A 54,614-nucleotide genomic window follows, 5' to 3' on the forward strand; every position below is an offset into this window, starting at 1 on the left:
TTTCGGTTCCCTCAAGCTACATACATTATCATGTACGGTGTCTTTAGACGAAGTTTAAGATCCATACATTTGTCTTAAAGAAGGGTGAGAAGAATTCTCTGATTTCTGATATCCCATTTTTTCAGGACCAAGTTGCATACCCCATTATTGCGCTGTAAACATTTCTACCCAATTTGAAAAAGATTAAAGATGACCTCCAAAACCTGATTTCATAAATATTTCTGCATCTGAAATAGAGGGCAGATCCCTGGCGGGCGACAAATCCTGCAAATGGTTCAGTTACGGTAATTTTTTTAACACAGTAAAGAATCGACACAATATACACGATGCATCATTTCCAAAATATTTACTTTTACAAAAGATTTTCACGGGTAATTTTGATTTTTGCTGCATGAGTCTTTTATTCTTAGGCAAGAAATATTACAGCAGACCATAAGCTATAGAAGTTTCTATACAGTGCTCATCAGTTTAATTAACCTGTTTCCTGCAGTCAGGTAAAGTGTTAATTACTCTCTAATTTGTAGTAATTTAGAAGATGAAGCTCTCAGTAAATCAAGGAGGTGCAAAGAAGAAATCACTGTCGCTATCGAGTTCCACTTTCGGGATAACTTCTAGGTAGTTTAAACAAATAGATATCTAGAAAAGAAAATCTTAGTCTTATAGAATCATCATCTTATTGTTTTCACCATATTACAAAAAGCTAAAGAATAAAGTTAGCGTAGCTATGTGTATTTCCTCTATGTTAACGCGTTTGAGTGCGTGTGTATGTGTGTGTGTGTGAGAAAGAGAGAGTGCGTGCGTGCAGGCTTGACATAATGTGTGTTTACACAGAGATATGTACATCAGTGTATGGACGAGTGTACGTCCATTTAATTTTTGTGTTACCAACATTAGGACTCACTCAAAAACACTCAAAAACACTCACTTATGTACAGCACGTTTAGAAACATTTAGCAGGCTTGGTCATTAGAGCCATAGGACTATCTAATGCTCTTGACTGCATCGCTTTCTCTAACGGTATATTAAGGAAGGAAGAATTTGTCAGTGTTGTCGAGGATTAAGAAGGATCTATCTACTGAACAGGAAATTATCTTTAAGGCAGACGTCTCTGGAGTTTCATTAAAGGATTTGTATTCAGAAATCTAACGGGTGTGTGTCAAGAGCAAGTCACAAACGACTCTGAAGACTGGTGTCTGGCAGATATTCATGTCAATAGCTTGAATAATATAAATATCGAACTTATACATCATGAAAACAACAGCCCGATATATTGTGTGGTTATTGTGGGCTACAGTTGCCTTTCCTCTTTTATACCCGCCTGTCGTCAGAGGTACAGTAGTCCAGTTTTTTGTAATGTGTGTTTTCTGACATATTTGTTACTTAATCCATTACTTAATTTTATATCCAGTATATTCTGTCTCCTCCCCCCACCAAAAGCAATGTTTCATTGACTTAATGTAACTCACGTATAAATAGTTCGAATAATTAAAATGATTCTTACATTTGGTGTTGAATGAGTTCAGGTTGCAGAGTTTTATATTTCGTAGTACCTTTGTCATACTCTCCGTTTTTCAAGGTCATTTGAGAACCCAGGACTGAAAAGTGGCTGCACTGACACCTCAGTCTTGCTCCCAGTGTATTTTCCTCCCTTAACCTTATTTATACAGTTGTGTTTGCTCATTTTCAGGCTGTTCGTGTAGATAAATTCTGTTGTGAAATTGTGTTTCCTAGACTGGCTCATTGTTATTCTATAGTGTATATCATTTCTGTCTATTGTACACATTTTACAGGTTTAAAAGTGTCACCGTGTGGAAATAATGGACTTGAAGAAATAGCAGTTGGAGAAATCACTAATTTCACCTGTGAGGCTGAAGGAGAAATCCGCTGGGATGTATCACCGTGCCCGTGCATGTTTTGTGGGCCGTACTGGTTTAAAGCAAGATGTTACAGAAACGATTGCGACGCATACGGAGTTTCAAGAAAAACATTTAAGACAGGTTTTATTGACACTAATTTCACATACATGAGCATTGATGCTGTCAACAACACAGAGATATATGACAACGAGAAGTATGTAAACGAAACTGTGTTGTGCTTTAACACAAATAGAGAAGGGTCCTACTGTGGACTCAATTACATTTGTGAGTTACTATTAGTTTTTTCTCATAGATTTATTTGAATTACTTTAGTGCGAGAAACATTAAAAGTTACTGTTAATCACTGTGATCTTTCAAATTTGTATATATTAAAATTATTGAGCGTCGTTTGTGTATATTTTTAAATCTGATATATGACTTTTTAAAAGCTGAGAGAAGCAATCCTCAGTTTATGTCTAACAAAATTATGTCACTTAAATAATAGCCATTACTTTTTTGAAACCATAAAGTTTATTACAAATTAAATACTTAAATTTTTTGAAACCCGTCGCTCATTTATTACTTTGACACTGCTTTTCTCTCTTTTTGTTTAATTTGGTACTTATTTACACCGTGCCACCTTTCAGCACATTTACTAATGTGAATGTCTGTTGTATTCCATCTTGTAACAGCTCCATCACAGGACGTGCCATGTGTCGCAGACATTGCCTCGTGGTCTGTCAGTGTGTCATGTGTCATTGGCAGTGCTTACTCGTCTCGGGGAATTTACAAATGTCAATTGTTTCGTGTGACAAATGGGGTGAGATATTTGTACTTTCTGCATATGAAAACATCTTTGTGGCGACCAAAGTCCGCGCATTGAGAGGTTGTGAACGAACATAGGAATAATATAACAATGCATGCAGTCAATATATAATAACATAATTCAATATATAAACATTTGGAGATCGATATCGTTAGGTTCATAATAGGAAATAGAAATTTTTAATTGTAATATTGCGGAGCAATTAAATTGTGTGTTGATTAGTACATAATAATTAATTTACAGACATTAGCAACAGCATCTTGAGTTATGGCAATTTTTCACAGGCGGAAACCAGAAGCTTGGAAGTCGTTAAAATGGTGACGTCACCGACCAGCGAGAGGATCACCAAAGGCAACGTGAAGGTGTCAGGTTCTTGTCAGTTCAACACGACTCTTCCAGCAGAAGACGGACTTTATCACTTCTTTGTCTCCGTCTCGCCAGGTGGACGTAACTACACAGTGAAATTACCTTCTGATCATGAGGGGATTGCAGTCGGTAATATTCTTCCTGATTTTGATTGTGTTCTTTTCCTCCAAATATGACATCAACACAACAGATTAGAGATATATTATGATTAATATTTATGAACGTTAATGTGAGCAATTACTTAATCTTTTCACACACTAAATTATTCAGTCTCTTACATGGGAAATGTATGTGTTTGTATGTGCATAAGACTCTGCCTGTGACACTAAATGTGTACTTGTCGTTATCATCATCATCCATCAATCATCTATCCATCATCCATCCATCCATCATCCATCCATGATTTCTTCTTGTTTTTTTAGGCCAAAGAACTTAGCAGCAGCTTCTAATGGTTGGTTTATTTAGTAGGAATGTGCTTACGTGATGAGGGGATTTTGCGCCATGGGGGAGAGGGAAGGGGAAGAAACTTGAGTACCTGGAGAAAAACCCCGATACCCAGCCCTTCAGACAGGTGTCACATACAGAGAGAGTCCTGAGACGAGATCTGAACCCTGAGTCTCTAGCTGCAGTGGTTACAAGCGAGTGTTAACCACTACACTACCGGGCGCCCCTGCTTCTGATTGTCAGTTTAGCGCATACTGGACTTAGAAACGCGAATATAGTCTTTTTCCTAAATTCCTAACGTGTTGTTACTCATCTCATAAAACCTCTTACCAAGAACGTTGAGAAAATATTCTGAAGCAAGTGTATATGCAGAGTACGTGGTGTGATAGTAAAGCGATGTAGCATCTTGGTAGTCACCAGACAGACGGGAAAAATTCGGTGGTGGATGTTGTCTCTATGTTTTGAAAAAAAAACCGCCCGATATTATTTCAGCATCTAAGCTGGTTTCCCCCGTGGAATGGGCTTGCCACTTATGTGTTTAAAAATCAGAATAGTCTCGTTATATGCATTTTTACACGTTTTTATAAGCAAAATTTTCTTATAATAATGAATACCTCAAATTTTGAAATACTTACAAAATATTCAAAGATCGTCTACTTTTCAAAAACTGACCATGACTACATGCAGCAAGAAAACAATTTTAATATTTAAAGAACACCACAACCGCCAAGCCTGTCCTGTGGCTCCCTGACAGAAGGCGATGACAGCAGTTGTACCTGCAATGCCACTAGTCTTGGACAGCCCACAGGTTACTTGAGATGGACGGTCGAAGACGAGAAAAACCAAGAGAAACTACCCACAGACCAGCTAGCTCGTACATCACATAGGCGACAGTCCTTAACGCTTTCACTCCACAGCCGATCGTTACTGAGTTGTGACATCGTTTGGGGACAAGAGGAAATTTCTGGTGAACTCGCATTTTTTTACTTTGTGTAAAAAAAAAGTAAATATGTGTCTGCATATGTATGTGTTTGCAGTTTTATTATCAATGACGCATACATCTCATCAAAACATCAAAAACCACATCCTTATACTGTAACCTGAGGTTTGTTTTCTCACCAGTCAGCGACCTTTTCTTTACGAACTTTTTTAAAGTTTCGCAGAAAATGAGGATGACTAAGCATCAGCAATGCTGTCATGAACTTAACTTTAATAATACGATTTTTGGAAATCAAGCATCTTATTTCCCTCAAGATGTGGTCTTTCATTTTTGCACCCAGCTGACAAGGTAAGACCCTAATTTACTTTCCTAGAGTAAGATCTTTTGGAAGGTTTTTGAAACTAAAAAATAATGTGGTGTAGTGTTATTTTATGACGACTATTTGGATAATTAAGGGCATTGGGATTATTAAATATATAAATGTAAAGAATTCACTGTATATTATATGTAAAAAATTTGCTTCTTCTCATGTCTGCCAGGTATCAAATGGATAACTAGGGTGTTTTTATAATTTAAATACAATACCCTATTGACATTAGTTTACAGATAGTTTACTAGTAGATATTATTATAAAATAATGCCTTAGAAATATAATGATTGACATCGTAGAATAAAGATAAAAAAAGTAACAGACAGAACAGAAAAGATAAGACAACACACATAAGGGACTGATTTACTTTCATCAGCAAAAACAAGCCATTCATCACAGTATTTTGCACACCTCCTGTCAAGATCAGGCGACTGCAAGGTAAGGACTGATCTCAACCCTGGAGTAAGATAGCAGTAATAATGTCTCACAAATATGTAACCTACCCTCGCCTTTTCAAAAGGAGGATTCAGAGCCACTACAGAGTACATGATCTACCCATGCCATTCAACTTCCCCATTCGTTTTTTAAATCTGATTATTTTCCCTTTTAAAATGGATGTATTGTTGATGCTTCCAAGAGGGTGTGAAAATGGTTCAGACACATTTTTTGCCTAAAGTGCTTTTAGTTAAAGGGAATATAGTTTGAATTTTTCGATAGTACTTCTCGCTTTCTCTAGCTGAGCTTTATTGCTTTATCTAGGAATTCATGCAATGGCGAGGCTGCAGACAGTAACTGAGTTGTTAACATTTGCTTTCTCGACATATGTTGCTTTCTAGACACACAAATAAACACTTTGCTTTTTAGAGCAACTTCCATTATTATGATTGTGCTTGTTCATGTGTTTGTTTGTTTGTTTGTTTGTTTGTTTGTTTGTTTGTTTGTTTGTTTGTTTGTTTGTTTGTTTGTTTGTTTGTTTGTCTAGCAGATCGTTTGTATGCAAAAAAACCCCAACAAACAGCTTCCTGCCAGAAGATAAACTTGCCGTGGAAATGCGTTTATGTTTATGATCATGAGTATTCATCGTTGGCTGATTGCATTGCCTTGCGACCTCACAGAAGTCTTGCAAGGTGTGCCTTGTCTTTTTGTCAAACATTTGAGCCATTAAAGTATTCACTGTCCCCTTTTCTTCCGTTAAGGTGGAAGAGCATGTTGTCTTCAAGTTTCATGGCTCGATGGAAAACATCTCGCTGATGATAATGCTGAGACATCTACGTATTATGAGGCAACATCGCTCTAATTTTCCAATTCCGAAGAAAAGTAGACGATAGCGGGACATGGAATTAGTCTTACACCTGCATAAGGTAAGATGGCAATAAAGCAACAAGGATGTAAATTGCTCTTTCTCTCTCTTTCCCCACGAAGTTCCTTTGTCCTAAACAACCGGAAATTTCCCTTAAGTCTCTCTAAATAAAAGATTGTTTAAGCTTCCGGAAGTGTATAGCAAATACAGGCCATGAGTATATCTCTTGACAGCAGATAAGTGTGAACAGAGCTGGGACAACGAAAGCCTCTTAGTACAGAGTTTCGGTTCTCTAAATATCCATAGATTACAATGATGTCCTTAGACCAGGTGTTGCATCCATCCATTTGGCCCTAAGTAGGATGACAAGCTTTACTTTCTTTAATCCCTGATGTCCCGAACTTTCCCGAGACAGTTTCATACACATACACACATACCAACACACACACGCACACACTTGCTCGCTAGCTTTCTTGCCTGTTTCTTGTCACTCATTTGTAGGCAAGCACTTATTCAACAGATTGACATTTACCGTACCCCAGTCCCACCTTAACATTCGCGGACAATAAACAGAATGAGGTTTAAAAAAAAACACAGTCATATCCTTGGTCTTGACTACTTTAGTCTGTCTTCCCTTGCTGTACCAAATGAATGGATATGTTGCTCTCTGAAGGTGTTGATGTGTCTGTGTGCCTGTACCGTCTTTCTTTCTCTCTCATTCTCTCGATGACCTAATACTAGTTTGGGTGCATGGGTATATGGGGGCGTGAATGTGTGTGTGTGTGCGTGTGTGTGAGTGTATCTGTGTATTGAATATGAGATAACAAGAAAGAGGGCGAACAAAGTATGGTTAATCGTACAACTATGTATGTGTGAGTCCTGTCTACAGTACACTTATAGTACAGTACTATGGATCTATTTTTGTTTACATACATCATTACTTTACTAGGAAATATCGGCATATAATGGTTCTTGAGAAGCGACTTTAATGTACAGCGCTAGTCATTAGACATACATGACCTGACCTCTCCCATAATTGTTCGTCAAACACACACGACAGAAAACGGTCATTTCAGACATTTACAACAATATTCTTTTCGAAACAACAAGTAACATTGGAAAGGAAGATTAACTACGGATATTTTACCTATTTTCGTGAATCATAGAGGAAATAATTCATGAACTTTTTCCTTTTCTCGGGAAATGCATACGTGCACGATATAAAACTGTCTTTTGTCGCCTCTTCTTTATAACTGTACATGTAGACGTTCACACGTTAATGACAATGTGAAAATGGGATTTAGAAGAAAATTATACACCTTATTTCTGCTTCTTCTTTGTTATTCCATAGCCACAGGTAAAGTGGGCAAGTTTTATTCATTCATTAACGGTGTGTGATTTTATTGTTTCGATCCCTAAAATCCATTTGCTGTCAACTGGTTTTTACCACTTGATTGTGAACTGCATGTTACAGATTATAAAAGTAAATTACAGTTTATACAAAGCGAGCAGAGTTCTGTCATGCTGTTAGATAACAGAAAGAACTGGAATAGTAGAGAATCGTCCAAGCAGATTTCTTGGCCAGACTGATGTCTTATATTACTAATACTGTATGCAATAAGATGAAACGCATAATATTATCAATGTATCTTCTCTTAAAATATGCATTTCCAGGTATAAAACTATCACCGTGTGGAAATGATGGAGTGAGGGAAATAGCAGCTGGCCAGGTTACTTACTTCACCTGCACGGTTGCAGCCAAGACAGAAATGATGTGGAATTTAAGTGTCCATGACACAGGAGCTCATGAGTTACTTGCTCTGTGTGATGGATTTGTCTGTAATATCTGGCCTTATGATGAAAGATTATTTAAGGCCCATTCTCTTGATTCCTTGCATACAACGATGGCAGTTGATGCTAGGAACACCAGTAATATATATAACAGCATACACAGACTGAATGGAACTCTGTATTGCTATCGCGAAGATGGATTCAACAGGTTCACAATCGCCAGTTGCAAGATAAACTATATAAGTAAGCATAGAATTATTTAATTTTGGTCAGGTACATCAAATCCCATAATTATTAACTGTACTGTTAGTTAAAATTATAAGAAAATGGATTAATAATGTATTCAACGAGTTTTTAAAGAATTACTTTTATTTTACATGCCAACAAGGTTTTTTTAGTTGTCTGAGCTCATCAAACAATAATAGTATACACCTTGATTTATGTAACAGTTCCACCAGAAGACATTGTATGCAGAATAGTCAATACATCCTGGACTGTCAATGTGTCATGTGTCATTGGCAGTCTCTACTCCTCACGAAGAATATACAAGTGTAAACTTTTACGAATCAAGCTAGGGGTAAGTAATGATTAAAGACCTTTCAGGCAAGAAAACGAATTCAAAATCCCCTTAAAAATATGAAAACAAATGGACATTAACAAAGAACAAATGTAAAGGAAGAGTATTGTGGAATAAAACTCGCTACTTCCAGTACAATTTTAATTTATCTATAGTTAATATGTAAGAGAACTAACTGGAGAATTAAATTCTTAATAGACCTGTCCCTGTCAGCTTTTATCTCCACTTCTCAGCCTGGTAAGGAGAGCGGGGAATCTGATCACATGTTAACAATCGTTACTGTATAATCAGGATCGTCATCCATCGTCAATCATCAGCATACATCAAATATCATGAATCACCATCATCGTCGCTGTTGCTATTTTTCTCGAGTTAGCATCAGTCACTAATGTTTGTGGAAATCAGTAGGATAAGTGTCATTAAATCTTGTTCTCGTCTCAGTCCCTTCTAAGCTAATTATCTTAATCTCATTTTTCTTTCTCTCTTTTCTTGTTTGTTCAGTCAAGGAATGAGACCCTGGAAAGTATCACCATGGTGACGACACCGACTAGTAAGAGGATCACTAGGAATGAAGTAAAAATGTCAGGGTCCTGTCAGTTCATCACAACACTACCTGCAGATGAAGGAAAGTATAACTTTTATGTCTCTGTCACACCAGGTGGACAAATCTACTCTACAGCTGGAGCGAAGGAATGGATTTCAGTTGGTAATTATACTATTCTCATGTGCTAAATATGTACACTTTTTTTCTCTTTTTTTTTCTTTTTTTACTTTTATTAGCAATACTTCGCTAGAGTTTATTGAGTGATTCATATTTTCACATTTCATCTCCAGTTTTTATTCTTTCGGCTTTTTTAGAACAAAAAAGTCTTTCTTACTAGTCAGCGTATCTATTACAGAAATAAATCAGCTGGTTTGTCACATATGTGTGTAAGAGTGTGTGTGTGTGTGTGACAGAGTGTCTTTGGAGAGGGGGTTGTGTGCGCGGTGCATGTGTGTGTGTGTTTCTATGTTGGTGTGTGTTATCTTTTGTCTGAAAAAAGCTTTAAAATACAATAATGTTCAAATTTACATTAACTTTGAAAAAATTACTTTTTTTCTATCTGTAGAGCAACCTCTTGAACCAGAAGTCTTCTGTGACCCACAGTCTGGATTGTTACAAGACAATGATGTCATCTGTACGTGTAACACCAGCAATATTGGCCAACCCCCAGGGTTTCTAGGATGGAGCACATGCAATGGCACTAACCTAGGGCTTGCAATTGATAGGAAAATTAAAACCGCCGAACCACTAAAGTTGTATTATCAAGAGTTTCGGAGCTTGATGGAGGATGAAACAGCTTGGGTTAGATGTGGCATCACATGGGGCACAACTGTTATCCAAAGGGAAGACAACATTTCTGCTGTAGTTGGTAAGGGAACATTACTTACCCTCTGAGCCATTTTTTGAACGGAAATGTTTTTTTTCTTCAACTTCTCCTGTTTGGCCATTTTTCCCTCCTTGGTTGCTTCACTTTATGCCTGCCTGCCTGTATACTCGGCTGTCTGTTCCAGAATTATTTTAGAAAATGTTCAGAGGTAAAGAAAAGAAATTATAGCTTTGATATCTCTGTGTCATCTGGTGCACTAATTTACTCTTGGACTTGCGAAAAGGAACGGATTTCAGTTGATAATTGAGAAGTTATTTCTTTCGTTCTCTTTTTAAAGCTTTAGGGCACTTCCAATCTTTAAAAAAAATACTACTCAAGTGTAGTTTATCGAGTGATAGAGATTTACAAAGAGATGATTTTATAAAGTCTCTTTTTTTTTGGCTTCTTTTTAAAATTAGGGATTTTCTTACTTTCTTCTTTCTCTTTTTCCTTGTCAGTCTGTTTGTGCTCCTGTAGGTCTTCCCGTCTGTTTTTTTGTCCGACTTCCTACCATCCTACATCTGCTTGTTCATACTCCTGATGGCAATGAGCTTAAGTGTATTTATTTATTCATTTTCTACACTGCCAATCAAACTGCTATCAGTGAAAATGTCAAAAATATATAGATTACTGGTCTTTAACGGCTATATCCTGGCAAGCAACTCTCGGATGGAAAAAGCTATCACGTTCAAAGAGAAATTTCTCTCTTTGAAGCCGAGATGAGATTTTACGAGCCACCAACTTTATTGTCATGATGACAAGTGTCACCAACGGCTCCGTCCAAAAGGCGGAGGATTACAGCCGCTTTACAGCTTTCATATAGCCACAACATGTTACAGGGGTAAGTACTCATTAATTGTCCCTGTTTAGAATCTGCCTTCATAAATGTGACTTGCACGTATCAAGATTTTAATGAATTAAAAAAAGAGACTGAAATATAAAAAGAAAGAAATTGTAAAGAAATATAACACATTGGAATCTTGTAAAAATTTGTTTTAGCCTACCCTGCTTTCATTCTCACTTGTTTCAATTTTGAAACCAGTATAGTATTTGATTCTTAATTTTATTTATTTCGCTGTAAATGATCTTTTTTGATCTTTTTCAGGCCTTAACCTTATTATCATTAATAGATATTGCCACGCTTGACTTGCCATTGTGGATAAATAAAGTATTAAAGCAGTCTTTTGTTTCATTATCAGATTGTAAATGTCATTGAGTATATGTGTATTATATAAAAAATATATTGTATAAATGAAAAAATATATCAATGTCATAAATTCTGATATTTTGATTACTTGAAAAGGAAAATAAAATCTGGTACTTTCTGTTAGAATTTTAAAGACAATATTCAAGTAGGGACCAGGGCGCAAATCATCTATGATTTCATTTATAAAATTAATCCTTGTGGTGCTAAAGATTTGAAAGTCTTACACGATGTTATGGTTAATGTAAATATCAACAGCTAATTGCTGTGGCGATAACATATTTATCAATATAAATTCGTGTACTTTTTGATGCATACAGGTGTAAAATTTTATTTAAAAAGCCAGTTAACATGTTCTCAAAGCCTGCATGACAGGTAAAACCACCAGGAGTTGTCTCATATAAACACTAGTGACTGTAAAATAAAGGGACATAACACCCGAACAACAGTTGAGTATTTCTCTGCAGTCGTAGCCATACAACAGTTATCTCTCTTCATTATAAACGTGTGTGTGTGTGTGTACGCTACTCGTTGTGCGTTTGAGTTAAAAGCATAGTATATGATTTTATATGAAAATCTTCCACATACAAATTATTTAAGAAGCTTAGCCATTTATTACAAAGCGTATCTGAATAAACTTACAGAAGAAGAACAAACAATATGACAAATATTACAATTAAACTGTTACTAAGTATGACAATTTGACATTGAATCATAAAAATGATAAAAATACGTTTTTTATTTTCGACATAACCAATCATGCAAGTATCAAAATGTCCATAAAGTATTAGCTATTGCATGCACCACATTACATTATTTCGTAGTAATGGTTTATTTAAAGCTTTATACTTGCTGATTTTAAACTACACTAATTAAAGAACTTCTTATTAATATTTCATAGGAAAATAATTTTTCACGGCTTGTTGAATTCAGTTAATTTTGCCCTGGTCTGTAAATTGCGTCCAGCTCCTTGGGTTTGAATCATCTTGACTGTGCTTTACTCAGCGGGACTCGATACTCCTGGTGTTAAAGTTGAGTGACATGTCTGTCAGGACAACTTGGTTTGTCATCTCCCCTTATCCACGACCCAGCCAGGAGTCAGAGTGGGAGAGGGTGGAGTCCATCATCCATACACAAGCCTCTAGCATTCAATGGAACTGCAAGTGACTTATTAATTTGATCAAAGTTACCTTCACTATTTAAAATATAAAATCTGTTCTAACTTTGGCTAAGACTGAGTTGAATAAAACACTAGAAATTTTATCAAGAGAATCAAAAAAAACTCCAAAGAAAATTAACTTTAGATCTAACACTAGAAAAAGGTCAAAGAAAATGCAGATATTAAAAGTAGTTTCGACAGAATTATAAATAGTCATTTTAACTTTGACTGGTATGTGCTAACAATTCACATCTCAGAAACAAAATTTTTATTGAAATTTAAAGAGACACTTTTAACATCTTAAATCGCATACTGAAAGAATTGTTATTTTCTGTTCATATTTACCTTTATTTTGCTGTTCAAATGTGTCCATTGCTTTGAGTGGAATTGCGATAACTTTTTAACCCAAAATGATGACAAATATAATATATACCTACGATAATTAAACTAACAGTGATTATACTAAGTTTTAGAGATATAAAAGAAATTAGATGTGAAAAATAAAATATTTATATCTGAATTTCTAAAAATGCCACGAATGTACTAACACCTGAGATAAAGGTAATCTTACTTTAGCTATGATATAGTTGCAATTTTAAATAGAATATTCATTTAATTATACACAGGATAAATACATGTTCAGGTCGGAAAATTTCCAAATATGATCAGTTACTACGTTTTTCAGTCCATCTGGTAGTGTTACAAAACCTATTATTATCTTTACTTTGACAAAAGTAATCATACAATTCCAAGCAAGATGGGAAAGAAAAAATACTGAAATGAACGTTCGTTCAAGCAGTTACCATTTCTGGTAAAGCAATAAATCTTATCAAAAGGGGAATACTGCACAAGTTTTCATTTTTACCATGATATTACACATTAGGTAGTTTATAGTTTTGATACTTTATTCTCTAGAGATACAGTATCTAAGTAAGCTTTTCATCCTTACCTGCTTAATGGTTTGCACAGCATCATGACATGTTGAACCTTCTTTAACATAGCACAACCAATAAGACTAATCAACATTTTAAAGAAAAACAGATTAATAAATGACGGGAAGAAACATCTCAGCATATAAAAGAAAATAATAAATACAGAGTATGAGTAGACATGCCACCATTGGTGCCGAAATATAAAACAATTGCATGTTCTTTAATATAAATGATATAAATAAATGTAGAAAATCTCTAAAATAAGTTAATGACAGTTCCGTCTGCTTGTCCTCTGAAATCTTGACATCTACAGGAACAAAAACGAGTTCCGAAGGAAAATAGTTTTGACTGTAAATGGAGAGGATCCCATAGCCGAGATGCCTCAGGTTCAGTGAACTTTGTTCACCAAGTCTAAGGCATGATATGTGGGAGACAAGCCCCATCCTTCCGCTGGTCTTATTTCCCATTGCTGAACAGCTGCTTAGTGATCAATGGAAGTCTTCCATCTACAAATCTTTCTGACAACAAGATGTCTGGCATTAAACTGTATTAACTATACTGTGGCGTAAATACACGAGTCAGACGAGCCAGGGTGGTCCATGAACATGAAAGTCGACGCACCTTTAGAAAATTCTGACATTTGAGGGTCAGTAGGAACTAAGTCTTTACAATAACTATTGATACGGCAAAATATTGACTTAATGGTTTTGTGTGAGTGAGAAATCTTTTTGACAGGACACTTAAAAGAAACAAAGAAAGTAAGAAAGTCCGAACAAAAAAAATCAGTAAGTGAATGACAGGTTAGACTAAAATAAGGAACAATGAAATACTTGGAAAATAAAAACATATTTTCATAGTTTATGAATGGTGGTGCGCAAAACTCAAGTAAGGGATGTTCTGATATTCAATGGAGCACAGTAATCTCTTTGTTGCACTTTAATCTATCTATAGCTGTCCCACCTGTCAAACTGTCTCTAACACTTATTATACATACAACACGTCTACATATTTTTGTTATTGTTTAAATAGCTGCTGTCAATATCTTGTTCTACTTCTAGCAATTGAGATACTTTATTATATTTTTTCTGAGATTTTCAGCAGTTAAAAAGCTTTCAGTTCTTTAACATATAGACAAACCTTTTGCATATCGTTGTTGTCTACTGACAACGATGTAAACAACTGCTAAAATGACGACAACGACTGCAGCAATAACTCCACCAATAATATCAGCATAGATCCTCTCTTGATCCTGTGTCACGTGAGCTGTTTGACAAAGTCAAATGAGGAAATTTTAGTCAGTGTTGGAAAACTATATTTTGGGGCAATAGTTCTAAATTAGGAATTTTTATAAATAAGACAAAACTATCATCAGAAAATCCTTACAAACAGGTTCGTACGATATATATACTTCACATTGCTCAAAGTACTTTGTTTCCTGGATAGTTGACACTTCTTTGTTGCTATTTTTATGTTTTCTCGTCTCAATACAGTAATCCAACGTAAGAATAGAAACGCTTTCATTACTAAAGTATATGTTGTCAAAAGCCCAAGCAAAATGTATTGTTAGTCTTATTCCTTTTATCCAAACACGTTTAAGGAAATACGAGTTGTGATTCAAGCCAAATATGAAACGATGGCGGGACAAACAAAATAGACGTAGTCTTTAAAGAACCATAACATAAACATAATGCATGGAATCGTTCGTGTAAGCATGGCGAAAAATTTACAAGTATTTTAAGGACAACTACATCAAGTCAAAACTAAACCTGGTTTTGGCGCATTATGATTTATTAACTTTTTACTTTTATTTAACTTTTTTACTTTTTAAAATCTGTTTTTATACCATTGATATTTACGGAGTAGTTTCGTCCTCCTGGGGAGACAGAGACAAAAAGATCACAGCATTCTTCCTCAGGTAAAAGTGTTGTGTTAAACTGACAGGAACCCGACACCTTCACTTCCCTCCTTGTGATCCTCTCGCTGGTCGGTGAGGTCACCATGTCTACTGCTTCCAGACTTTTGTTCTTTAATAGATAAAACAAAGATGCAGATGGATTATGTTCGCCAGATTTTGCTTTATAAAATGAAACGTCAAATAAAGCTGTTTGACCGATGACAAGTTTTGTGAGGATTATTAGAGAATGTGAGCAAGATTTTAAATAAAATATTAAAGGTCAAATAAAACTGTTGGCTTTAAATTAGCGGTATTTAGTTTACGTGATTTTAATGATCCTCAAATTTATTACGAAAAAATTAAATGTGAACGATATCTGCTGGCAATCCAAAATCCCCCTCAATCATTAAGTGAAAATTTTAACAAATGTGTAAGATAATACCACAAAATTACTTTGAGAACAATAAGGTATTTAATTTGCTACAATAAAAAGTAAAACAAGCAAAAACGGGGATTATTTCTAGATGATAAGTTTCAAAATCAATTTTGGGCAAGTGAAATAAAAAAGAAAAATGTCTGTTCCATAATAAACAACAACGTATCGAAACAGATAAATACTTTAAGAATCGATCACTCCTGTCTAAGAGATACTGGTTCTTACCGAGTATTTCCGTGTACACAATTGACACCTGTAGATTCCCCGTGAGGAGTAAACACTCCCGATCACACAGGACACATGTAGAGTCCCTGAGGTAGTAAGTCCTTTACATGACACATTTTCTGATGGGTCTAGTCAAAACAAGACATTCATCAGTTAAATATCAAATAGGACACACACGTTTGCAATCCCAAAACTAGTGTGACCGTGTTCTTGCCACAAAGCAGCTTTTTTTTTTTTATCTGATCTCTCACTCTTCCTCTCTCTCTCTTGCTAAATCGTTCTGTCTCTTCTTTTCTCTTTCCCATTCTCCGTCACTTTCTATTTATCAATATATTTCTCCTTCTTTCTTTCCCGTTGGATGTGGCATATATATATATTTCGGTAATGATGCTTTGTGAAGTACTTACGACAGCAAAGAACGAAAACAATCTGGCAACGACCGCATTTTTTACCTTTCATCACTTTGGGCTCTTAATTTTACTTTCAAGACAATTTTTTTCAAGTATGATCCCTTTTTTCAAAAATGCGAATTTCACGATTGTTGTTCTTCCTTTTTTTCACTTTCACTTTCATAAATAATGATAATTTGATAATCTTTATTGGTATAAGTGAAATGTTTTTATAGTTACAAGTGTCTATTTAATGATGTAATTTTTTTATATATTGAAACCTGAACAGTAAACAGACTACTGACTCAAACATGATTTGTTATAAAAATAATAAATGCTAAAACCTTTTATATGTATATATAAAAGAGATTACTGGTCTGTTAGTTTAATTGTTGAATAGAAATTGCTTGCATGAGATCTGCTATAAAAGACTAAAAGTCTTAAGTAAATAAAAACAAAACTCACAGACATAGTTGAGCCCACAGCGATCTGATTTCTCAATGAAGGCATTATTCACAGAAATACACTCGAGAACAGCATTGACAAGTTGAATATTGTCATATATATTCGTGTTGTTCTCAGTGTTGATGATGATCAGTTTAGTGTGATCATCTTTTACACTTGCGGAAAATATTTCGCGTAAAAAAGGTGGTGGCGTACAACCTTCATCTGTACAGTTTGCTAAAAAGAAAGACCTGTTTGTACCATGAATAACTAAGTGCAGTCTCCAATGTACATCTCTCTCGGCCTCGCAGATGATAGAAGTGTTGAAGCCAGCTGTTAATTCCACGATGCTGTCATTGGCACAGAGTTTTACATCTGTAAAATGTCACAATAAATAAAAGACCTGCTTTTTCCTCGACAAATCATACAGTACAAAGTGTTATTGCTCAAAACAAAGAGTAAATTCCCACCCGCGTCCACCTTATAGGATATCTACTGCAGAGGCGCGCGCGCGCACACACACAACATAGCATGAGTACATGAGCATAAATCTTTAAAGTTTCGAATATCTGAGCTCAGTTAATAATAATAATCTCCTAATTAAAGTCCTAAAGAATTATACTGTTGAGTTTATGACATGCAAACTTTATCAGACATCTCATTTTAGAATGATGTCATCTCTAAACAGGACTTCTGGTATGGCACGACCTCAAAATTTTAGCAATGGCTGCGATCTTTATTGACACCAATAGAAATACGCCTGCTTTCTCTATTTTATTTTTTTAATTCAATGCCCTTTCTTCAATTAGGTGATGATTTTGAACATGTTTTGCGCCTGATCAATATGGGATGCTTTTCGATACAAGATGTGACTTCTTACCTCTGGCGGTTGACAGACCAAGCAACAGTAGTAAAGCGTTTACAGTCCAGACTATTGAGTTTACAAACGTACGCATGTCACATTGTTTTTTCATGGCTGGTAGATGACAATCTAAATTAGAGCTGTCATTAATATGTTGTTCTTTCGTAGCTTATTAGTCACTTACACAACACCGATATAAACATGCCGCTTTATGTATACAGTTCAATCACTCTACAATGTTAAGCAAATACGAAGTAGAAAAAATGTCACTCTCCTAAAGACGGGAAAACAGATGTTTTCTCAAAATGATGCTTTTCATAGGTCGTTCACTTTTCTCAGAAATAGATGAGTGCATGCGCACTTTGCTAAGTAAGTAAGCCACTTCTTATCCTAATCTCTACTCACTATCAACCCTCGATCCACCATAACCAGAAATTTCCGTATTTTGATCAGTTGCCTTGGTTTATTAATGACAGCTGACACGCGGCTGCTATTGTTTATATTTCCGTGCAGCTTAGATTCGAGTTAAATAAGCAGGATTGGAAATTTTAAATACGAATGATGAGATCATTTAAGTGAGATGTGACTTACATTGTCTCACAGGCACGTGCACCGTAACGCTGGCAAGACAATTTTACTAACTTAATCGCTTAGATAAATCTGAGGCATAGTGGAGGACCCCTTCAGTCAGCAAATCTGTCAGTCAATATCCTCTGGGATGTCATCTGGATGCTGATCGAGAAAACTGTACGCAGATATGACCAGAGGGCCTCAACAGATTCTCCATAAGTCAGGCCTGTCCCAGTTACCGTTTGTGGCCCACATTCTAGCTGTTTACAGTTATCTGTGCTTTATATGCATACCTTAGTGGAAAAATAAACCTGCTAACACGAAAATGAGATTCAGTTGGTATTGGTAATGGCGGTATTTGATAAGTTTTTTTTTGTTTGGGTTTGGGTTTTTTTTCATTTTTTCTGACGTTTTAAGATTCTTGCAATCGTAAAGATATTCTAGACTATAATAGCTTATTGCGTGTTTCCAATTTATAAATATACGATTTGACAGATCGTCTCTACTTTGGCTTTTTTTTATTTTTTATTTTTTGAAAGGAGAGGTTTTTTTCATTTTCCTATTTATTTTTCCAGTCAGTTCCCTTGTGCTCCTCTTTGTCTCCCAGTCTGTTTGGCAATCTGTCAGACTGATAGCCGTTCTTACATCTACTTCTTTGTTTTCAACGTTTTTTTTATTTATCTATATCTGCTTCAAAACTGCGGCTTTCAAACACCGCCGATCAACATATGATCATTGACAATGTCGAGAATACACAAATTACTTGCTGGTCTTTCGCGTTGTTGTCAGTAACTGAGGCTACCTCGTGACAAGCTATTCCCGCCTTGTAAAACTGTCACATCCAAAGAGAAATTTCATGTTCTGAAGCCAAGATAAGATTTTACGACCCATCATCTTTATTGTTAGGGGAATAGTAATTATTGTCTAAACCTTGTCTATTGTTTCTGTTAAGAAAAAAACTTGACAAAAATTTTCAGAATATTGTCCGGCAGGTGCGTCTCGACCTTACAACATGCTGATGCAGCCACTCAGCTTCCGCAACAAAAACATATCGACTGCAACTAATTTTCTTATCGCGGTCTTATTCTTTGAGACCAGTTTATTATATTCTCATACATAAATATATATAAATATTCAGGGCGAAGTTCACCGGTCCTAGTGCAGTTTTCATGAGTTACGAAAGTGCACACTACACAAATAAAGGAAAAATACGATCTTTTAAAGTAACTACAATCAAACACTTTCTCTATTCTTTTCCGTCTTGCATTTACACAAATTAATTCACATTTTTAACACTTTGCTTCATTTGAATCTCAAGCACTCTTTTTTCTTTACCTCCGGGTATATATATGTATGTGTTACTTTTTCTGCGTGTGAACAAAAGGCATAGTATGCTATTTTTTATGGAAAAGCTATTATATACAAGTTCTTTGAAAAGAACCTAACCCATTTATTACAAAACGTCTTAGAATGAAATTGCAAAAACTAACAAACGGTCTGACAAATTATTCAAATTAAAACAATACTAGAGTTTTAATGTTTAAACTTTTAAGCATGATGGTAAAATATTCAAATATTTAACTAATTAACAATAACTTCGAGCATAAGCAATCATACAAAAGTAAAAAATTGTTGATAGTTTAAAGTTCTAGTCATTGCATTCCCCCCAGCAGATTATTTCATAGTAAGAGAATATTAAAAAAAAATTACAGTCGCTGATTTTAAACTATGTTAATTAATTGAAGTACTCTTTAAAAAGCATAAATAATATTTCACAAGAAGTGGTCTTTCATTTTCAAATCTTTTCAGAAAGGCGTCTTGAAATCCCTTACATTCATACTCGTATTGTGTGGATTACGCTGAGCTCATTTTCAAGTACAATATTTTTAATTTCTTTGTCAAGACTGAATTTGGGTATGAATCGCCTTCACTGTGCTGTACTCTGTGGGTTCGTGCTTCGGGGCTCGATTTTGCTTTCTGTTGTTAAAGTTGAGTGACACATAGGTCAGGCCATCCTGGTTTGTCCATCTGCCCTTATCCACTGCGCTACCAGGAGTCGGAGTGGGTGGGGATGAAGTCCACCATCCGTGCCCCAAACCTCGTACACTCAAAGGCACTGCAACTGATTTAGTAATTTCATCCAAGCAACCTCAAATATCTAGTATCCTATCTAAATTTGACTAAGACTGAGATGCATAAAACTACCGAAACACTAGTAAGAGAATTGCAATTTCAAACTTGTTTATAACGTTGATGGAAAATGAAAATGTTAGATAATATTGAAGAAAACGTGGCAGAAAGTACAGATATAAAAACATTTTGTAGTGAATTAATAATAATAATTAATACTTATTCTGGTATGTGCTAACCATTTACATCAAATAGATGTAATTATTGTGATCTGAAAAAAACTTGTTTTAACATAATTATAACATTCAATTCTACTAAACATTTGTTAACTTCTTTTACATTTACCTGAGATATTGCTTTTTAAAGACACAAACCATACTTCTGGTGTCCGTTGCTTTGACCTGGATATTTTCTCTTAAATTCAAAATGATGACAAATGTAATCTTTATGATATCAAAATAAAAGCGAGTAAACCTAGTTTTTAAGATTTAAAAGGAGTAAGAAGTGAAAAAATTAAAATATTTAGACCTGAATTTGTTCAATTAGTCTTTGGTATTATCCATAAATCATCAGAGCATCAACACGAGAGGAAACAATTTCCTTACTTTGTCTATATATATATTATTTTAATTATAATATTTATTTAATTGTATACAAGATAAACATACTTTCTTAAGTTTTAGAAAATACATGAGGTATAGCTGATCCGGCAGGAAAACTCGAACGGTAATAATTTTCTACCCAGATTTACAGTGTAACAAAAGCTTTTATCATTTTCTAAATTCATTTAAATTTATAAACACAATTCCAAGCGAAGTAGGAAAAAGCAGATGAAGTATCTAAAGTAGTTCTTGCTTCTGGTAAACAATAGTTCTTTTTTAAAAGTTAAACACAGCCCACGTTTTTTTCTGAGGTGCTGTTAAATATTAGTTTTAAATTTTGTTACTTTATTCTGGTGAGATACAGTATCAAAGTATACCTTGTATTCTTGCTTGCTTACATTTTTGCACAGCACCATGGCACTACGACATACTAAACCACATGTAGAAACTTTCCTGTGTAAACGTGTCATAATTAAAAAGTATAAGCTTCATGCTACTAATCGCCCTTTGGGATATACAATGGTACCATAGAAATGAGGCATGTCAAATTATTTTGAAGAAAGATATTTCGATTAAAATCACTCACAAGTATCACTCCAGATTTACTTTTTTAAAATGCCTCAATGAAATTAAGAATGTGATGATTGTAAAAGTTTAGTCCAGGTGCATTGTTTGAGAAGTTATCAGCGATTATCACTTAGAAGAAGGAAACCAAAGTTTAACTTACGACCAGTGGTCGTCTCATGATTGATGAATATGGTGAATTATGTTTGTCTTGTCCCTCTTGGTTACCTCCAAGTGTTGAGAACTGACAAAGGATTCATTTTCTGACTAGAAACTTTCAACTTCAGAGTCAGAATCCATCTTTTCTCAGATCTCAGACACCCACGTCGACGCGCAGTCATGATGAAAGAGCAGAATCTTTCTCTTCGTTTTATAAATGCTTTCAATTTATTTTACTTCAGTTTTACACTTATTTTACACTTAACTAAAATTTTAATATTTGTAATTGGTAAAACAAATTTTACCCTAAAGTTTTAAAATAAACTGAGCAAAATTGAACAGTGAGCGGGACTGAGAAATATTTCTATTCAATCTAAGTTCAAGAACTGTGCAAAGTTTTTACAGGTTGAAGTCTGCCTGGCCTGTTTTGTTACAATATTACAAAACGACCAAACACAAACACATTGACGATAGACCAAACTCACAACATTTTTAAACTGCGACTCTAGTTCAAACGAAAACAACTTTGACCATGGTGTGCACCTCTAGTAAGTTTAGACCATGTCAGCAGGAAGCAAACAGGAACTTACTTAAACTAAGGTTATTTTGTAAAGAAGAAATCACATAAAGTCACAGTTTCGCTGTCTAGTAAATGTATATTTTACACAATATTAAGTCTATACCTGTGTCGCTGGAGCTGAAGTCAGAGCTCGTGTCGTCTGCACATGAAAAAAAGGACAATGACAAGCGCAGAGCCAGCTAGGATCGCAAGATAAGAAACAGCATTTATAAATAAAAAAATACACGGCAAAGTTTTGACAAATGTTAAATCCCTTAGCCATACATATTTTGCAATATCCAAAAACACAATACAAAAAGAAAGTCTAATCGAAGGATGAAAACGGATTAACAAAAGACAAGAAGTAACATCTCTGAATATAAAAGAAAATAATAAATATATATATATGCTGACAAGAAAAAAATTAGCAGGTTCATTAAAGTAGAAATGTTATAAATAAATGTTACAATCTCTGAAATAAATGAGTGAATAACTGCTTTCTGAAATCTTGATATTTTCAGGAATAAACACGAGTTCTGAAGGAAAATAGTTTTATCTATAAAGGGAAAGGGGTCTATAGCCTCGATACCGCAGGTTCAGTGAATGTAGTTCACCTAGTCTAGGGCACGGTATATGGGAGCCTAGCCCAGGTGGATTAAACTATATTGTGGCGGAAATGCACAAGTGGACTGGGGTGGCTTATGGAGATTGAAGTCGACCGCAGTGTTCGACAATTCTGACATTTGAGGGTCAGTAGAAACTAAGTTCTTACAGAAACTACCGATACGGCAAAATATGAACTTTATGGAGATGTATGAAGAGAAATTCTTTTCACAGGCCAGTTGAAAGAAACAAAGAAAACAGAAATAAATAAAGAAAGAAAGAATAAAAGATAGAAAGAACAAAAAGATAGAAAGAACAAACGACCCACGAACAAACATTAAAATCAATAGGTGAATGCCATGATATAATAAAGTAACGAACAGCAAAAGACTTAATACGTGAGAACATATCTTGATAATTTATGAATGATGGTGCACATATCTCAAGTGAACGAGGAAGTTTGAGTTCTGTCATTTAGCAGAGCACAGTAATCCGTGAATCTCTGTTGGCCCTTAATCTATCGATATTTCTCTCTCCCTTTTCAAACAATCTTTAGCAATTATTCTATACAGAAAACTTCTGCTGACATTTTTTTTGGTTGTGTGTGTAAATACATGCTGTCAAAATTCTCTAACAAACCTTTTGCATATCGTCTTCGTCTAATGATGGCGATCAAAACAGCTGCTACGATGACAACAACAACGGCAGCAATAACTCCACCAGAAACAGCGGCATAATTGCGCCTTTGGTCATTTGCAGCGTGAGCTGTTTGGGAAAGACACAAGAGAAATTTGTGTTTGATCTACTTTTTCAGATGTTAATTAGTTTGGGAAAAGCATATTTCAGAGCAGGACTGGTAAATTAGGAACGTTTAAAAGTGCAGTAACTTTTTGTAGCTTTATAAAGCTAGCTGGGCAAAGTTTTTTGTGATAGAGAAACATGAGAAAAAAACCATCACAAAATCACTGAAAATTGGTGTATTTCATATGCAGTTTACATGTGTACAAATTACACTGCTTCCAGTTTAGGTGACACTTTTCTTGTGACTTTTTCTCTCTTAAGCATACTTAAAGAACTGACTTAGTGAAGACGTTGTAACGGCTCACTGTAACAAGACGAACGTACACTTTGCATACTCAAGGCGTATCACACACACATACAATACAACTCTCGACGAGACCCCCCCCCCCCCCAGATGACGATGAGGATGAAGAGATTTCTAAGTGAATTGAATAGGAGAGGTAATAAGTTCAGAGAAATGTCACTGAGAGAGTTATAAAGAAGATGACGGAGGAAGGCCGTTGTTTTACCGCTCACTCGGCCATTTTTTCTTGTATATAACGTCATTTTCTGCTTCAAATGAATCACACAAGACGCCAGACCAAGACACCATTCACACACGAGACAATGCGAGACCTTCCGCAACTCATTGCACTCACCAACAGTGAAGTTTTCATTGCCAACCTCATTGATGACTTGAATCTTGTACTTGCCATTCCCTAACTGGGATGGAAAGTTCAAGACCACCAGACTACACCTGTACAGGTAACGGCGCCGTGTGAAGGTTTCACAGGTGATATTAGCCATCAAACCTTCAATCTTCTCATACGCAGCTTCAATAAACCACACGTTACACTGATGTGGGGCAGGGAAGGCGATGACCTCAAAGGTTATCACAACTCGATTGCCTTTATTATTCACTGCGTCAAGATTCTTGAGCAAAAGATTTCTCGGAGTGCCTGTAACAGACACAGCATGAGATCACGCGCACACACACACACATATTTATATATAGAGAGAGATATTCACGCACTTGTTTCAGAACCTTGAAGCGTTTTTGTAATGACTCGTTGATCTTACTGTTGACATAAAGGTTGAGGCTGACTGATGCCTTGTTTCCGCAACTATACACCGCCGTGTCTTCACAGCGAGCGATGAAGGTGTAGTTGGAAAGAGTCGACTGTGTCCAGACTATAGAGTCGTTGTCGTGGTTATAGATGTACATCTGAGTTGGGGACTGGTCATAGGATATGCACGTGAAGTGCACATGGTCGCCCTCCATTACTGTTGTATTTTCGCTTCCACCATTTATTAAGAAACACGTTGTGTAGGCGACGTCTGTAATACAGTAATCAAACGTGAGAATAGAAATGTTTCCAGCACTGAAGTTGAGAGTTATTAACCTTTTATAACAATTATTTGTTTTTCCTACCTTTCAGCTTTACGGAGTAGTTCCATCCTCCTGGGGAGACAGAGACAAAAACACCATAGCATTCTTCCTCAGGTAAAAGTGTTGTGTTAAACTGACAGAAACCTGACACCTTCACCTCGCTCTTTGAAATGCTCTCGTTGGTCGGTGAGGTCACCATGTCCACTGTTTCCAGACTTTTATTCTTTAATAGATAAAATAAAGATGTAGATTGATTATGTTCGCCAGATTTTGTTTTATAAAATGAAGCGTCAAATAAATCAGTTTGACCGATAAGAAAAGTTATTTTTAGAAAATTAAACATCAAATAAAGCTGCAGAGTTACAAGTTACAAGTTATTTTTAGAAAATTAAACATCAAATAAAGCTGCAGAGTTAAATTTACAGCATCTAATATTACAAAGTTAACGTATACGTATTGTTAATGGTCATTAAGATTATGAACGTGAAAATGGAAAGGGTTTCTGCTTCTAATCATTTGCATTTAATGTGCATTTGCAGAAAAAAATCGTCCTCAATTATAAAGGGAAAATATTTCACAAATGCGCCTCATAATTCTAGGAGTATTTTATGTGTTTCAACAAAAAGTAGACAAAGGAAATTTGTTTCCGTTAACGAACCTGTAGATAGTGGTGCTCTCTACATTTAGGCTCATATTAGGACCTTTGATATTACAAGAGCTATAAATACATCAGGTTGCATTATTTTTTTAAGTGAAATTGTATTACAGTGTGTCACAATAGCCTTATTTCCAGGTGACTTAAGTCACAAAATCAAATTTCTGCACTTCAGATCAGATACATTAATGTATATTCGATTATAAACGAGAAAGTATTAGAATAACTACATAATATTAGGATCAGTCACTCTTGTCTAAAAGATGTTGGTTCTTACCAGGTGTTTTCGTGAATACAATTGACACCTGTAGATTCCCCGTGAGGAGTAAACACTTCCGATCCCACAGGACACATATACAGTCCCTGAGGTAGCAACTCCTTCACATGACACATTTTCTGATGGATCTAAACAGAACATGGCACTAATAAATTAAAATATGTCAAGTAGAACACTTGTTTTTGCAATTGTAAACACAGCATTTTTGTCACAAAGGCAGCAGAATTTTTTTTGGTTTTGATTTCTTTCTTTCTACCAATTTATCTCTCTATATGTCCAGCTATAGCTCTTTCTGTCTCCATCACATATGTTGCAAAGATGTTGCTTTGGGACATATCCGAACAACATAGAAAGGAAAAATTCCCTATAACGACCGTACTTTCCTAGCCTTTATGATTACAGCCTGCATTTTATGATCCTTAGTTATAACCTCAAAGCCCTTTAAAAAAAGGTTATTACTTTGCGTTAAAAATCCATTATTTTAAGCGTAATTGTTTCTGTATACAATATTGCCCTTCACTTGTCCATTCCTTACATGCGTTTCTCTATAATATCTTCCATTCAAAATTATTATTAACAATTCTAAATGGAGTTGTCCTTTCTGAAATTATTATATAATTGGTATGATTTGTATAAAACTTTATCTTTTTTACGTTTGTAACTTATTACAGACTCCTATCATCTAAGAAAGAGCATACAAACCGAATACGAACTAGTTTTTCCAATGTTAAAACGTGATTTAAAGCAACTAGAAGCGCTCATACAAGGGACATTTACAAGCTCTGACACAGAGATTACATATTAGTTGATAACTACAGATTATTTGCGTGTATAAGCTCAAATGAGGATGAGGATAGACTACCCACACAAATAACAAGACTCAGATATTACTTTAAAATAAGATGCAAAGAAAGTTAAATAAATAGAAGCACAACTCACACACGTAGTTCAGTCCACATCGAGCTATTCGCTCACTGTGTGTGTAATTCACATAAACACACTCCAGGGCACTACTGACAACAAGGACATTCTTATGTATCTCCGTGTTGTTCTCCGAGTTGATGGTGAGTCTTTTAGTGTGGGCATCTGTTATATTTGCTGAAAAAGTTTCTTTTAAAGCTTTTGTAGTACAACCTTCTTTTGTACAATTTGCTAGATGATGAGATGTATTAGAACCATTGTAAACCACGTGTAGTCTCCATTCCATTACTCCCTCACTCTCGCAGACGACAGAAGTGTTTTGACCAGCCGTTAGCTCCACGACGCTGTCATTGCTGCAGAGTTTTACATCTGTCAAATTTCACGATAAATTTAATTTTTTGCCGCTAGTTTTATTAGTTTGTGATCCCTATAGATATAGAAAAAACAGCATTGTTTACACCACAGGGTACATTTAGACATCCTGCTACAGCATGACTGCTTCAGACGTTTACCCACAAACATACTTGAAAGGCTCTCCTTCTATCACTCGCCCTCACACACACAAATTTACACTTAATCATGAGCACGTTTATACATGACTGAGACGTCTCTTTACTTAATGCGGGCAGTCCAAATGAAGTCCAAATGAGACCATTAATCATTTTATAGTCAATCCTAAGTCACTTCTTTGTTTTCAAATATCTGGATATAGTACATTACAATATACTAAAACTAAAAATCTTAGCAAATAAACTATTCCGTTCAAGAGATGCAAGCCTTTTAATAAGGCTTAACTTTAGACGATGTCTTCGTGTTTCATGACGTTCCAGAATAGTATGACTGGCAACGTCTCATGAGCATCAGCCCAATACCTTTCTTAAATTTAATGCAGTTTTACGAAACATTTACTTTTTATTCAGCTAAAATCAGCATTGAGAATCAATTCATTCTTGTCTCTAGTTGTCAATACAACCCAACATATGACCTCTCACCTGTGGCGGTTGATAGACAAAGCACACACAGGACTATACTTGCAATCCATACTGGTGGGCTTACGTAGGTAGGCATGTCCCACACATATATACTCTCACGAATGGCAGCCTCAAAACTGAACCTACTGCATTCTACGTTTGTACCACCTTAGTCAAGTATACCACCTTAGTGTAGCCTTAGGAGTACAAATATTTCATGTGCGCCATCACGATATCCTGCTGTATGTTTAGAAAGTTTTCTATGTTTCACAGATTACTAGTCCTCCATCACCTCCAATCAAATTCTTTCTTTAAAAGACTATGTTTGAAGTCTTAGTGATAATTATGCAATAGATAAGTACATGCGCATTTTGCTGAGTGTTCAACTTTACCAGACTAACCAGACATTTCCGTATTACAAATTAGCCCTCAATTTGATGAATGACATATGACATGCAGCTGTGAATGTTTATATTGCCGTGTAGCGGGGATTTAGTTCACATAAAGTAGCAGGGTAGGGATGTTTGAAACACGGATGCAATCGTTCCTGGTGACAAGAGGCAACTTCATGGTCCCCTAGGAGACAAGGTTTACTTCTCGATATCACCTCAGTTTATACTTCCTGGTTCTATGTCATTTTCTCTGACAAGTCTCTTCTGTATTTATCTGTAACGTTGTGTATTTCAAAGTGAATGTCTGTTCATCTTTGGATGTATACTTATGGGTATCATTGTGTTTGTAGGTGACGTTTCGCGCATGTCATCACACGCGATATGTATATATACATATTTAATCCGTACGAATGAGTATTTACAAATGTGAAGCTTATATAGAAAATAATTACAAACATTCAAAATTCGCAGCTTTTATAAAACTTTATGCCTAAAGATCTTATAAAACCAGTCTACCTTGCATTATGCAAACACATTCATTAATAAAAATATCACAAAACATTGAAAAAGTCTCCTTGTAATAGTACCATATACCATTTTCGAAACCAAATAACATTCAACTAATTAAACAAAGTCTACTTTTCTGATCACATGATTGATCTACATACAAATGATCGCGGGATGATAACATTGACGACATCGCGAAAACTACTTTAACTTTAGAGAACCTCATATACGTCTCCGGCGATATGTCGGGGTGGGAGCGACAATCCGCTTTTTGCACAAACTAGTTCCGAGACTTCTGGTGCACGTGAGAATGTGAGTGAAACAGCAAGATGTCAGGACCATCCTGCTTCCACTTTCATACAGCTGAGCATTTGCAGGTGCCGGAAAGAAGAGAGTTTACCCTACCTACGGTGTTTTAACCTGAGCGACATCCTCTACCCCATTAAGAGAATAGAATCGTGAGAAAGTCGGGATCTGAGATTATCAATTGTAAAACCTGTGAACTAAATTAATGCTTGTCTGATACCGTACCTGCTCTTAAGAATATAAGCATCACCCAAAGTATGTTTCTAAGGTTAAATTTAAATTCTGTTTGTGCAGACTTCATTGGCAATCAGAGGTTTCTTGTCTGTCTTAATGTTACTACTTACAGATCTTAGACACATTTTCCACTTAAAGGAAGATATTACCATTGCCTGTGCTATTACTGATATTCACGTGGTGACTGAACTTAAAGTTTTGAAAACATTTCATAAATACCACTTGAAAACCGTACCTGTAACAAGGTGCCACATGCGGACAAAGAAAAACATGTCCAAGATCGGAATTCAAGCATCCAGTTCCTAATATTTTTCACATGCGATTTTAGCCTTTGCTTTATGGGGCAGCTCTAAAATGTTGACTTGGATGTGTGAAAGAAATAAAATTAAACACACAGATTACAGATAGAATGCTATAAGTATCATTGGGTGATGGGGTGAAGTATTGACGATAGTAATGTTGTTTTAATATAATGGTAATCTTTATCATTCTAAAATATGTTGGAATGTACTTTACTTAAAAAAATTACTGTAACAATTTCTCAAAAAAATAACTTTTGGTCAACCAGATGTTTTCAATCTAGTCTAAAGAATAACACTTGTAAAATGGGTCTTCACCAGGACACAGTTTTGTTTAACCATCAACATGCTTGCTTTATTAAAATGTTCTCACGGTTTCTTCTGCTTCTGGCTGAAATCAGTTCACCAGGAAATCAAGGGTTTCATGTCCTTACTGTGAGTTCAAGTTTCCAAAATTTAAAGCAAAATGGCAAATGCGCTTTAGTGTCGTGTCTGGTCTATTTAAGGGTTGCCAAAAGTGTGCTTCGAAAGTGAGCAAATCTCGTAATCCTGGCTAAACATGTGTAACGAAGGCGAGTGACTGCTGTGTCATTAGAGAATCAGGACTGCACTTTGGGGCACTGTAAGATCTCTCGACAAACCATACCGCAATTGTCACTAGTCTTTTTATCGAAACACTCCAATGCATAATCTACTAAGGAACACAGAGAAAATAAAGAAACTGGAAGAGGTAAGACTGGAACGAAGCCAACACTACCAACACGACCACATTCGAGTTTCTAAAAATAAACAGCAGCCTAAAAACTGCAAAAACTTTTTTGATGCGACCGCAAAGTTCAGCATTCGAGAACCTTGCCAGTGGATATATTTGTTCAGTCCAGCATTTCTATCCCACTCCCATCCCGATGCTTATAGTTACCTTTAAATTTCATGAATCTGGAATATTTCTTTTATTTAAATTGCTATCAGATCTTTCATATCATGTTTGGTTTTCTGCAAACCAAATATCCAAATCCAATATAGTGGTCCAGTATACTGTATTGAACTCAAGGGTGGCCTTCCATAAATTCATTTCTTGTGACATATGTTAATTTATGGTTTTATATTATTTATTGATGGGCGTTAATATTTTTAAAGTATGTGAGTGTTTGTGTGCCTCCATGTGTGTATGTGCTTGAGTAATTGTATATGTAATTAAATGTGTCTATGCACTGATATATATATAAACATGTATTTGTGAGCTTACTTTTGTTTGTATATTCTTGTTTGTTTATGAACACATGATTGTAATTATACGCGCTCATATTTGATTATGCATCTCAGTAGGTCTACTAGCATTTCACAAAAAGATATCCACTACATATCAGTTTGATGTCTGATCTACAGTCCCAAAACTTCTTAACGCCCGTGATAGATATGCCATTGACCTATAGGTCATATACTTATTGCCTAGCTATTCACCTGAGACACGAATCCGCCAGGGCAATTAAATACCGCCAGTCAGACGACAGACCCCCCTGAACATTTTACTTTGGTGCAAGTGTCCTCGAGGCCTCCCGTGAGAAACAAATATCAAGCACATTCATACACAACAGTTAAAAATAAAACTATTAAGATATCAATAGATATATAGAATATATATATATCAATAGAACAATTGTTCTTGACTAGCCATAACTATGGACGATAATCTCAAAAGTTAGCTCTACTACTGTAAATCGCTTTTAAGTTTTTTAAAAACACACACACACAAAGTACCTTCATACCACTAAAATCAGAATTTGTTTACTTTGTTGCTAAAATCCGAAGCCATCACCATGGCAGCAAGTTCTCTCCCTTCTCCATGTTTAAAATAAAAACTAAAATGTTTAAATTTGGGCTGCGATTGTAGCATTTTGAGCTTTCAATAGTCGTTTTATTATTATTTTCCTTTTATTATTTAATGAGCAGCATAACAGAATTAAGCATTCTCTACATTTTAAGTATTTACAAAAAAATTAAAAGATGACTGGGGGTGGAGGTAGTGGTTTATGTAACAAGGTATTTGTCTACAAACGTAACGTAGTGTAAAACTGTGTCTTTTTTCATCTACAAACATATTATTCTTCAAAAACTTTAGATATTTATTTATATAAATATATATGCTACAATACCAATAAATTTGAGTCACCTGAATTCGCGCTTCAACAACTACGATCTACGTTTTGGGGAAAACCCGAAGTAAATTTAAATTCTACTAATACAGCTTTCAAAAATCATTCAAAGATGGAGGCTTTTCTTATCTTGATATTTATTTTCTCTCATCTTACATGTTCAGGTTGGATTTGTCTTTCACATATACATTGAAACAGAGTTAATATGTACTTGTCTTTCACACAAGGGGACCGAAAGTTGGATGTAAACTGCTATAAAACAATTATTTTAGCTAAATTAAAACTGATTACTGCTGCATTTGTTTTCCCTCCGATGAATACAAGCAGTAGTCCGTATTACTCATGTCGTTTTCAGAAATAAATTCTTTTGTAGAAACAAAATTGCATCTTTCATATAAGACCTGTCACAAAACAAATTCAACTAAACTGTTCAAAGAGAGAACGTTTGCTTCAAGGTAGATAAGAAAAAGCTTTCAAGTTTTATCCAAACAATACTATCTGAAGTTATTTTACAAAAAGTAAGAAAGTATATGACATTACATTTCCTGGTTAAGTCTGTTAGTATTTTGTATAGTATACTAAAGTGGAATGATTATGCACTTTGAGTTAAGCTATAGCATAGTTTTAGGACAAAATGTTTAATACCCTTCTCATATTATGTGCAGCATGCTAATACTAGCAGTTTATTTATCAGTTGTCTTTGCTGGAGATTTCTATCTTCATATTGTGTGTGTGTTGCTGTATCTGCACTGTAGTGATATCTAACACTTCAGTGGCATTGTGCTGATTATATCTATTGAATACAACTCCTGACTTAGTGATCTGATACTGCATTAATCTTGAGTGCACCAGATTGGCAGCTACAAACTGTAACTGGCAGTTTGCCTGAAAACGTTCAACAGGCCTTTAAAAAATAACAGCTAGGTTTATGAGTTGTCACTTTGAATAGACTGCACTTATCTAGACAGCATACTGATATGTAGTCTTGTATGGTATGCCAACTCCACACTTACAGCAGACACCCCCTTAAGGCCTTCTCCAGTTAACATTTAATTTCTTTATGCAGATAACTATAAGCACTATCTAGCTTACAAAACTGCTTATTTCACTTAACCAACAAAGTCTTCCCTACCAGAGTAGATTTTATTTAGGTTATTGCTTAATTTTTGTTTCCTACATTTATAGTAATTGTGGAGAAAGATTATTTCTTATTTTAGACAAGATAAGAACTATTTTGTTAAAAATTACAATAACTGTATGTAGATATAATATATGCATTTTCATACTAATTGTAGTGTTTACATTTGAGCTCTTACAGAATACACCTGCATTGTTAAAACCATTTATAACTGATTTTGAGTGGATGGATGTAAAAAAGATGATTTGTGTGTTTGCTTTTCACAGAGCTTTTTGTTGTTGTTTGATTGCAAGCATTTTTATTCCCTACATATTATCAAGGAGAAGAAACCATGAAAGACAAATCTTATAGGTATTATGGTTGGTTATTTTTACCTTCGGCTGTGTTCACAATTTAGGCTATACCACAATGATCACTGGCACTCTGCCAAAAGTAATCCTTAAACTTATAGATCAGTATAGGTGTTTATCTTTTTTTCCATAGATGAGAGAATGGAAGACACAATATTTCTTGGTTTAATGTTCTGTGCATGTGATAGTTTAATCATAAGCATTTTAATTGGCTACACATTTAGCTTTTGTCAGGTGTTATCATTCTGCACACTTGAAACTCTTCGTCTTCAGGCAAGGAAATAGCACACTTGAATACTTATGTTGAAAATCATAGACAAGATTTAAGTAGTCTCTTGAGTGCAAACGTTCATTGATTTCTCTCACTTATAAGAAAAAATATTTATGATACATAAGTACTCTTTATCAGACAGTTATTTTTGTATTTGAACCTAGGGTGACACATTACTTTATAATTTATTGACAAAGCTTAGGCAGTGTATATTCATTGAGCAAATTTTATTGGGGATTTCTTATTGCTTTGGGGGGACTCCTTAATAGTAAAGTTGACTCTGAAAAAACAGCTGATTGCTTTTTAAGGCCTGCTTGACCTGTGGCTGGAGAGCTTCCCTACCACCCCACCAGTCACCCATCAGAAATGGGTGCCTGTATTCTATATACAGTGTCCTATACAGTGAACAACTTGCACTCACTACTGCTACTGGGCTATGGGACATTTTTTACTCCCATACTCAACAAAAAGCATGTCAGTGAGTGCAGTTACATAGTCATGTTTCAATCAAAATATAAATCACCAAAAAATGTAGGAAGTAGAATTTAGTACTAGTAATTTTTTAAAAAAACAACAAAAAATTGGGGGAGTATTATTTAATTTTATTGGTGTTCTAAATCCTATGTATTTGTCTGTGTGTGTGAGTGTTATTTTTTACTGTTACAGATGCATCATTTGCTGTTGACTTACAATGTCCAGAACGATTTCAAAATGGAGAAAATATTGTTACCTGCACAATCAATTCAACTGCAGTTCGAGAAGCGGAATGCTTATCAGTATCAGAGTCTGTTACCTTTGATCGTACTATTGATTTACAGACAACTGCTGTGTGTATGTACACATATGACCCAAATCAGAAATGCATGCCTTCAACTCAGAACAGTCCAGGAAGCTGTTGGTGTAACAGCTCTAACAATGATATCTTCACCTACACCTTTTCCTACCTGGCTGACAGCAAACGTGATCAAGGGGGACAGCTTGAATGCAAAATTTGCATTTTTCCAGAAAAAAACTTTAATCTAAATGTTAGCAAAAGCTGCAGAAGTATGAACTTTGGTAAGTAATTTAGGGAAAAGTAAACTGTGCGCTCCACATCCTCAAATTCTACACATCTCTTAAGTTCAATACATTATGTTACAAGCAGATGATGTAATAAGCACATAGATTTGTAGTTTTAGTCTTCAGAGTGCTGAGGTCAACATTTAAATAAAAATTTCACTTTCATATTTCTGTTAGCGTTTTAATTCTTCAAAATAAAAACTAATCATATTTTTTTTTGGTTTATATGTTATAATAATTTCATGCTATATGTACATTTCAACAATAGACGTTTATGTTGAAAGCTATATAAATAGCCGACAGATTATATATTTAGTATCTATATTCTTGAAACGTGTAGCTATTTTAAACTTTAGATTTAAACTTTTCATCCTAGAGATAGACCTAGTTATGATTTTTCTGTCTACTTTTATATGTTTTTCTCTATTACCAAGGCTGTAATAAACGCAATCATTATCAAAACAAGCCAACAAATTGCCAGTTTTACCCAATGCCCACAAGTCTTCCTCTAGAATGCTTCAAAGCATTGTTAATGTCAGTTTGTCAACAGGTGTTTTCTCATCTTTATATTATCAATATCAGCATTCCTTTTCTACATTTGCTGCTCTGAAATGCTGGCTTCAGCTCTTTTCCTTGACTTCCATATCCATTTTAACATGAAATAGCTAATGTGGTCAGTTAACAGCAAAAGCTTAGCTACAATTGAGTAAGTCTTCTGGTTTGCAATATGAATGACATCCAACACATTACTGTCTAAATAAGTTTTAACTTTTTCTGTTGTTTTCAGATGAACATAAAGTACCTATACCTCCTGATAGTAAACAGCCTAATAGTTCAGTTGTTGGAGACCATACCAATGAAAAAGGTATGTGTGGCTTCAATCATAATAATAGTCTCTTTCATACAGTGGAATCAACATGGTTGATTATGTGATTACTATAACAGCTGCATGCAAGTGTATAAATGTATTTATGCATCTGTGTGGGTGGAGGGGGAAGAAAGGAGGGTAGAATGCATTGCCTATATATTTGTGTCTGACAAATAGAGCCTGAAGAAAGGCAGACACAAAACCATAATTAGTCCTAAATAATTCTTTATGTTTTTGTTCATTTCAGCTGGTAAAGATCCAAAATCTGATGGTAGTGATGATCCTAATAATCCTGCAGTAATTGGAGGAATAATTGGAGGAGTAGTCATACTAATAATAGCTGTAATTCTTTTATTTTTATATTACAAGAAATGTTGGAAGAGGTCTCGATGTAAGTACATCTTTTTTCATCATGTTTACAAACTTCTTAGCTGCTGTCATTTTATTTGTTGTACTTCCAGAAGTTCAGACTAAATCTACTTAAAATATACTAATAAACGTGGGATTTGTATAGTGCATAATCACACTCTTAAAGGAGTGCTTACTACAAGTAGGACACATGGACAGAACACTAAAGATAGAAAGAGAAACAACTTTGGAGACATAATAAAAGACAAAGAAAGCACAAAAGGGGAATCAGGAAACAAGCAGTAAGGAAGGAAAGTGTCATAAATCTGCAGAGGAAGATGAGCAGGCAGACTATTCAATTGACAATTGTGTTGATTGGTGCTATAGGAGTAATGTTTGTGGAACAGTCTTGTTATTAGTGCATGTTGAAAGAATTCCATGGTCGATATAAAAGGGGCGAGAGTTCCGCTGTTTTGCAGCACAGCAACTAAAAATCTAGTGACCATAATGGACCATATGTCATATATGTGACCATATATCTATCAAAGAAATAACAGCCCTTTGAGAATATTCACAGTATGTGATATTTATGATGACAAGAAATTTATAAAAATATTGTTCAAAAGTTTAACGAAATATTTAATAATAAAAATATTCAAATGTTTAATGACCACATCTAATTTTTATAAGTTTCACTAGTTAGCCTTCCCTATCATATGGCTGTGACAGGCTTTTAGATCATCAACAGCAATGCCATGTTTAAAACATTACAAATGCCATATCATTAAAAAAAAAGTATCAAAACTTTTGATTTTCAAAGAAATAAGCAGCTGTATGGCTGCATCCTACAAATAAAATTACTTCATCTACAGAAAACAGTAACACTTAGATGTGGAAAAACATTTATGCCTTAATTAACCCATTCTAAGTCTTTTGCATCATCTGTTAACAATCTTGACTTCATTGTCACTGCTGACATAGACCTTGACAAGCAAGTTGCAGTTTTCTGTTCCTCTGCATACTACAACTACAAGCTCCATAAGATTAGTGACATTCACTAGATTCTGTCTCAATAAACTGTCTCTGCATTTGTTGTATCAAAGCTTGATTTTTGTTCTCAGGCTGTCATGCGTATCACCTTCAAAAACTTTGTTGCATATCTGGTGCTCAAAGCAGAAAAAAGCATGTTTTTTCTGTGAGCATCATCTATAAACACAGTCAACTATTAACCTCCTTTCTCTCCACCCCTTTCCCCCTACCATAATGTCTCTTGATTAGTCTGTCCTGTCAATGTCCCTTTGTTTATTACTTTTTAGCTAACTTTTCTGACATACCCTCTGTTAGCTCCGTCTTAATTGTCTTCTTTTATCCTTATTGTTTCCCACATTTCTTTTCCTTTATAAACTTCAGATTAACTTAGTTTTTATATCAAGAGCAGAGTAAATGTTCATATACAAGCATGATTCTGTGCAATGCAAACTACACATTTATTTATTGTTTTTATTATCAGTTTCACTTATCACCCCAATACTATCACATACATATTGATGGCTGGGATTGATTGACTTTCCTGTCATCAACACTGCTATGTTAAAAAGTGTGCAACTGCCTTTGTCACAAAGGCTTCATCTACACTTTCCCAAAAATAATATAAATAATATAAATAATATAAATAATATAAAGTGAACCACATAACTTGCTGCATCCAACAAATAAAATTACTTAATATCAAACATTTACAGGAAAAACATTGTAGCTGGCATTGAGTGCCTTAACTAAACTTCACTAAGCATACCGTTTATTAAACCATGGACGTATGTAGGAGATAAGATGTTTGTGATTAAACACTATAAACATTATATTACACCACCCAAACCTTAATCAGCCTCTCAAATTTGCACTGAATGGTTTGTGTATGATGCCAAGAAAAATGACATTTCTGTTAGGGATTAGTGAATAATGACAATGATTCTTCAAACAGATATTGTAATTGTGATGTGATGAAAGTATATTGTACTTGCAAAAAGTAAAATATGTAAATACAGATTTAACATAAGTCAAAGATATGTATGTAGTTAGATATCAATAAAAATTACAAACAGGTCTCAATTCTAAAATTTACCGTGTTTCTTCTCTCCTTTGCAGCTTCCAGCAAAAATGAGTATGTACTTTTTTCCCTCTTTACTTCCAACTTCTTTGTGTGTGTATGTGTGTGTGTGGTAGTGTGTGAGAATGCATTGCATGTGTGAGTGTGTATGTTGATTATAGCAAAGAAAAATTAAAAGCAGTGACAAATGTGCATGGGATGTTAATATTTGGACATAACAGCTACTGCCCTTTTAAGCTTTGCCCAACTATTTGATTTTGCACTATAAGGTGTTCTGATTATCCCCTCTATCTTAAAGAACTGTTTTTCAAACCTTGAGGTGCCACTTTATGCTGACAGTTACACTGTCTCATTAAGCTATAATAAAATGAAATTAAAGTGATTTAAAAAAAATTGCTGACACTTTTAGTTAGTTTTAAGGTAGCTGTTCTTGTGTATCTGTTTCTGGCTTGACATTTTTCCTTGCTTGTACAACAACTTTTAATCAATTATCTACATAAAGTTCACATGTATCATAAAAAAATAAATAACTTCCTGTAGTTGCTATTTTGAAGCTTGCTTGGAAGGAATATTTTAGTGGTATCAATCTTCCATTCCCTTTCCTTATTTTTATTTCATGATCATGTATTTTTTAATAATGAAAGCTTATCCAGAAATCTCAAATGTCATAAAATTTGAGCAGATGCTGCAATTTTCATTTTATAAAATCAAGGGAAGCAACACTTGGATGGAGCAAATCCATGAGTTATTGTTTGTATTGTATTGCCTAATACAGAAATGTTTGCCCATTAAACATCCCTAAACAGCAGTTTTTCTACTGTAAAGTGTAGGCATGAAAATATCATTGCCCTACAGATAAAAGATGATAAATGCTGGTTATCTATCATTACTTCACTATCCATTTCCCAAGAATGTTTTGCATTCTTATTAATTTTATAAATTGGTTATCAAAGAACAGCTGTTCAACATAGGATCTGCATCAATGCATGGATTCATCTCTTATTAGAAACACAGGAGTATACCTATTTGTTTCTGTGGATTTTGGCCATACCCTAACTTTTTGTTGTTATTGATGGTGGTGGTGGTGTATTATTACTTTCTTTCATTATGGGTGTGCTTTTTCCAACAAAAGTTCTGAACAGAAATCCAAAGATGAGAAGGAACTGCTAACCTTTAAAGAAAAGAATGCCCCAAACCACCTAAATGGCTCAGCGTTAGAGGAAACTGATGACTCAGCTGAAGGTCTTAGGTATGACGCTTTCTAAGCACCATGATATCCTTATTGACCATTTAGTGTCTTATACAATTTCTCTGTTTTTCTGCTTCAATCTAGATCAACCTTTACCAATCGTGTTATCGTGGAGGAATATTTTAAAGAGTTTTAATGCTCCAGAAATTGATGCAGAAATATTTTGTGTTAATTTGCATAATAAGTATTTTTTTTTTGGTTGTGGGATCAACATGTAAATAAATATTCATAATAATAATACACATATTTTTGCTGGTGCCATTGTTGTTTTTGCCATGTTAGGACATTGCGGATACACATTCTAAGAAAAGCTTATCGATAAATATCTTGGAAATGTCTTTTTATTGTGGAACAGTCTTGTTTTGACCCTTAAACTCCAGGCAATTGTTCACCCTGTGGCTCTTTCTTTTTTTTTTTTAGGCCATTTAACTCTTTACACTGGCTTCATATTATTACGTTACTTGCGTTTTTTCCATATTTGTATGTTAATAATGGCTTTTATTTTCACAGGAGTTCTGAATCAAAAGATGAAAAGGAGAGAGATAAAACTATAGAAGGGGCCAAACACCAGCAAAATGGCACAGCATCCATGCATGTGTGACTTGCCTCAAGTTCTCATGACAAAGTAATGCGTCACATTTCTTAAACAACATTATTATTATTGTTCACTAAGTGGCTGAAGAGTGATGACCCTTCACCTAACTGGCTAGAGGTGATGTCTATTCCTCACTTTTCTTATTTTCTTTTATGATTATTATTATTTCTGTTGGAGGGGAGGCTTTTTTTCTGGGGGAGTGGCGTTTTGAGCCACGAATGTCAGGGACGCCGTTTTAGATCACACTTTCACTCACTACACGCACGCGTCCCCTTGCGTGTTCTTTCACTCACATATCACAAAGATTTGTCGTGGGCAACAAAACTTTATAACAATCAACATTAACTAAATATATACAAAGTCCGTAGGTCTTCCACACAGCGACCTGTAACTCCAAACTGTCGTATGTTTTTGAATAATTCGTTAGAGTCTTAGTTACTCACACCCAAAAATGAAACGTCCGGGTAAAATCCTCTCTGCCCCTTGTTCAACAGTTGTGCAGTCTTGCCCACACTTGACTGATATCCACACACACAAACGTTTAGAGGAAACCACATACACGTTCCGATGCTTAATAATAATAAGTGCTGACTCGGCAGACACCTAAACGACGACTCAGAATATATTTGCTGGGATCAACACACCAGATCCACAGCGAGCACCACAAATATATTCCCTGGGATCAACACATGATCCAAAGCGAACACCACGCATAAATCCTCTGGGATAGACACACACAATATCCGAAGCGAACACCACACACACTTTCAGTCCGCCTCTCTTCCCTGCTCACAGCCGTCTGCTTTCTTCCAAATAATTTTCACCTTACGTCCCTCTCAAATTGCGTCATAAAATGACGTCGGGTTCTGACGCTAAACCACGACGCAACCAACACACTCATATATGTAAGGTAAGGGCAATAATCCCTGACTAGCACAGACAGGGGTAACCACCCCCTGTTCCTAACATTTTGATGGTGGCAAAGCACTCTCTCAGTTTACTTTATATTTTGCTGTGCATTGTGCTTACGTCTTTGTAAATTCATAAAGATTTATTTGATGTCTGCCATTAAAAGGTGTTCATTTACCTTTGTGTGAAACGCTTTGAGTCCAGCTGATGCTGGCGGAAGGCTCTTGACAACTGCGCTTATTATTAGCTTATAACTTCTCTCTTTTTCTGCTTCCCTGCATTCTTTTTCCAGAGAAACAATTAAAGTAAGTTTGTATTCTCAAGAAAATCCATGCAACCGATTGGTGGGGTGTTGTATGTTGGGAGGTGTAAACTTTCTCACGCATTCAGTAAGATACAGGACTAGCACCGGAAAGTTTCGCATCCTATATTCCTTGTCAGCATGATCTTGGAATCTTATCATGATCAGTCACTTGTAAATATATAATAATACATATCATTTTTCTGTAAGGAAGTTTGATCTACATACAAAGTATACTTTTTCATTGTGGAATCTATTGTGGATTGTAAGAAAAAGTCACAATTTGATCTGATTTTTTGCTTGTATGTTAATATTGTTGTTTCTTCATCTCAATGAGTTCATCTAAGTTATATGTGTTTCCTTTAGTCTTCAGTGGTTTCAACGCCATCCATGAGCCCTGGTTCTTTATTTAAGCATCCCTAACATCGTGTACAGCCGAATTCTGATTACTTTGAATAAAGCATGTATTAAGGAACTGTATACCAGTGATATGCGGAAATATATTATTTATGTTTGGCCGGCAGGTTATACGAGGTGGGGGGGGGAGGGATGAAGCCCTTTTACCTAAAATACTGTAATGCCCACCAATCTGTTGTTCAAGTTTTTGTTGCGTTTCTTCATTTTTATGCTATTTATCCGCATATATTACTACTCAGTTTTTATATTATTTTTTGGTGCTGATTGTTATAGTTTTACATTGTGAGTATGATGACTAATAATTTGTGATCTGAGCAGTGTCCATTCCGACGAAACTGGGAAATGACTGAATTAGCGGATTGCTTAAAAATTATTGTATATTTGGAGAGGTAAGAATCGCTGTACAGTTCTAAATTTACAACAGTTATATCGGTAAACAATAAACCAGTAGTTTATATACACTAACTCTCCTAACTCAGATGGACATTATAGACGACTGAAAAACTGCTCTAACAGAGGCACCTATGTTACATGTCGGTGCTGGAAAATACTAGAAGGCTGGAATAACTGTGTCATACCATAGAAGAGAGACTAAACTGACCTAGTAACAGAGATTGCACAGCACTGAAAGACTGGCATTTGGCAAGGTAATTTCAATTTGGATTAAAGAAGTAGTCGACATAAATCATAGACCAGAAAATAAGATAGTAAAAAAATATCAAAAATGAAACAATAAGTGTGAGCGAGATTGGACCCTTCAGATTGTGCCTCAATCAGGGGATCCTGTAAGTATACTGCCAATGACTTAATACTAATAGTAGTTAGTTCTAGTGTCTAAATTAAAAGGAGGCTTATTGTTATTATCAAGATCACAATATACGTCTGCATTTAAATTCATCTCACTAACTTGCGAAGACCTTATAGTGTCCATTTGCATTTAGAATATATTTTCCAACTTCCATGATTGCGAGACTATTCTAGAATTGGTTTAAGTAAAATTTTTTGTATCGTTCACTTTCTTTTCATGATATCTTTTTGTTCCCTCACCTTTCTCTTTCTCTCTCATAATTCTTTCTCTGCATATTACATCTGTTGACAGGGCTGGCTGCCTGGCCGTGATATAGCCTTAGTTGCTGGCTTGGCGTATAACACCATATAGCCCTTTTCTCTCATAATTTTATTTATTGTTTATTATTATGTCTCTCGGAAATCATTCTATTCTGTCTTCTGATAATCATGAACCCTACACAAGAAATCCTGTATTCAGGAGCATTAATGCCTGTGGCATACTTTTTATGTTGGATCCGCGTCCGCCACAGAGTGTTCTTGGCGTTTTTTGAATGTCCTAATTTCTGGAAGTTTTCGAGTTTATTGTGATTGTGAAAATAAATTTTCATCACATAGTGACTGTGTTTCTGCAATTTTATTCATGTTGTCTCACGTGTGTGTTTGTATGGCACGTCTTTCCCCTTCTGCCAGTGAACGAGCCCGGGAGTAAAATTCAGGCAGACATTCAGCTGATGGTACAGTATTGAATCAAGCTCGGGCTTAAACCTTCACTGTATCAATGTAAGTTTTTCGAAAAACTGATCAGTTCCAGTTAAATGGCTATGCTTCAGTTAGTTTACTATTATCAGCAAACTCTTCAATTAAGATGCTTGTCCGTGAGCTAGCTTTTTTTTTTTTACAAGATGAAGCAATATCAGAGTACATCTTGTGGCTGGTAAGAGCCGCTGGAAAAGTTCATATACCTTATAATTAAAAATAAAACTAGTGAAAAAGTATTCTCCGGGTATCGTCCTTATGCAAGAAGCTTTATATGTTAGTCTTGTAATTAGCACAGATGAAAAATAAAAATTGTTAGAAATGCAAGGTACACAAAGAAACGTGAGTGACACAATGAACAAAAAGTCTTCCAAAGACCGTGTGGCTACTGACAAATGATACCCGTTATTTATGAGTAATCGGTCAGGTACACAAATTGCCGATGCTGGTTCTGAGCGATTTCAACATTGCACTAACAGCTCACAGATGTAGTACAACTCTCAGGTCCTGCTTGTATTAATATTCAAACAGGGTTGATCGAGGCTTTAACTTATTTCTTAAATTTAATTTTCAACTTTTAGTTTTCTTTTTCTCTTTTTGTATTGCGTGTAGGTGTGGTTTAAATCAGTTATATTTCCGTAAATTAATCTGCCTGTTCTCACCATCCCTACTGCTGCTAGTGTGTCCCAAAGTGATGTCTGATGTCGTTAACAGTATGACAAAGAAGCGACATGATAGCCAGAAATCTTTGCCAGCGCTGTCTGTAATGTCATGATGACTGTGACTTTGGTTCACTCACTGATCTGAAATAATGTAGACAGATTCTGGCTGGTTCTGTTTGAAGCCACCTACCCGCCATATTGAAACTCGTACAACGAAGCTGACTCAGTATTTTGAATGTCCTGCTCTCGTATTGTATTTTTTCGCACACTCTCAGTGCTTCATGCTTTTTATTTTCGTGAAGTGTTTTATTCTGGCTTAGCCTGCTATCCAAGCTGAGAATGTAGGTTTCCATTTGTTTCTGTTCCACGCCAGAATTTATGATATTGGGAGTGGTAACATGGCTGTTCACAACACAGTGTGAGCACGGTCTATCAAGAGGTTTTACAAATTTGGGCTTATCAAATAAGTTCAAATGATATCCAGGATATGAAAACTTTAACCAATTCTTATATTTAATGTCTTTTAATCACAATATGGGGGAAGTTAGAAGCTACACAGTAACGGATAAATCAGTGTAGGGATGAATGGATGCATAAGGAAGCTGAAGTAAGTTACATTTACTGTAAGAAAAGTTACGAAATAACAAGTTCAATGTCGATAGTCATCAGTCATCAAGATGGAGGATACTTTTGTATAGACATGTTTCTTCCTGTTTCGTTACTTCTACTGCTGCAGTATCAATCAATCCATTCATCCATAAATTTAAATAAAGAAGATATACTCCAAAACTGTATATTATTTTTTTTATTTACGCAATACCAACAATCAATGAAGCGATCAGCCATAAAAGATCTACTGCAATGCCCTGAAGAAAATTTTACAGTATTTTTTTTTCTTCTGCAAAGCAAAAGGTAATTTTATTTATAAAAAATCGTAGATGAACTAAACCATTTCCTCTATAGGAAATCATTAAATGGCTCATTAAATGGCAATACTTTTACCCTAAATTGACCATCATCGTAGCTATGTCGGATCTGTGATTATGTTTTAAAGTTTTGTATATGACTTTTGTGTAAAATTGCCATTCACATTTTTTAAACATTATCATTTTCCTGAACGAACTGGGCGTTCTTGTACTGACTATATAGTAGTAACTGCAAAGGAACACCACTAAAAAACATAATTACAAAAAATTGTCCACATTGAATTTGCTAATATGTATATTTATTGTTTTCCCTTCTTCCTACATCTTGCTCGTAAAATAATAACCCACCACTTAGCATCTTTTAGAAAGACCTCTTAACATGTCTTCCAATAAAGTCTGTAAAAAAGTCGTAAAAGATAAAATTATTCCAGATAAGAAAGTAACAATGCATACATGCAGAAAATGACTAAAAAGTAAATATAAAAATGAAAGGATAAGTAACATTTTTAAAACATAGAAGCCATAGACTTGGCACGTTTTAATCTTGATAAAATGTGAAAACTTGGTTCGTCTTACATAGTTTTAATGTACTGCTTATATTTTACAGATTTCCCAAGAATCGTTTCATACCTGACAATTCCACAATTTGAGTCACGATTTTTTTTAAACAAAAAAAAGGTTTACAGAATGAGTGAATTATATTTAACAAAATCTCATCAATCAGTGGCAAGTCTGTTTTGAATTAAAAATCTCCTGCTACTTTCTTAGATAGAGTGAGAGTTAGCAACTTCCTCCGTCAGGTAGAGTAAACTTGCTTGATTGTGCTATACTCTGTAGCTTCGTGTTTGGGTGCTGGAAACTGTCGCCTGTTGTCAAACCTGAGTGACATGTAAGTCAGGCCATCCTGGTTTGTCCACCTGTCCTTATTCACCTCAGTACCACTAGAGCGAGTGGACGCAGACGTCCTACACCATCCATCCCCCAAACCTCGAATAATGAAGGGCGCTGAAATATGTTATTCGTTTCTCAACATTAAATTTAATTTAATTTTCTTAGTGTGTTTTCAATAAACATAATTTAAAAATCGAACTTAAAATATAATTTGAGCTGTAAACGTCTGCGCCCAAAACCTTTCTCAAAAACTCACGATAAGCTGTAACTTATTTTAAAAGGAGTTCAGACTTTAAAGTGACTCAGAGGCCACTGTGTAATAATTTGTTAAACTCAGAGGGCTTCAGCTAATATGTGTCATAGAAATTAACTTGAAATGAAGCTACTTTGTATGAAATTACTACTGTCAGGAAGCAATTCTATTTGTAAATGTTTGTTTACTCGTTTCGCTGAAAGCGCGTATTTGACACAAGGATAAAAGGGTTACACTGGACATAGCAGCGGGTAGATATATAAATAAATTTGCAGTCATTGATGGTTAATAGTTAAAGAGATTTCGGATTTTATGGTAAATATTAGTCTGAAGTGAAGAGAAACATAACAGAGTTTGAGCTTTTTTGTTACAGTAGTATTTAAAGAAAAATGGCATAGCTCAGCACAAGGAACTTTTCTCAGTTGAAATAAAACTGTATTCATCATTAGCATCATCATTATTATCGTCTTTGTTGCCTTCCTTCTCGCTAAAAAAATATAGATATATATATATGCTGTGAAATGTCTGTCTCTTTTGCTTCTTTCTTCCCTCACTCAATACTTTGGTCGCTAGCATCGAGTTCTCTCTCTCTCACACACATACACACAAGCATGCACATGCACTGCACGCTCTTGTGACTGAATACAAGTGTATGTGATGAAGCATACAATGGATTATTTATAAGGAAATCTGATTTTGATAATACGGCCCTCAATTTAGTGAACCTCTAATTTTTTAGATTTTTTTCCCGACAACTTTTTCAGTCGTGAAGGAAGTTTTAATAGAAGCACAACAGTTGCAATTTCGCTTTCCACTTTCCTTCAAAGCTTGTTCAGAATTGTTTAATCTTCAATTCTCATATATGTTCCTGTCATTTGTTTTTTTTTTAAGGAAATATTCTAATTCAAAAGACATTCAAAAATATGTTTAGTTTTGATTTTTGTGCAGTTTAGTAAAAACAAAACTGCATTTACTACCTCTTTCAGTGCAAGTGCACAAATGTGAAAGTTAATCTAAAATTCAAACGATAAAAAAGTATGCCAGGGTAGCAGAATTTAAAAAGGTGCTACCTTATATCTCTAAAAAGTTTTTGCTGAAGATATGGTGGTTTGAAAGACACAAAAACCAAGCATTGTCTTCGAACTATTGTTGTAAATGCATACTTTGAAATAACTAAACAATTGCCCTTTCAGACACACCATGGAAAATGATAGTGAGATTACTCATCTGCCACACAAGCAGTCTTACTGTGTGAAAGCAACCGTTGAATAGCATACTATACAAACACGCCAACGTACAATCTAAGATGCTTACAAAAGTAGTTCAAAAATTTGTTAAGATGATTGTTATGTTAACACACCCTGCCTAGTTATACATGGAATAGAAGCATTATAGTAACAGTCTTCAGTGTAATATTTTTTGTATTTGTTATATTTATTTCAAATCCATAAATAAACAATAAGATAATAATCACAGACAAATAATATATGACTGGAAAACGGACAACACTATTCCCCTACAAAAATGGCGCTCGGTGCACACAAAAGTTCATCAAGGTTGTAATATTTCTCGTACAAGCAACAGGATATTAGCAGCTGATCCCGTAAATATTATAATTACAGAATATAAAAACTGATTACAATGTACTTGAGAACTGAGGTGAAAAATTATCCAATGTTAGTTCTGCTGAGAGGCGAGAATAAATGTTTAAAATTGCAGCCGATAGAAAGTAAGAAAAGATATTACTAAACAATAAAATAATAAAAATGTGTCGAAATGAGTAGTTATGCTTACCTGTGGGTTATTTTTCGCACAATTTGAAAAGATTTTTAAAATGGCGTTTCGATCGAGCAGTAGTAAGACTCTGGTTTGTCATAGCTAATACTTTGTATGTGACACCTGTTTAAAGGGATTATTTTAGAATATTCAGGTTCCCCCCTCCTTTCATCAACTAAACCCACTTGTAAAGTGTGAATCACTCAGATCTTGAAAGACCTTTCTATCAAATTAGTATAACCATGCCAGAATACTCGGGGTAACACCGTAACATAATTCATGGTTTTTTTTATTTTGTACCAGAATAATAATAAGAGTTCTGAACTTAGTGTCTTAAAAGATGGAGCTGATAACCATATCTATTACAGGTGGGTCAATTCGTCAAAGTGACTAAGGAATATAATGATCTGCCACATCATCAGAGAAGACAACACACCTTAGCACTTTACTAAAGTTGTCCTTTTCGAGAATCTACCCTGCAACTCGCCTAAAATTTTCAGGATAAAAATCATCATGAACTTTTTAAACCACACTGTTTGGCGAAATATACGGTTGTCTTATGTCTTCTGATTAATTTAGTTATCTGTCACTAAGCGACAACACAAACACAGAAACAAAACAAACACAAAATAAATGCTTAACATTTCATATATTATTTAGTTTCAATAATTATAATAAATACCTTTTCCTTTTTTCCTTCGCTTGATGACGACAACAATAATTACGACAGCTGAGATGAAAAGGATGACACCAATAACTCCACCAGCGACAGCCGCCATGTTGGTGCGTGAACCCTTAGGGTCGTCGACTGATAACAAGTCGACTGATAACAAAGAGGGAGAAAATAACTCAGTTTGGTCCATTTTCAGAATTCTGCGTTGTATAAAGAAAGTATGTGACCATGCCCTCTGAAGTTAGAAGATCGTTAGTAAAAATGTTGTCTTATCGCGACTCGATGCAAAAAATTAAGAAGAAATGTTTTGATGAGAACGAGGATGCAGAGGCAAATGATCCGTAAGACTAAATAATAAGAACACAAGAGATACGCAAAAAGTTTCTAAGTCAAAGTTTTCACTCAAATACACCTATAAAAATGAACATTTCTATTTAACATTCTTGAGACAATTTATATGACCGCATGCCCTCATAACCCTTATAAATATAAATCTTTGTTGTCACATTTTTTAAATGCTCACCATGCCTGATCTCAACAGTGAAGTTTTCATCGCCGACTTCATTGATAATCTGCACCTTGAGGGATCCAGCTGGTATATCAGAGGGAATGATGAAGATCGTCAGCACACACCTGGACAGGTAGCGGGTCTGTACATCAACCTTACAGGTGAAATTCGTCATCGGCTTAATATTCACGTTAGCAGCTTCACTGCTATTAGTAGTTAGTCGTGTAAGCCATACACCCCAGTCACGTGGTATGGGGTTAGAAATGACCTCGAAGGTCAGCTCCATTGGTTTGGTAGAAAGGTTGAGCACCTCGAGATGCCTGGATGAAATGTTCCTCGGCTTGCCTGTTAATGACACAGAGAAAGAGAGAAAAGCACACATAATACACCCACACATAATCGTATTTACATGTATAAACATGTATAAACATGTATAAACACATATTCGTGTTTACATGCACACACGGGTAGATTAAAATCTGTGCAGGTATATATGTCAAAACACTGTTTTCTTCAAAATTCGGTCACAACATTCTCAAAGATCTTTTCTTTAATGTGCTTGTCTATATTTGATTGCAATCACGCGTATCTGCACATTGAAAAAATTTAAATAAATATGTTTTAGTGTATTACATAACATAAAAACTAATTCACGGAGTTTTGATGTTGAGTCCCGGGAAATTTTCTGTAGTGTTTACTCTTTACAGTCCAAAATTTCTGAGGTTTGGCCGCCGAAAAGGCATAAGTTTTTAATCCCACATGTTAATTGTTAAAAGTATTATAGCATGGACGATTAAAGGGAATAGCATAAAGTTTTGGACGATAGACAAGGCCCACACAGAACTACTTGTGTTTAAAATCTTTCAGTCCTCCACTTACACTGAACATCAAGGCTGAGGCTGACCAGTGTGGTCACGGTCCACTGACTGGAGCAGTTGTTTCTTGTAGAACATGTGTAAGAGGCTGTGTCTTCACATCGAGCGGCGATCGTGTGGTTGATGGACTGATTTCTCTGGAAGACTACACCGTTCTTACATAAAGTCACCTGTTGGATGTGTTTCCCATTTGACTGGCACCTGAAATGTACTTGGTCTGTCTCTCTGACTGTCTGGCTGCCATGCTTACTGTTTATTGAAAAGACTGCATCTGTGTCAGTTTCTGAAACAAAGTTTATAAACGTGAACATAACAAACAGGTCAATGGATGTTCACATTTTGGGATGTAGTAGCCGAACCCTACTGTCAGTTTTAACTTTACAGTGAAACTTTTCCGCTAATTGTGAAAATTTCTCTAAAGAAAACGCACCACAAAGGAAAATAATTTATTTATTCCAGAGGGTTTCTTGATATTTTTCTTCACATATCTCATGCTTTAATGTGTGAACTATCCCGAAAAACCACAAATACTTTTTCATGCTTCTATGGGTTTTAATGATTTCTTAGTCGTTTTGTTATAGAGCTTCTTGTTTATTTTTAAATTAATTCTGTTTTAATTCTGTTTTTACCTCCACTTAGCATAAAATCAGCTTGGTAAACATTCCCTGAAAGCATTTATTGATTCCTTTAAAATCTCTGTTAAGAAAAAAATCAATGGAAATAATTTTTCTTATATTCTTTATCTCAAAAAGTGAAGGCCAAAGAATTTCACATTTACCAGCAGGAATTAATTTGTTGTTCGTTGTAAAGATGACAGGGTAGCTTCGACCGCCTGGTGAGACAGTGACAAACAAGCTGTTGTTGACTTCTGGTGAAAGTCTTGTGTTGAAATAACAGGAACCTGACACCTTCACTTCACTCTCAGTGATCTTGTTACTGGTGGGTAACGTCGTCATGGTGACAGTTTCTAAGCTTTCGTTCTAAAACAATATTGTGAAGAATGTTTTTGTATTTATAAAGACACCTTCCCTGTAAATGGAATAGCAACAGATAAAATTGAATACATATACTGACACATCATCATCAGCAGCAGCAGTAGAATTGCTGTTATTATGTATGTTGTTTAAAGAGCTTTAATTCTTATTTTGGGGTTAAGCTCTATCTAAACTTTATTATTATTTATCATCACACAAGATGGATTTTAAGAAGAACATGTGTGAAAAATATTAGAAAAATATGGCTTGCACTCACATTATGCTCTGTACAACAACATTGAAACCGGCAAATAGAAAATAATTTGCTATTTGTTAGCTCTCACCTTATCCCTCACTACAAGCAGGTGACACTTGTAGATTCTACGTGACGAGTAGACGCTTCCGATGACACAGGACACATTTACAGACAGAGTAGTTTCAACTCCTTCACATGACACATTCTCTGGTGAATCTGTTAAATGCCACACTTCAGTAACTTTAAATATTCCTAACGCAGATGTAAAAAATAAAGTAGAGAGAAAAAATAACCATGCACACACACACACACACGTGTGAATGAGAGAAGAAAAATTGTTTGTCTCTCCCTCCCTCTCTCCCTCCCTCCCTCTCCCTCCCTCTCTCCCTCCCCCTCTCCCTCTCTCCCTCTCATATATTTTATATATAAGTAGATAAACTATTGTTTAATTTATAGTTGTGGATAAAGAATACGTACTGACAAAAAATATAGCCACTGACGTAAACGAAGAATACTAGAACACTTAGTTGAGTAAATATGTCAAATACATAATCTATCGAATAAAAACTACTCACACACGTAGTTCAGAGTACAGTTAGCTGATCCGATGCTGTAAGTGTTGTTTATAAGAACACATTCCAGACTGCCGTTGACTAGCTCAATATTCTCGTGTATCTTCGTGTTGTTCTCAGCGTTGACGGTTATTCTTTTACTGTGAGCTCCTGTTACAGTTGCCTCGAATATCTCGCTGAATGGCGCCGAGACTAACATGGTACAGCTGCTTTGCGTGCATTCTGCAAACCTGTGAGACTGATTTTGATGCCAGTGTAGTCTCCATTGTATGTCTCCGTCACCTGTGCAGGTGATAAACGTTTTCTGACCAGCCACTACTTCCACGAGGCCTTCATTGACACACTGCTCAATTTTTACTTCTGTAAAAAATGAAGCAGAAATAATGCTAGTATTCTACCATGTGCCTCTAGTGTCTCTCTCGCTCTCTCCTTCTTTTCCTCCTCTCTCTCTCTCTCACGACACATACCATCATTTACCCACTATTTGTTTCCACATACATAGCATGCGTACACTACATAATAAAATACAAACGCTAATAAATACATACCACACATAAATACATATAGTTATTGATGCATTATTTTATAAAAAGTAAGCAGTCAGTGACATTTTTTTAACAAAATCCTGACGGAAAGTATTTCGCCATTAATTTCTTAAGAAGTCTACACTTGATCACCTCTAGCCACGGCCGGACACAACTGAAGAAGTAAAGCTGTCCACAAAGTCCATACTCCGATGTTCCAGAACATTCTTACAAATCTTTGAGTATTCAAAAGACGTTGTGCCAAGACTTGTCTCTCCGTATCCAGACGTAGCACACAAACTGGTTTCATTTTGATGCCATTTTAATCAATTATCCACGACTGAAACATTTTCACTCCATTAAGGATGGAAACCGAAAAAAGTAAGGTGTCTATGCAATATTCATCTAAACATCAGGACTTGTGTCACCCACGATGTTGTAGTGTAGCACAGTTCAGATGTGTGTCAGATAACTAGTAAGAGTTTCCTTATATCTAACCAGCGGCGGCGGGTATAAGGATGTCAAATACCTCTATAATAATTAATGAAGCGCAGTCCCACCATCCCGCAAGTACGTTTCAGATACGATAATACATCTTCTATCTCTGTTTCTCCTTTTTTTTTTTTTTTGATTATTTCTTAATAACTATAAAATTGAAAATGATAACTAGATATCTAGCTTGTGTTTCACACGCCTAAAAATATATAATCTGATTTTTATACCTCTTAAAGCTGAATCATTTACGGAGTATATTAAGGGGGAAAAGAAACTAAATAATGAAAGGTGTATGTGTGTATGTTGTGACGAATTTAAAATGTTTTTATTTGAGCCAATTTTTTCGAAATATAGAACATCTCATTGAATGTGTAGATATTAGTATTTATAATTTATAATTTTTAGAGTTTATAAGTGGTTATTGTCATGTGCCCAAACGGTTACAAACGATTCGACAGCTGAACAGACATCACAGCACACAGTTAACAACTCATGCAGCACCGTTCATTTTAGGCAGCAGCCAAAAGCAAAATCTTGTGAAGAATGAGCACTTTGTGCACCAATACTAAATACAACACTAATAATCAACAGTATTTTATAATTTAAACGGTGGAACTTGCCTAACCGTTAGATTATTTAGTTTTTTCTGGGGTTGATTCATGATACTACTAGAAATATAAATTCACATTCGACAAAATGTGTTCTAATAAGGGGGACCTGTAAGTGGCTTAGCTTATCGAGGGATTTTATAGTCACCCGAAAGTTCAGGCCTTGGCGTGTTTCCTCGTCACACGTGGCTGGCCGATATGGTGGGAATCGCTCACTTCCGGCAAGGGACGCTACACACTTTCGGTAACATCAGTTAAGTCCCCTGAGAATGGGAGAATTGGCGAGACCCTAACAAAGCACTCGACTCAGTTCGTTTTAAATTATGAAAACTTTTACTCGTGATAAGGACATTATGAAACCTTGTCTTCCTGGTTTCTCAACACCATATTTAGAAAGAGCAGAAACCGTGAGAACATTTTCATAAAGCAAGGGTTTATTTAAAACGGTTTCAATGAGAAAAAAACAAAAAAAAATTAAAGTAATTCAAAGTAGCTATTTTTAGACAAAAGTCACAGTCTCCTGATTGGTTTACTCGATGATTTCATTAAATTTAAATTTCAACGACAGAAGTCCGCCCCACCCCAATTACCTCCAGCACAGTTCAAAATCAAAGCTAGAGCAGTCTAGTAACTTTTCACAAGCCTGGAAAAAGAAGTATTGTGAGTGTCACACAAACTGTTAAGTATAGACACCTTAATTATCACCTAACAGTTTTATCATCATCAATAATATTAACACACCGTAGGCTGTTATCATATAAACTTTTGAGATCTCCATCGTCAATGTCGAGCAGTTATTTCAGACCGTCAAGCTTATATTCACAATAAACATTAACAGAAGAACTAAGGATTTCGTCCTCACAAAAATACTCGAAGATGGTGTAAACTCAGCTAATTCACCAAACATGGATCAATGGGTGCACAGATTTTGAAGCTTATTTTCGGACATCTCACTGTTGAGTTCTGTTGTGTTCTGTTGTGTTCTGTTGTGTTCTGTTAGTGGGAAAGAGGAAGTGGATCACGGGAGCAACTGTAGCAAGACTTCCCGCAAGTCAGATGCTCAGTACAGGAAGTTTATTTTAACTGGTAAATAATCTTTGATAACTTTTGTTAGTTGTATTGCACTTATGTTTCGTACCAATTTTTTTTCGTTTTTTTTATTACCCAAATGCTCAGTACATGTATCCCCTAACAACTATGTTCGCACTGTACAAAACTATTTGAAATCCATAGTATATATAGCCTATTCTGTCATTCGCTCATTTTTCTATGTAAGCCTCCACTGGAAAAAATAACAAAGAAATAAATGATAAAATGTAATGAGAAGCGATATACAGGATAAGAATATAGCAGCAATATAGAGATGAGTGGATAAACAAAAACATAAGATGTATATCTACGAAATAACTCCTGACTTAAATCAATTGCTACACAACAATAAAGAGAGATTTGAAAGACACATCCTAGTGACAAGAAACCTGTGCATTTATTCTAAAAAAAGAAAATATAACAGTTGCTTACAGAGATAATACTATAGAATGTCTCTCCATCTGTTTGGCATGCGCATTCATTCAAACACAATAAAAACAGATCGTTTTACTTTTGTGGCGGCTTCCCCGCCCAGTTTGATATCAATATATTTAACAAAAGAAGATTTGTAAGTTCTCAACACAAAGTAATGAACATATAATATAAGTATAAGTATAACATAATTAACAAAATTTATCCAACCATCAGTTGAATGAGTTTCTCTTATTAGAGATTTAGCACAATTCACAGAATGTCTTCCCCCAACAGTCAAATGCTCTTCACCTAAAATGATCAAGGTATAAATTGTTCATCCGCCTGTTGCTCTGTTATCAATGGCTGTCCAGCGTCTCGGCAGAGGTACTAACAGCTCTACCAACATCCGGGTGCTCTCAAATCCGGGTGCAGCAAATAGTAACCAGCTCCCAGGCTGTCCTCGGC

The 54,614-nt window shown here is 35.3% G+C and overlaps 4 protein-coding genes across 4 annotated transcripts; 1 reads left to right on the forward strand and 3 right to left on the reverse strand.

The window, feature by feature from the left end:
- Positions 1–19,076: 19,076 nt before the first annotated feature.
- Positions 19,077–24,344, reverse strand: LOC112568390. Its single transcript, XM_025245684.1, has 4 exons — positions 24,051–24,344; positions 23,251–23,376; positions 22,133–22,168; positions 19,077–20,116 (listed from the first exon to the last, which is right to left on the reverse strand). Exons 1-4 carry the CDS (start codon positions 24,196–24,198, stop codon positions 19,893–19,895), a joined length of 534 nt encoding a protein of 177 aa, XP_025101469.1. The 5' UTR covers positions 24,199–24,344; the 3' UTR covers positions 19,077–19,892.
- Positions 24,345–31,598: 7,254 nt separating this feature from the next.
- Positions 31,599–41,553, forward strand: LOC112568873. Its single transcript, XM_025246387.1, has 7 exons — positions 31,599–31,660; positions 33,922–34,311; positions 35,102–35,179; positions 35,430–35,573; positions 37,676–37,691; positions 38,770–38,886; positions 39,397–41,553. The coding sequence occupies exons 1-7, from the start codon at positions 31,609–31,611 to the stop codon at positions 39,485–39,487; spliced, it is 888 nt and encodes a 295-aa protein (XP_025102172.1). The 5' UTR covers positions 31,599–31,608; the 3' UTR covers positions 39,488–41,553.
- A 3,362-nt stretch (positions 41,554–44,915) lies between these two features.
- Positions 44,916–48,672, reverse strand: LOC112568628. The gene is made up of 3 exons (XM_025246025.1): positions 48,358–48,672; positions 47,844–47,984; positions 44,916–45,246 (listed from the first exon to the last, which is right to left on the reverse strand). The coding sequence occupies exons 1-3, from the start codon at positions 48,626–48,628 to the stop codon at positions 45,038–45,040; spliced, it is 621 nt and encodes a 206-aa protein (XP_025101810.1). The 5' UTR covers positions 48,629–48,672; the 3' UTR covers positions 44,916–45,037.
- A 1,845-nt stretch (positions 48,673–50,517) lies between these two features.
- Positions 50,518–52,134, reverse strand: LOC112568530. Its single transcript, XM_025245843.1, has 3 exons — positions 51,697–52,134; positions 51,023–51,379; positions 50,518–50,663 (listed from the first exon to the last, which is right to left on the reverse strand). Exons 1-3 carry the CDS (start codon positions 51,851–51,853, stop codon positions 50,518–50,520), a joined length of 660 nt encoding a protein of 219 aa, XP_025101628.1. The 5' UTR covers positions 51,854–52,134.
- Between the last annotated feature and the right edge of the window lie 2,480 nt (positions 52,135–54,614).

This window comes from Pomacea canaliculata, linkage group LG7, assembly GCF_003073045.1.
Source record: "Pomacea canaliculata isolate SZHN2017 linkage group LG7, ASM307304v1, whole genome shotgun sequence".
NCBI lineage: Eukaryota > Metazoa > Mollusca > Gastropoda > Architaenioglossa > Ampullariidae > Pomacea > Pomacea canaliculata.

Bases quoted from the DNA above. Each gene is read 5' to 3' on its own strand.
- LOC112568390 (XM_025245684.1), bottom strand. From the start codon at position 24,198: ATGGCTAATATCACCTGTGAAACCTTCACACGGCGCCGTTACCTGTAC. The intron at 23,377-24,050 runs GTGAGTGCAATG...TTTCCCAAACAG, and splicing joins CAATGAAAACTTCACTGTTG to CTCACGCTGCAAATGACCAA. The intron at 20,117-22,132 runs GTATAGACTTAA...TTACTAAATCAG, and splicing joins CTTCAGCTCCAGCGACACAG to TTGCAGTGCCTTTGAGTGTA.
- LOC112568873 (XM_025246387.1), top strand. From the start codon at position 31,609: ATGGAGGCTTTTCTTATCTTGATATTTATTTTCTCTCATCTTACATGT. The intron at 31,661-33,921 runs GTTGGATTTGTC...TTACTGTTACAG, and splicing joins CTCTCATCTTACATGTTCAG to ATGCATCATTTGCTGTTGAC. The intron at 35,180-35,429 runs GTATGTGTGGCT...TGTTCATTTCAG, and splicing joins AGACCATACCAATGAAAAAG to CTGGTAAAGATCCAAAATCT.
- LOC112568628 (XM_025246025.1), bottom strand. From the start codon at position 48,628: ATGGAGCTGACCTTCGAGGTCATTTCTAACCCCATACCACGTGACTGG. The intron at 47,985-48,357 runs GTGAGCATTTAA...CTTTGTTATCAG, and splicing joins CACTGTTGAGATCAGGCATG to TCGACTTGTTATCAGTCGAC. The intron at 45,247-47,843 runs GTATTTATTATA...AACATATTTCAG, and splicing joins GCGAAGGAAAAAAGGAAAAG to CGCCCTTCATTATTCGAGGT.
- LOC112568530 (XM_025245843.1), bottom strand. From the start codon at position 51,853: ATGAAACCAGTTTGTGTGCTACGTCTGGATACGGAGAGACAAGTCTTG. The intron at 51,380-51,696 runs GTGATCAAGTGT...CATTTTTTACAG, and splicing joins GTGTCCGGCCGTGGCTAGAG to AAGTAAAAATTGAGCAGTGT. The intron at 50,664-51,022 runs GTGAGTAGTTTT...GGCATTTAACAG, and splicing joins CTGTACTCTGAACTACGTGT to ATTCACCAGAGAATGTGTCA.